We start from the raw sequence: 72,089 nt of genomic DNA on the forward strand, positions 1-72,089 counted from the left end.
TTGGAATTCTGTCACGAAGTTCTGATGTGACATCAGAACAAGAGATTCTTCCTTCAAAGAATTATCTTTACCAATAAAACCATTGCTACCAATCACGGAAAGCTAAAAGCAGGAGATGTGCATTACTGGACCAATGGAGCAGATTTAATATCAGAGGCAGTGGAGTGTGCAAGTTTGTTATGGGATTATTGGATGCAATGTGATCTGTCCGTACTTCACTGAAGAAACTTTAAAGGGTAAAATATATACACAACTTTTTTTAAAGTGCTACCAGCTCTCCTAGAGGAAGCGCCATGTGAAATACATAGAAGTGTGTGGCTCCAGCACAATGCATGCTCAGTCCACTACTCACTTGCAGTTAGGAAAGTACTCCCCATCTCTTTCCTGGTTGCTGAATAGGATGTGAAGGCATTATCACTTGGTCTACATGTTCGGTTGATTCGATACCATTACATATTTTTCTCTGTGTACATTCAAAGATGAAGCCTACGCGAAAGTTCAAATGGACCAAGAAGATTTAAAATATCTCTGTTACAGCATATGTAATGATATAGACAGAATTTCTTCATTCTATCTCTAAGTCCTAGCACCAGGTATTGCAAATGTGTATTTCAGTAGACAATGGGCATTTTGAACACTTTATAATACAAAGGGATTTTTAAGCAAGTGCTTACGGTGACAGTCTTGGGCAATTTCTCTTTTGTTGTTGTAGCTAATGTAATTTTGCAATATAAGAGAGTATCTTACCATGAAACTCGTGGTGCAAGGCTATTATTAAATAATATTTACCTAATGATTCCCTGTTTTACAAATCCATTCAGTTTGTTATGTCCACATTTGCTCCACAAGGATCTAGCAGAGAGAAGAGGAACTGTTACTGTAGCCAGGCATTGAATTAGTGCTCTGTGCCACATCCTTTGCCTTTCACAGTTGGTGTGTTAGTCCAGTCATGTGTAGCTAAGTGTGATTAGCATCAGTTTCAAATTAAACTTTTCTTTGGTATTCCACTTCTGCAAGTAGAATCTCTTAGCTGTGTCAAATGGGAGTTCTCCATCAGGCTGATGCAACAGTTCCCTTTAAAAACAAACTTCTGCACAAGACAGCAATTTGGTTCATGTTCAAAACAGATAAATTGTAAGTTGTAAATAATGCAACTTCTCCCAACTAATAATTGCATTTTGAAGAGTGAAACCCCCTTGAATTAGCCTCTTTTACAACTATGTTCCTTGCAGCAGAAATTACTATTGTTCCATTTGAAAAAGTGAAGCTGATACCAGTATTTCTGTACTTCATGCAACTTGAAAACTAGTACACATCTTTTAGTGAAGACTTCTTCACAACTAATTTGGCTGATGATAGTGTTATGATATCCTAAACAGTTCAAGAAATGACTGAGGTAAACAGCTTAGCTCATTACACTGTACATTACTTACTATATAATGACCATGTCAGCGAGTGCCCATCTTAAACAGCACGGTAGGAAAGCCAGCCCAAAGAGTATATTGAGACAATTTTCTCATACTATAACTCTGGCAGAGCAGAACTCTAGTTTGAGCCCATCTCTCATTGCTCTGTTCGTGAGGGAATGACATCCCAAGGACACCTGTTTAACAAATACCAATGTCCTATGGTGGTTATTTTGTGTGTGCATCCATTTTCTTCTATAGAAAGGTAACACTGTATATATCTGGCTGCCAACTGAACAACACTTGGTTACTGACTGTAGAGCACTATCTGGTGTAAACAACCATTCTTTAATTTACTGTTACTGAAATAAGACAAAATTTCTGATAGTAATGATCACATGGGCACTGAATTATCATTAAATGTCCACTAACTTCTACATCCTTATTTTACATTAATTTAAACAAGTTTTCTAATGTTGTGGTCATAGGACTCTTGTGTTGTGACCTCCTGCAATTTGATGAATGAGATGTTCATTGTCAAAATGACAATATGTCATCCACTAAGCCGATACCATTTCAAGATTTCCTCAGGTGTTCAAAATTACCTTTTGTTGAGTTTTTAGGACAACTCAGTTGGTGGTTGACACTTTCCATATCACTGAATGTGCTGCCTCATTATGAGACCTATGAAACATTCTGTGTACACAGCTGAACGTTTTCTTACTACACTTGATTTGATGTCCTCTAACATCTGCAGAACCAACTTAACCCTTGATATGACAACAACGAACGAATCGTCGCCAATGTGAATGACTGGTGGCCAATGTTAAATAGAAACATACAAATATCTTCTTGCATATACAGCAGGTTTGTCAGTGAAGTCGATAAGGAGCTGACTGCATGGTCTGGGTCTGCAATGACTAAAATAATTAGAAGTCATTAGTAAAACAATGTATTGTACTTAACTGCTGGTACAGGAGTCTTCATAGTCAGGATGAATATAATTACAAACAGAGAGCTACAGAGGCATCACATAGGCCATACTTAATTAAGCACCTTGACACAGGTTGGTTCCCATCAGCTGAAGGCTATACTACTTCCCTACTTCATGTCCTGAACAAGAGTGGGTGAGCGCTCGCTAGAGAATTGTTACAAGCCCCGGAGCGGCGCTAGCAGCACTAGTCACGGATCGCGGGTCCAGCAATACTGGTATGGACCGCGGTTGATAACTGCAACCCATACCAAGTGTGGTATTGAATGTTGATACCACAACCTTAACACAAATTTTTCCACTTTCATGAATAAGGAAAGTATGTTTAATTATGTTTAATTTACTTGCTTTCATTAATACTACCCCTTCCATTTACTAAACCCCAATTTGTTGAGAATAAAGGCTACTGCTGTAGAAAGAATTATATAATGAAGTATTTACATGTCTCACAGGTAATCAGAAAAGACATAAAAATGAAACTCCTTAATTATGTGTAAAGCATTTATTCTACATACTGTCATACAAATATATTTCTTTATAATTGTGTTTCCTAAGAAAATTTCAGTGAAAGAAACAAATGACAGAGGCAATATTTGCAATAACTTAAAATTTCAACTTTACAGAGAAAAGCTCCTACTTCCTCTTAAAGGAGAATGCGTCATCGCATTCATGAAACAGGCACCTATATCAAGTGCATTAAGCTTTATATTAATGAATATTAATCTAGTCACAATATATTTACATGAAATTTTAAAATTAAATATCACATATGTGAATCCACTGCAGCTGTTATATGCCAAATAAAGCTGCTTACTAATTTCATGGCTTCTTCATAAACGGATTGTATTTTCATAAATTTTTGTATTTTATTTTTTATTCGATGCTTCATCAAATACAAACCTTGAATTAATCTTAAAATCATTTTCTGAATAATTTTTTATATCATGAGTCCTTATTCTTCTCCTTTGTCTTTTGAAAGTGATTCCTGTTTAATCTTGTAATCTGATAGAGCTGCCTTTATAGCATCCTCTGCCAACACTGAAAAAGCCAAAGAAAGAAAATGTAACTATTATACTTCCTTTGCTGCCAATATGGAATTAATCCATACATGGAGCACAGAAAAAAAACACATTTCCAATTTCATTAACACTTCAGGATTACACACACAGATTATCTCAATAGTAACACATACAGTGTCAATGTAAAGTTAAGCTTTACAACAATAAAATTAAATGAAGCAACCATTAAAATATATCTGATCAGCATTAAAATACTGAAGTCAGGAATGCCCATGCAGCTTTAATGTGGAAGTTCCATTTTCAGAAGAAAAAGACTGTTGGTACCCCAGTTCCTATTGGTTAAACAGGGTGGTATCATTGAACAAGACCAATACTCATTTTAACATGTGTTTAGTTCACTGAACTGCTAATTTTATTATTAAGCAGAGCGAACACCAGTATTAATGTTTAAAATCCAAAAGTTTTGGAACTTTATATATTTCAGAAGTTTTTAGCATCTTTTAAAGCACTGTCAAATACCTTTAAGAATTACAGTGCTATATCGAATAAGACTAGATTGCTCATGCGACAAATGCTTCAGGATGTGGTAACAGAAACTGGTTTAATGTATGGAAAAAATTTTCAATTTTTTATTGATTCTGTTAAACTAAAAGGTTCTCCTTCCTGGGAGTGTACAAAACCGTATGATACTTACCATTTTCGTTTTCAGTTTCCTCAGATGCAACTTCACCTGCATGTGTGTGTCACACTGACACAGAAGTGCGATGGCCATATGGTTTTACGGCAAAACTTTTCTTATTCAGGTGTTTTAAATTAAACATTTTAGTATGGCTGATGATGTCAGTGGCTTTCTTTGGGCAACTCTCTTACTTTTTTTTTAGTGGTTTACTTATTGCTGTGAACCAGGGCAACCTTGCAAACAAAGGTATTCCCTCTGCCTTTTTGTCAGGATTCAAGAGAAAACATTATCGTAACAGGCTATTTCATTAATGGTGTGAAAGCTATCACAAATTTAGGCAGTTTTGATGCTTTGTAATATTTTATTCAGCTTTGTGAATGGAACAGAACAATTGTGGCTCCAAGTAGTCCACAAAGCACCATTTTAAAAGTGCATGGAATCCAGGGTTCATGAGAAACATTGTTGCCTGGCCTTTACATGCAGGCATACTGCAGTTATAATATTTATATTTGTAGCAGGACATGGGGTCGGTAGATATGATCACATTAAGATTAAGGAAGCCTACCTTGGCATATTTCAGCAATATAAGTGGATCAAAAGTTACTATACATGCAGCTTCTTTTCCTCTCTCCCTGCATCTTTTGCCATTCACACTTTTCATTATACTTCAGACCACCACAACCCCCCCTCTTCCAACAATTCTTTTCACAATTTGCAACATCTGCTGACACAATACAATGGAAAGTGTTTTGCTTGCTGATAGAGAGCTGTATTAATTACAGGGTTCCATTATACAGCCTTTTTATTGGTTTGACGTCTCTTCCCAGTGCTGCTCATGCTTTCTGGACATGAAATGGAGAAAGTTTCTCAAATATGATGCTGATTATTTAAAAGGTCTTGATTATAAGATTAACAGTTACTTTATCCAGCTGCAGTCAGTGAAATACAATACACAGAAGTTGTAGGATTGCTAATCTTATTGAACTTCTCATGATTAATATTTATCATGTTTCGCTTTCACAAGTTAGATTAAAAGGAGAGGCAATACACCCAATAATAGTGATGAAGGTTCTTAAATCTAAAAGTAAAAGTGCAGTTGTGTACCACTGTGAAGCTGGATGCCTCTCAGTGCAGTGTATTATCTGCAGTGAGAAGTGGTTCCTCTCCATGCTCACTCCCTATTGAAATCAATATCATACATATACCTTGTGCCTTTCCTATGGGTTGTCATGCGCATTTTCTCTGTTGTTTCAGTCAATATTTGCAATTTCCTTACTGCAGCACATGGCTGGAGTCAGCCCACACAAATCTTGCTCATCATATCTTTTACATGACACTTGGTGTCGATGGAAAATGTCCGTTTGTTACATATAATAGAGAGAAAAATTCCACGTGGGGAAAAATATATATATATAAAAAACAAAGATGCTGTGACTTGCCAAACAGGAAAGCGCTGGTAGATAGACACAATAAAAAAAAAACACACACACACACACACACACACACACACCACACCCACACACACACACACACACACACACACACACACACACACACATATCCATCTGCACATATACAGACACAAGCAGACATATGTAAAGGCAAAGTATATGTGTGGATGGATTGTGTGTGTGTGTGTGTGTGTGTGTGTGTGTGTGTGTGTGTGTGTTCATGCGAATGGACAGTTTGTTGCTGGTCATTCCCACATAGAAAGCTTCACAGTGTAGGCAGGTCAGTTGGTAAATCATGTGGGTGCTTTCACAAGTGGCTCTGCCTTTGATCGTGTACACCTTCCGGGTTACAGGACTGGAATAGGTGGTGGTGGGAGGGTGTATGGGACAGGTGTGTGTGTGTGTGTGTGTGTGTGTGTGTGTGTGTGTGTGTGCGCGCGCAAGCGCAAGTGTGTACCCATCCTTTTTTCCCTCTAAGGTAAGTCTTTCCGCTCCTGGGATTGGAATGACTCCTTACCCTCTCCCTTAAAATCCACATCCTTTCGTCTTTCCCTCTCCTTCCCTCTTTCCTGATGAGGCAACAGTTTGTTGCGAAAGCTTGAATTTTGTGTGTATGTTTGTGTGTATGTTTGTGTGTCTATCGACCTGCCAGCGCTTTCGTTTGGTAAGTCACATCATCTTTGTTTTTAGATATATTTTTCCCACGTGGAATGTTTCCCTATATATATATATACGAGGGTTATTCCAAAAGTAAGGTCCGGTTATAAAAAAAAAATCAAAACTAAAATGTTTTTACAAAACAATTGTTTTATTTACATTCCTTACATCTTTATCTATTTTTCTACATAACTTCCATACTTATTTGAACATTTGTCACATCGTTCAACAAGCTTTTGAATGCCCATGTTATAGAAATCGGCCGCCTGTGACGATAACCAGTCCTTAACTGCTTCTTTCACTTCATCATCTGTGTCGAAGCGCTTGCCGCCGAGAAACTCCTTTAAGTAACGGAACAGGTGGAAATCACTTGGCGCCAGGTCCGGACTGTAAGGAGGATGGTCCATCTGTTCCCATCCGAATTTCTTGATCAGAGCTTGCGTTTCATTTGCAGTGTGGGGTCTGGCATTGTCATGCAACAACAAGATTCCAGACGACAAAAGACCACGTCGCTTATTCTGGATTGCACGTCGAAGTTTAGTCAGGGTAGCGCAGTAGGCGGCTTTATTAATCGTTGTTCCTCTCTCCATAAAGTCGACTAACAATACTCCACGTCTATCCCAGAACACAGTCGCCATAACCTTATGTGTTGAGATTGTCTGCTTTGCCTTGACCTTGACTGGCGATGACGTGTGACGCCATTGCATTGACTGACGTTTAGACTCTGGAGTGATGTGAGAAACCCATGTCTCATCCCCTGTGACAACATTGTCTAAAAGACTGTCACCTTCCTTATGATATCGCTCCAAAAAATCAAGAGCAAAAGCCATTCTTTTCATTCGTTGTGGCTCAGTAAGCAGCCTGGGAACCCAACGGGCACACAATTTGTGAAACTTCAAATGTTCAGACACAATTCTGTACAAAGTTGTTCTACTCACATTCGGAAAATGCATGTCTACGTCTGTAATAGTGAATCGGCGATCTTCACGAATTTTTTTTGTCAACCGCATTGACCAAATTGTCTGAAATCACTGATGGTCAGCCACACCGTGGTTCATCGTGCACATTATTACGTCCTTCATTAAAAGCTCGCACCCACTTGCGCACTTTATTGTCGCTCATTATGTTAGGACCGTACACTTCAGTAATCTGCCGATGGATTTCCGCCGCTGAATTGTTTCTTGCAGACAAAAACCGTATCACTGCCCTTACTTCACAATCGGCGGGCTGATCAATTGTCTTAAACATTGTAAAGTGACACTGTGAACTACACTCAGCAACAGTAACAAAGCGAATGGCGGCGTTTGACGCGCAAGGCTTGCCGGGAGTCGGCGCGCATGCGTGTTTTGTCATTGGCGCCAAATTTCAATAGTTACGGCGAATCGGACCTTACTTTTGGAATAACCCTCGTATATATAAAGATGATGTGACTTACCATACGAAAGCGCTGGCAGGTCGATAGAAACACATACATACACACAAAATTCTAGCTTTCGCAACCAATGGTTGCTTCGTCAGGAAAGAGGGAAGGAGAGGGAAAGACGAAAGGATGTGGGTTTTAAGGGGGAGGGTAAGGAGTCATTCCAATCCCGGGAGCAGAAAGACTTACCTTAGGGGGAAAAAAGGACAGGTATACACGCACACACACATATCCATCCGCACATACACAGACACAAGCAGACATTTGTAAAGGCAAAGAGTTTGGGCTCAGGATATGATCTCAAATGTAAGTTAAAAACAGTACCTGGTGCAAAATCATAATGTTTTCATTGTGAATGCATCCCTGGCCAAACTGTCAGCAAGTCTATAGCCTAATTAAATCCATAGCATCCAAAGTTTTTGAGGTGGCATAACAGATCATGAACATTGGAGACAAGCATGTCTCATGAGTAGCGTTGCTCTACTTCTTACAATCCACTCAAGGAGCATTACATTCAAGGAGGTTCAGTTTCAACAGAGTTTTCAATTATTGGAAAGCTCAAAATATAGCTGTCAGTTCTGCCGTAAAAGTATTGCACATCTTCAGCAGAGAACATTAACCCTCCTGCAAATACATGTGCAAAACTGACACTGCCATGGACCTTAGAACCATCTGCATATACAGTTTCATGACGTAGACAATCAATCATGATGTACAGAGTTATACATCCACCTGCAAGTGGTGGGGTCTGTAGCTCCCTTTGTGCCACAATGCATGTCCTTCCTTATTCCTGACCTGGGAATATAACATGGGGGAGTCCAAGAGGAGGTTCTTTGCATACAAGCAAGTGGGAGAGTAGGAGTTCTCTACATGGGCTTCCAAAGCCATACCTCAGCTGGTCTACCTTTCTGGAGCAGAAAGATCCTTTCATTGTGGAACAGAATTGGGTAACAAGGGTGTTTTGGTTGCTGCTTGATAGTGACTGCATAGCTGATAAGGATGAACTGGTGTCGCACTCTCAAACGTGAGATGCCCGTATCCACAAGGAGGTTATCAGCTGGACATGCGACAAAAAATTAGCGTTTTATAAAACCACTAAATCTGTTCTCCAAGATGTCCACATTACTTTACTACAAATATAAATCCTAAAAAGCAAAATTGGTCAAATATTACTGGTAGCTGGTCTCTCAAGTACAGTTTCAGTTGATGATGTACAGATTTAAGTCTCTAAAAATCTTACTAAAACTACTGAATTCGTTCTCTAGGAGATGTTGGTGTCAAAACAGAGAGCAAAAAATGCATGACAAGAGATTTTGTTGGTGAGAGAGAATGGCTGTGCTTCTGGGCCCAATCTTGTTTTTTTTTTTTTTTGTGTTTGTGGTTTTAGGGCGCAAAACTTCTATGGTCATTAGCGCCCAGCCCGTGACGTAGAAAACAGGAAAAAAACGAAATTTAAAATCAGCAGCAATGGAAACATAGTCAGAAAATTGGAGAAACTAAAGGCAGAAGGAATGCTTAAAAGTCCACTATAGAAAGGGGTTGGTTGTCCACAAAAAAAAAAACTTCAAATGACTGACGTCATTTCACTGTCACTAATAAACTGTAGAACGCGGTCAGCTGAGCGCGTGTCATCTGCTAAAATCGACGATAGATCAGGCGATAGCTGTAGACGGGAGCGTAACGGATTAAAATAGGGGCATTCAATTAAAAGGTGTCTGACCGTCCACAGCTGAGAGCAGTGGGGACAGAGTGGGGGAGGATCACCGCTTAAAAGATGTCGATGACTAAAAAGACAGTGCCCTATCCGGAGTCGAGCTAAAATTACCTCCTCCCGACGACGCGTTCGGGAGGAAGAGGTCCAAGCGCAAGGAACGGCTTTCACTTCCCGCAATTTATTGTGGGGAAGTGTTGACCAATGCGCATGCCATAAATGAGTAACTTGGCGACATAAACCGCTCCGTAGATCGGTAAACGGAAGAGACTGAAGAGCTGGCCGAGGAAGAGAGACTGCAGCCTTGGCCGCTATATCGGCCGCCTCATTTCCACAGATACCAGCGTGTCCCGGGAGCCAGAGGAACGCCACTGAGACGCCCCCCAGGTGGAGCAAGCGCAGACAGTCCTGAATCCGGTGGACCAGAGGGTGCACAGGGTAAAGAGCTTGGAGACTTAGGAGAGAGCTGAGAGAATCTGAGCAGATTACGTACTGTATCCGCTGATGGCGGCGGATGTAGTGGACAGCCTGGAGAACAGCGTAAAGCTCTGCAGTATAAACCGAACACTGGTCGGGAAGCCGAAAGTGATTTGGGGTGTCGCCAACAATATAGGCACTCCCTACACCTAACGATGTTTTCGAGCCATCGGTGTAAATAAATGTGGCTTCCGTCATTTGTGCACATAGAGCAGCAAATGCCCGACGGTAAACAAGTGTAGGGGTACCATCTTTGGGAAATTGACATAGGTCTCTCAGCAAGTCGATCCGGGGACGGTGCCAAGGCGGTGCTGTACCCCAAGTTGCAAGAAGGTTTTAGGAAAGCGGAAGGAAAGAGAATGGAGCAGTTGACGGAAGCGGACTCCCGGGGGTAGTAGGGAGGAGGAGCGGCCTGCATACCCGACATCAAAGGAGGCGTCGAAAAAAAGGTTATGGGCTGGATTAGCAGGCATGGAAGACAGATGGCTAGCATAACGACTCAGAAGGACTGCCCGCCGATTGGACAGCGGAGGTTCAGCAGTCTCAGCATAAAGGCTTTCCACAGGGCTGGTGTAAAAAGCTCCAGACACTAAACGTAATCCACGGTGGTGGATAGAGTCGAGACGCCGAAGAATAGACGGCCGAGCAGAGGAGTAGACTATGCTTCCATAATCCAATTTCGAGCGCACTAAGGCGCGATAGAGGCGGAGAAGGACCACCCGGTCCGCTCCCCAAGAGGTACCATTCAGGACACGGAGGGTGTTAAGGGAACGCAGACAGCGAGCCGAAAGATAGGAAACGTGGGAGGACCAGCACAGTTTTCTGTCAAACATAAGACCCAAGAATTTAGCGACGTCGGAAAACGGAAGGTTGACAGGACCTAGATGTAAGGAGGGCGGAAGAAACTCCTTACGTCGCCAAAAATTAACACAAACGGTCTTACTGGGTGAGAAACGGAAGCCGGTTTCGATGCTCCACGAGTAGAGGCGATCGAGACATCCTTGAAGACGTCTTTCAAGAAGGCTGGTCCTTTGAGAACTGTAGTAGATCGCAAAATCGTCCACAAAAAGGGAGCCCGAGACATCAGGAAGGAGACAATCCATAATTGGATTAATGGCGATGGCAAACAGTACAACACTCAGCACGGAGCCCTGGGGTACCCCGTTTTCTTGGGAGAAAGTACGGGAGAGAGTAGTGTTCACCCGCACCCTAAATGTGCGCTCTGCCATAAATTCGCGAAGAAAAAGGGGCAGCCGGCCTCGAAAGCCCCAAGAGAACAGTGTGCGGAGGATGCCTGTTCTCCAACAGGTATCGTACGCTCTCTCCAGATCAAAAAATATTGCTACTGTTTGGCGTTTCCGGAGAAAACTGTTCATGATATAAGTGGAGAGAGCAACAAGATGGTCAACAGCAGAACGATGCTTTCGGAATCCGCATTGGGCTGGTGTTAAAAGACTGCGGGACTCCAGCCACCAAGCTAAACGGTAATTCACCATACGCTCCAAAACCTTACAGACACTACTCGTGAGAGAAATGGGGCGATAGCTAGAGGGGAGATGTTTGTCCTTTCCAGGTTTCGGAACGGGAACGACAATAGCTTCCCGCCATCGCCTGGGAAAGGTACTGTCGGTCCAAATTCGATTATAAAGGCGAAGGAGGTGACGCAGGCTATGGGTTGATAAATGCAGCAACATTTGGACATGAATACCATCCGGTCCTGGGGCGGAGGAGCGAGAAGTAGAGAGTGCATGTTGGAGTTCGCGCATGGAGAAAACAGTATTGTAGCTTTCGCGATTTTGAGAGGAGAAAGCAAGATGCCGCACTTCTGCTGCACGTTTCTTCGGGAGAAACGCTGGCGGGTAATTTGAAGAGCTCGAAATCTCAGCAAAGTGCTGACCCAATGAGTTAGAAATTGCGACGGGGTCCACTAAGGTATCATGCGCGACAGTGAGCCCAGAGACTGGGGAGAAACTAGGCGCGCCTGAGAACCGTCGCAACCGACTCCAAACTTCCGAGGAGGGAGTGAAGTTGTTAAATGAGCTAGTAAAGAATTTCCAGCTTGCCTTCTTGCTATCGCGGATGATGCGACGGCATCGCGCACGGAGCTGCTTATATCGGATACAGTTGGCCAAAGTTGGATGGTGACGGAAAATGCGAAGAGCACGTCGCCGCTCACGTATTGCGTCACGGCAGGCCTCGTTCCACCAAGGAACTGGAGGGCGCCGGGGCAATTCGGAGGTGCGTGGTATTGAACGTTCCGCAGCTGTGAGAATAACGTCGGTAAAATGTGTGACCTCATCGTCGACGCTGGGAAAGCGACGGGCATCGAATGTCGCTAGAGACGAAAAAAGTGTCCAATCGGCTTGGGCAAACTTCCAGCGTCGCGAGCGCATATATGGCAGTTGAGGCTGCAGTCGAAGAACACATGGAAAGTGGTCACTCGAGTGTGTATCATCAAGGGCGAACCATTCGAAGCGCCGAGCTAGCGGAACAGTACCGACCGCAAGGTCCAAATGGGATAAATTTGCCGTGGAGGCAGACAAAAATGTAGGGACCCCAGTGTTGAGGCAGACTAGATCCGCTTGGTGGAAGACGTCTAGCAATAGTGAGCCACGTGGACAAGGATGTGGAGATCCCCAAAGCGGGTGGTGGGCATTGAAGTCCCCAACCAGCAAATAGGGGGGTGGAAGCTGATCAAGAAGATGAAGGAGATCAGCTCGTGCCATTGGTGTAGACGATGGAATGTATACCGTACAAAGAGAGAACGTGTATCCAGAAAGGGAAAGACGGACGGCGACAGCTTGGAAGGAAGTGTTTAAGGGGATTGGGTGATAATGGAGAGTATCATGGAGCAGAATCATGAGTCCTCCATGGGCTGGAGTGCCTTCAACTGAGGGGAGGTCATATCGGACGGACTGAAAATGAGGGAGAACAAAGCGGTCATGGGGACGCAGCTTTGTTTCCTGAAGACAGAAGATGACCGGCGAGTAGGATCGTAAGAGGATCGACAATTCCTCCCGATTGGCGCGAATGCCGCGGATATTCCAGTGGATAATGGACATAGGGTGAACAGAAAATGGAGGAACGGCACCAAGGGTGCTGTCAACTCAACGACTGCTCAGAGCTTGCGACCGACAGCATGGAATGGCATTCAGTCGAAGGCAGAAGATCCTGATCCATAGGTTGGTCAGGAGCAGCTCCTGCCACCAACGATCGGCCAGTTGACCGGCCACCAACAGTGCGCCTCGGCGACACAGAAGATGGCCGAGGGCGATTTCCGCCAGGTGGTGCTGTAGATGGGACACGCCTTGGCGGAGAAGGAGAGGAACTGTGTTTCTTCGTAGCCTTCTTGGAGGTATGTTTAGATGAAGGAGGAACCGATGGTTGTGAAGTTGCAGTACGTAAAAACTCTTCACGAGAATGCTCTTTTTTTGTAGACTTGGCGTCTGACTTTTGGGCTCGAGATTTAGCAGAACCCGACGAAGGGTGAGCCATAGAGTGGGCAGGCGAAAGAGGTGAGGTTGAACGGGCGATCTTTGCGCTGGCCGATCTGACGACCGTGGTACTAAATGTGAGGTCGCAAGTCTGCGTGGCCGCCTCCTTTGTTGGCCGAGAAGAAGCAAGGACAGCGCTGTATTTTCCTTTCTGAGGCACGGTGGGCTGTCGACTGGCGAGTAACTTTCGAGCAGCAAAGGTCGACACCTTTTCCTTCACTCTTATTTCCTGGATCAGCTTTTCGTCCTTAAAAACAGGGCAATCTCGAGAGGAAGCAGCGTGGTCACCCATACAGTTGATGCAGCGAGGGGATGGAGGTGGACAAGCACCCTCATGGGCATCCCTGCCACACGTAACACATTTGGCCGGATTGGAACAGGACTGGCTGGTGTGATTAAACCGCTGACATCGATAGCAACGCGTAGGGTTTGGGACATAAGGGCGAACGGAAATTATCTCATAGCCTGCTTTGATTTTTGATGGGAGTTGAACTTTGTCAAAAGTCAAGAAGACAGTGCGGGTTGGAATGATGTTCGAGTCAACCCTTTTCGTAACCCGATGAACAGCGGTGACGCCCTGGTCAGACAGGTAGTGCTGAATTTCTTCGTCAGACAATCCATCGAGGGAGCGTGTATAAACGACTCCACGCGAGGAATTTAAGGTACGGTGCGGTTCCACCCGGACAGGGAAGGTGTGGAGCAGAGAAGTACGCAGCAATTTTTGAGCCTGGAGGGCACTGTGTGTTTCTAACAACAGGGTACCATTCCGTAATCTGGAACAAGACTTTACAGGACCCGCAATTGCGTCGACACCTTTCTGAATAATGAAAGGGTTGACCGTGGAAAAGTCGTGACCTTCGTCAGACCGAGAAACAACAAGGAACTGTGGCAACGATGGAAGAACCGTCTGTGGCTGAGACTCAGTGAACTTACGTTTGTGAGCAGACATAGTGGAAGGTGAGGAAACCATTGCGGAAGAATCCCCCATGATTACCGGCGTCTCCGATGGCGCGCTCCTCCCTTGTGGGGGCCCTCACCGAGGGCACACCCGCCTTAGGTGATTGTTCACACCTCAGGTCACACCTCCCGACATACGGACGGAGGGACCAATCGGCACTTTCGGAAGGTATCAGCTCGGGTAATCACCCCTCCCTGGGCCTGGCCTTTACCAGGGGGTACGTACGTGTCCTACCTGTCTACCCGGGGCGGGGAATTACGCGTTACCCCGTCACCAGCTACGCATGGAAGTGCGTGGGTCGGCCTTCAGACACGCACAGGGAGGAAGAAAGAGAAAGGGAAAGGAAAGAAGAGGGGGTCTCAAACGCCGCAGCGGAGAAAAGGGTAAAGAGAAGAGGTAAGGAAAGGAGATGGACAAAGGAAGGAAGAAGACATACAAGCAAGGAAGAAGAAGAATGCGGTACATTTACAAGCGTCCGTCTCCGGACGTAGGCGCAAACCATACTCCCAGAGGGGGAGAAAGTGAAGGAAAGAGCAAGAGGTGAGGGGGGGGGGTGAAGACAGGGGATGGGGAAGGATGCGGAAAGGGAAGGTATGCAGCCCGGAAAGGAAGGAAGGCCACATTAGCTCGGGGCCCCGTGCTCGCTACGCACGTATCCACAAAAGAGTTGTGGATCCCCTGGGGGGACCCAATCTTGTGCCCTTTGTACAGCATTTGTGGTGGTGGTTCTGTAGAATGAAGTGATGAAGAGGTACATATATACAGAAGTCTTCTACATATGATACTGTTGAGACTGTGGAATACACAATAGTTACAGTAACATTGATTGCAGTAGCAAAGAGGGTAGCACCAATCCCAGTGGGACTGTTCTCCTGGACATATCGGGTGCTAAGGGTCATGCAAATTGGTACAGGAAACAGTCTGAATGAGAAAAAGTTCTTTATAAAAACTGTTAGCCAATCCTAATATACCATTTTACACAATGTGGACAAAATGTGATAGCTCTATGTAGTATCTTACACTTTTTGTATATCGATGAATACAATGCAATGTGTTGGCAGTGTGCAAAGGCGTCTGACTGCAGACTAGTCTCAGAAGGTGGTCAGTGGTAGATAGATATTCTTGGATGTCTAAGAAAGTACCAGTTCGATACTATGCCCCAATAGTCACCAAAATTTCTAATAATTTAGATAAAGTAGATGTTAGACAATCTATCTGTAGTTATCTATGTTGAGGGTGTCTTTTCTCAGTTTCAGGGTAGGTACCACAATGATCTCCCTTCACTTGGACGGAGAAACTCCCTCTTGTAATATCCAATTAAAAAGTCTCCAGGATACTCAACTTCTGTTGTTCAGGTGTTAAAGCACCTGGTTGAAAAATCTGTCAAAACTGAGGGACATATTTTTTTGTGTGAAGCTAAAGCACTGTTGAGTTCCTATTCATTAAAAGAAGCATTATATGTTTATAAGAGATGGGAGTAAAAGGACAAGTGTAACATTCTATGCAGTGTCCATAATTTGCAAAGATAGGGCAGTAACTATGGGATGCAAATTTTCTGCAAAGTATGCAGCACGAAATTCCATGATGGCCACAAGTCTGTGATAATGTTCCCTTTATGAGAAATACTATAGATCTGTGGAGAGAAATGCTAGACAGATCTGTGGGTAGTCCACAAATACATCGAAATTTATTCCTTACTTTGTAGTAATTGAAGGAAAGCCATCGACTAAAACAGAAGTGATTTCCGGCATTCGCCAAGGTAGTGTTAAAAGCCTTCTGTTGCTCCTTGTCTATATAAATGGGTTAGGGGAAAATCCGAACAGCTGCCTTAGATTGTTTGCAGATGATGCTGTTGTTTATCATCTATTCAAGTCATCAGAAGATCAAAACAAATAGCAAAACAATTTAGAAAAGATATCTGTACGGTGCAAAAACTGGCAACTGACCCTAAATAATGGAAAGTGTGATGTCATCCATGTGAGTGTTAAAGGAATCCATTAAATTTTGGTTACACTATAAATCAATCAAATCTAAAAGTTGTAAATTCAATTACATGCCTAGGTATTACAATTATGAACAATTGAAATTGCAAAGAAGACATAGAAAATGATGTGGGGAAGGCGAACCAAAGACCACATTTTATTGGCAGAACACTTAGAAGATGCAATAGATCTATTAAAGAAAGTGCTTATACTATGCTTGACTGTCCTCTTTTGGGGTATTGCTGCACAGTGTGGGATCCTTGTTAGATAGAATTAACAGAGTACACCGAGAAAGTTCAACAGTCAGCACGTTTTGTATTATCAATAAATTGGGGAGAGAGAGCATCACAGACATGACACAGGATTTGGAGTGGACACCATTAAAACAACGGCATTTCTCATTGCAGCTGGATCTTATGAAATTTCAATTATCCACTTTCTATTCCAAAAGCAAAAATATTTTGTTAATGCCAACCTAAATAGGAAGAAATGATCATCACAATAAAATAAGGGAAATCAGACAAATATAGATGTTCATTTTTTTCATGAATTGTTCAAGAGTGAAATAATAGACAATTATTGTGAAGGTGGTTCGATGAACCCTCTGCCAGGCACTTAAGTGTGATTTGCAGAGTAGCCATGTAGACATAGATGCTCGAGATGGAGTATGCATACTCAGGAGACACACTGTACCCAACTTTTTCTCCATTTTTAAATTAAAAATCACAACTTCATTCTGAGTCATTTGAATGTAACTAACTAAGTCATAATGGGATGGTATTTATGATACTGTCACACTCTTCCCCATTCTATAATGGCCTTAACTATTTCACTGAACTATCAACGTGCAGGTGTCTGCAGGGGAGGCCTGTTGCAAAAGGTATTGTTGGATCTGTGGCACCTATAATCGCAGAAGTCGCTTCCTGCACCACCTCATCCAAATCTAATAATGAATAGGAAAATAGGAATAGGTTGTAAGCTACTATGAATAGCACATTGAACACATTATAATAACCAAGGCAGACATGAAGCCAATACCCACCTCAATAGTAAAAGTTCATATGGCAACTACATCTGTAGACAGAGAGACTGAAAAAAATATATGATTAGATAAAATAAATTATTCAGGTAGTTAGAGGAGAGGATAACTTAACTGTGATGGGTGATTTGAATTTGGGAGTAGGAAGAGGAAGAGCAGGAAAGTATGGACTGAGGAAAGGAATGAAAAGAGGAAGCCACTTGTAGAATTTTGCACAAAGCACAATTTAATAAATTGGTTTACCAACCATGAAAGAAGGTTGTATACATGGGAGACACTGGACAGTTTCAGATTGATTATATAATGGTAATACAAAGATTTTGAAACCAGATTGTAAACAAAGACATTTCAGGAGCAGATGTGGACTCTGACCATACTTTATTGGTTATAAACTGTACATTAAAACCAAAAATTGCGTACGGGTAAGAAATTACAGAGGTGTAACATAGGTAAGTTGAGTCAGAGGTCATTGAGAGTTGCAAAGGGAGCATGAGGCAACAACTGACAGAAATAGAGAAAGGGATACTGTAGAAGATGACTGGGTAGCTTTGAGATATGAAATAAAGAAGACAGCAGAGGGTCAAGTAGGTAAAAAAACAAGGCCCAATAAAAATTCCAGGATATTACAGTAGATATTGAATTTAACTGATGAAAGTAGAAAATGTAAAAATGCAGCAAATGAAGCAGGTGATAGGGGAAAAAAAAATCAGATTGACAGGAAGTGCAAAATGGCAAAGTAAGAGTAGCTGGAAAACAAGCATCTATATATATCTCAAATGGAAAACCAGTACCAAGCAAAGAAGAGAAAGCCGAAAGGCAGAAAATGAATGAAATACATAGAGGCTACACAAAGGAATCAACTTAAAGGCAATATTATATGATGGGCATTAGGAAATGATTTAAAATTGTAGTTTTTTGTACTTTATTTTTTGATACACATGAGTCAATGTACATGGAATCTCTCAATAGAGTCTCCAGTGACTTCAACATACATCTGCCACCTTCCTGGTAACTTCATTATTGCGTAACAGAATCATTTGGGGGTCCTATGCACCCAATTGTGGACAGTTGCCTGCAATTATTTGTTGTTGCTTACCTTCTTACCTAGCAGCGGATTCTTCATATCATCAGATAATGCACAATCTGATGGAGAAAGATCCGCTGAATACAGAAGTTCTGGCACAACAACGAACCACAATGAACTCAACCTTGCAGTCATTCTGAAGGAGAACTCCTTTAAACCACTTTAAGCCACGTAAGGGTGTCACAGTACACCCTGCTGTTGACAGTTGTTCCTTGTACAAGTCAGCCCATTGTTAGTATGCAACATATGTCCCAAAGACTGAGATCATCTGCTTACAGCAAATTGAGCAGCACAAAATATCTTGGGCCAGGGACTATCAGGATGTTTCCACTGGGTGGATGACTTATCAGGTGTCTGGTAATGTCACCAGGCCTCAGTTGTTCCAAAAAAATCTACATCTGCATTCTTCATTGCTGACAGTCACTGACATACTCCAACTCTGTTCTCCTTCCGGGCCTGTGGGAAGTTCCCAATGTGCGCCCATTTTTTTCATATCCAAATAGTCATGAATAACGGAGTGCAGGGCTGCAGCACCAGCACCTGTTTTCCATTCCAGTTCATCAAAGGTTAAGCATGTATCAGCCATAATTAACTCTGATAACTTCAATGTTCCCTGAAGACCAAAATGTCTAGGGCCAACCAGTACTCGCATTCAAGCATGTAGATTCCTTTCCACTAGAGAACCCGGCAATCCAGATGTTTTTCCCCCACTCTATTTGTAAGCGGTACAGGAGAGGGAAATGACTAGTAGTGGTACAGGGTACCCTCTGCCACATTCCCCTGGTGGCTTGCGGAGTATGTATGTAGATATAGTTGTGAATAGTGTTCTGTGCAGGAAATTCTTGTCCACACACCACAACTGAATGTTTATGTACACCTTTTGTTTTGACTCCTTCCTTCCACAAAAACCATGTTATCCATCTTTGTCCTTGATAGCCACCTTCCATCTTACCCATAGCTTTTGATGCTTAACAACAACAAAAAAGCACTGTCGTTTCACTATACACAATGTTCACAACATGCATGGTGTACTAGAATCGGTTCACTGTGCTACAAGAGGACAAGCCAGTATTTTGAGAAGTATTTGTAAAACAAGCCAATTCTAAATCATTTCCAAATGCCCCTCATGGAAAGGGAAGAGAAAGATGAAGATGAGATGAGAGAGATGATACTACGAGGGCATCTGAAAGAGCACATCCCTGGAATAGATGACATTCCTGCAGACTACTGATATCCTTGGGAGAGTCAGCCACGACAAAACTATTCCAGCTAGTATGTAAGATGTGTGTGACGAGCAAATACCCTCAACCTTCAAGAAGAGGGTAGCAATTTCAATTCCAAAGAAAGTAAATGTGAATCAGTTTAATAAGTCATGGTTGCAAAACACTGACACGAATTATTTACAGAAGAATGGAAATTTAGCAGAAGTCAAATTTTGACAACATCAGTTTGCATTCTGGAGAAATGTATGAATGCGCAAGATAATACTGCACTATCACTTATCTCAGAAGACAGTTTAAGAAAAGGAAAACCTACATTTATAGCATTCGTAGACTTACAGAAAGCTTTTGACAATGTTGGTTGGAATAACATCTGAAATTCTGACAACTGGGGTGGGGGTAAAATACTGGGAGCAAAAGGCTACCTCACAACTTGTTCAGAAATCAGATGGCAGTTATATGAGTTGAGGGGCATGAAAGGGGAGCAGTGGTTGAGAAGGGAGTGAGACAGAGTTGGAGCCTATCCCAGATGTTATTCAATCTGTACAATGAGCAAGCAGTAAAGGAAACAAAAGAGAAATTCGGGGCAGGAGAACAAATAAAAACTTTGCAGTTTAACAATGACATTGCAGTTCTGTCAGAGACAGCAAAGGACTTGTAAGAGCAGTTGAACAGGGTCTTGAAAGGAGGAAATACACTAAAGAGCCAAAGAAACTGATACACGTGCCTAATATCATGTAGGGCCAACACGAGCAGGCACGAGAGCCACAACATGACATGGCATGGACTCGACTAATGGTGAAGCTGTGCTGCAGGGAATTGACACCATCAATCCTGCTGGGCTGTCCATAAATCCATACGAGTAAAAGAGGGTGGAGATCTCTTCTGAACAGCATGTTGAGAGGTATCCTAGATTATCAATAATGATCATGTCTGGGGAGCTTGGTGGACAGCGAAAGTGTTTTAATTCAGAAGAGTGTTCCTGGAGCCACTCTGTAGTAATTCTGGACGTTTGGGGTGTCGCAATCTCCTGTTGGAATTTCCCAAGTCTGTTGGAATGCACAATGGACATGAATGGATGCAGATGATCAGACAGGATGCTTAAGTAAGTGCCACCTGTCAAGAGTCGTATCTAGACAGACCAGGGGACCAGTATCACTTCAACTACACACGCCCCATACCATTACAGAGCCTCCATTAGCTTGAAAAGTCCCCTGCTGATATGCAGGGTCCATGGATTCACAAGTGTGTGTGTGTACTGTACACATCCATCCGCTCAATACAATTTGAAGTGAGACTCGTCTGTCTGACCAGGCAACCCGTTTCCAGTTATGTTTATGTCGACAGGCTCAGGCGAGGTGTACGGCTTTGTGTCGTGCTGTCATCAAGTGTGCACAATGGGCCTTCGGCTCCGAAAGCCCATATCGATGATGTTTCATTAAATGGTTCACACACAATGTCAGCACTGAAATCTGCAACAATTTGCAGAAGGGTTGAACTTCTGTTATGTTGAACAATTCTCTTCAGTCACCGTTGGTTCAGTTATTGCAGGATCTTTTACAAGCCACGGTGACGTCTGATATTTTATGTTTTACCAGATTCCCGATATTCACGGTACACTTGTGAAATGGCCGTACGGGAAAAATCCCCACTTCATCAGCACCTCTGAGATAATGTGTCCCATCACTCATGCACTGTCTAAAACATCATGTTCAAACTCATTAAATCTTGATAACCTGCTGCTTTAGCAGCAGCAACAGCAGCAGCAGCAGCCAATCTAACAACTGCGCCAGATACTTGTTTTATATAGGTGTTGCCAACCGCAGCATCATATTCTGCCTGCTTACATCTCTGTATTTGAATACGCATGCCTATGCCAGTTTCTTTGATGCTTCAGTGTAAGATGAACATTAACAAAAGCAAAACAAGGGTAAAGGAAGGTAGTCAAATTATATCTGGTGAGGCTGAAGGAATTATAGGAAGTGGGACACTAAAAGCAGTAAATGATCTGTGCTATTTGGGTAGTAAAGTAAATAGAATAGCAATGGCAAGCAAAGAATTTCTGAAGAAGAGAAATTTGTTAACACAGAATATAAATTTAAATGTCTGGAAGTCTTTTCTGAAGGTGTCTGTCCAGAATGTAGCTTTGTATTGAAGTGAAACATGGACTTATATCCACACAGAAGTAAGCAGTCCAACAGCCACCAGTTTCTATGCGAATGCATGAGTCTGCATGGAGTCAACTATCTGATGTTGCCAATCAGTGTCCTCTAGCTGGTGTGCCACCCGGGTGCCTACTTCAGTCACTGGCAGCCTCCTACCCTTGTGGTCTACAGTTTGAACCTGGTGCCATGCAGCCGTTCAGCCATCATCACCTGTGTGCTGTCAAATTCCATTCTGTCTGTCTTCTCTTGCATGGCAAGAGAAGCCTTCTCCATGCTAAGTCTACAGCACAACTGTATGTATCCGGCACACCCTGCCTTGAGTCACATGGCTGCCTTTAGCCTGCCATCACGGACTACTACCTGTCCACTGCTGCAGGCAACATCTTTAGAGTCACTGTTATCACCAGTTCATCTGACCAGTGAAGCCGGTGGCCAGAGAAAAGCTGCTCTCTGACTGCAGAACCTTGCCAACCATGCACAGCTTACACTTTGGGAGCGTTTGCTTCTCTAATCATGTTGTAGGTTGCTGAGCAATAAGTGAATATTCTGACATTGCTATTTTCATGACAGAACATCAGACAACAACTAGACCTCTACTCAGAGCTTCACCATTACTCCGCCCGTGGTGGTGAACTACCTGCTTCCTGACTTCTGACAACACAGCCCCACCACCACAGAGGTCAACCACTGGCTTCTATAATTTTGTATTCTTGGATTTTTTTCTTTTCTGAGTATGGAGCAGAATGATTAACATGGGCACTGTTGGCCTGGACAATTAACAAACATTGGAGGTGGTTTGCGAGGTCAGTTCTTGTGCAAAGCCCTCCAGAATTTTCACAGCTAAGTTAAATGATGCAACAGGAACACAGGTGAACAAAGCACAGGCACAAAAAAGTCTCAAAGGTGGACCATAGAAAAAGTGCCTGTATCTATCCTATCGCCTTTCAGACATTTCTGATTTGGTGGATGAAATGAACTCTTCATCCTGCTAAGTTGTTCATCCCTTGGTGTTGCTCAAGATGGGAACACAATACAGTTATAAGTTTCCAGATCACAGGATTTTTCTCTACTGAGACAGCAGAGTTGTTATGGCTATCGTTTTGAGTTAATCTGATTCTTTTCCTCTGTGGAATGTCCATCCTGATGCCACTTACTCCAATCAAGGGCTCTCCTCACTGGCATCATCTGGCCACAGCAAAGGTCATCTGGCATGATGGTCATTGCCTGGAACCCTGGTAAACCAGGAAGACTTAACACTTATTCCTTGGCATACATGAGGAGTTAACAGCTCTGGCATCAAGAAGTGCCACCCCTATGTTTTCAATGGACTCTGTCAAGAGGCCAGATGATGTTCCCCCCCATGATAAGACTGGCTACCGTGCTGGCTTTTAAGCATACTTGTGTATCTATAGCCAAAATGTTTGATGAAAAGTAATGCAGAAAGATGTAAATAAAAGTGCTCTTTATAAGAGAAGGGCAGCTGGCACTCTCCCTCCCTCTTGCTGTGTTCATACTAATTGTCAGCAACTGCTTGTAACATAACTGGATCGTTTCTATATCTGTGTGCATGTGTATGTTCTCAATTGTTGTTGGCTTGTACATTGAAAAAAAAAAAAAAACCTTTGGCTCATCATGGCAGTGCTGTTGCTTGTGTCTTACAGTATTAAAATTGGAGATGAGTGTAGTGCTCACTTCGTCTATTTGGTTGTTCCTTCAGTTCTTGTGTCCATGGAGGCAGTACTCTTACAGTGCCTATCATTAACTTGTCAGCTGTATGGACTTTGCAGACTCCCACACTGCCAATGTATCTGCTGCCATTTCCCCCTTACAATGATGCAGTCTAAGATTAGCAGACTTATGAGAAGCAGCTTTGACAACACTTCGTCGCTTTTGGTGTCACTGACACAAACATGTGTAAAGCTCTGTTCCTTTCTTGGATTTCTCCTCAAATTTATCAGTTTTTGTGTTAGTCTTCCAAATCCAGGAATCCACATCTCCTTTGTTCAACAAATTATGTTCAGTTGTTGTCAAAGATACGTATGTCATTGCAGTGCGTAAAGAGTTCGATCAGTATCATAAACAGCCCTACCAGTCCTTTGCGGCTTGGGCGGCCGAATTCCAAGTCCTCAGTTGCAAACAACAGTTTTTACCAATGCTCTGCGTGACTCCTATGATGATTCTATGGTCCATAATGCCATCATTCAGTTGGCTCCTGACAAGGAGGTGCATCAACAAGCACTACACTACAAGAATCCATGTTTGCTCTTGTTCAATCTTTTGAGGCATATTGTGCTGCTGGTGAACAGCTGAGGCTTCATGCAACATCATTGCAGTGGTTCCTGTTCGTGGTCCTTGGGCACTGGTCAGTTCCGTTCTTGGGAGATGGGAGATGGGGGGAATGTGGGGAGGGCTGGGGGGGAGGGGAGGGAGGAGAATGATGTGGCAGCCATATAAACACAGCTTCAATGTTGCACTGGACAGTGATGTGCCAAGCAACCACAGTAATGACAGCACTCCGCGCTCCCATCTTGCCCCTATTATTTCGTCCAACATGAGAGGGCCGCACACCCCAGAGCACTGGGCAGTTTGCTACAAGTGTGTATCATTCCCAGCCCCCACCTGCAGACATGGACGTTAATTGTGCATCTCCAACACTTACGAATCATAATAAACTGTTACTGATGTGTGAATGATGGGCAAAGTGCTCAGACAAGGGTGCAGCCATGACTTTACTGAACTCACAAACTTATGTGGATTTGGGATCTGGTGTTGTCTCTAGTTACTCAACAGCTGGCGAGTTACAACAACCAACATATCCAATTCTGTGGCAACTTAGCTCCCACAATGTATAACTCTGTGATTTATTCCTTGACTTTTTTGGTAGTGAATGGTGCTCACATCCATGAATTGTTTGGTCTGTTGCTTTCAACGCTTTTGGTTTTTCCATTTCAGATAAGGTGCACCTCATTTCAGACATTGTCCCTTATTGGCAGTTAGATTCTCTGTCTTCCGAGTTCGTGTCTCTTCTCAGATAGGTTGTGCTGTGCCACTAATTTTGCAGCTCACATTACCATGAAACCAATGGCACGGCCGCGCTTTTTTTCATGCACGCCCTATTCCAGTGGCTCAAGTGAAATCAGCATGGGACAAGATGACATCATTAGGAGTCATACAGCCTATTACATCAAGTGAGTGGTGTACCCTCCCCCCCCCCTCCCCCCAATAACTTAAAAGACCTACTGGTCAGCTTCACCTCTGTCGCAACATTAAAGTTTCATTTAACACACAAACTATCATTCACACTTTACCCTTTGCATTTTTCGGATGAGTTATTGGCTAACTGGCAAGGGACTAGTTTTTCTCCAAAACTGATTCATCTGAAGCCTATTTACAGGCTCTACTGGATGACAAGAATGGCTCCTTGTGATTCACACACTCTTTGGGTTGTACCAATATCAGCACCTCCTGTTCAGTGTGGCTAGTGCCCCAACAATTTTTCAGAATTCTTTGGAACAACTGACAATGTCTGTTCTGGGTTGCATCAAATATCTCTTGATATAATTATGATGTGTGCCTCCACAGAAGAGCATTTACAGAACTTTCACACCTTGTTCATGTAAATGGATAGATAAAAACTATACACTCAAAATGGTTTAACTATTACAAGCTTTCGGAGCAAGTGGCTCCTCCTCCTTGCAGAAGTGTTGAAAGGGGAGGAAAGAGCGGTTAAGGTAAAGGATTGGAGAGGTTTAGGAAAAGGGATACAGTTCAGGAAAGTCACCCAGACCCCGGGGTCAGGGGAGACTTACTGGACGGGATAAGGAAAGAGACTATTGGGGACTGCATTGGATGTAAACATGAGAGCTTAAAGGTGAAAGACAGGGTAATATGCAAAACAGAGATTACTGCTATAACATCATCCACGAGTTAATGAGAATGAAAAGCCAAGTGTATTATATGTAATGAAGGTGTGGGGGGGGGGGGGGGGGAGGGGGACAGGGAGAAGTCCTCTCTTGCCATGATCAATCTCATCACACATTACGTCCATTCTTCTCGAAAACAAGCTTTTGCACTATCAAGATTAAGGTCCCACATTCTGTTTCTTGAAACCTGCTTGTCCTTTGGTGTTACTTCCAAAGCCTTATCACTGGAAACCCTGTTTCTGGATGTAATCCTACTCTACACTAGGCTCTTTTACAGTTTCAAATACAGAAATCTCTTGCACCTACACGACTAATCTGTGACCTATATGCCTCATCTGCCAGTTTCCACTCCTCCAGACTTCTCTCCTCCAAAATGTTGCAATTACCTGGCCTTAATGTTTCCTTGGATGGTATCATCTGCCAAGCCAACTTTAGACTGCAACAACATGCTATACTTCACCTCAAAAAACTATCCCATCTTCTCCTGAACTACCTCAACAGTAGTATTTCCCTTCCTGTCCCTCTGCAACTCCCGAAACAGCCTCACCTTTAACCACCACTTTTCTCCTACAAACCGAGGTTGGGTAACCTCCTTAACATCCCACAGCCTTCACCAAGGCCTCCCAATCAGTAATAACTCAATCACAAGAACCAGTCACAACAGTACAGTGTTCTCAACCTCTCATCTAAAGCACTCTTCGCTCCTCAATTATTTGTCTTATCCAAGGGTCTCACTTTCAGTCCTAAACCAGCATTTAATCACACTGCTTTGGTGCAGGACCTACTTTCCTTTGAACAAATGTCAACTGCAAATATCACTTTGCAACTCAGTCCCAAAACCTTTCTAACAGCAAACCTGACATTAAATCCTGTCTTTAACAGTTCTGACCGCGATCCCAACTTGGCCCACCACCAATACCTCAAAATCATCCCTTACAAGCCTTCCAAGAATTCCTCACATCCAGCACTGCTTTACAACCCTTCCTCAGGTCTCTGCAACATGACCCTAACCTGTTCTCTCCAGAACTCCAGGCTCTACGTTCTCTACAAGCTGATTACTCCGGTACTTGCCCGACAGGAGTATGTTTGTGAATGTTTATGCCAGCTGTGTGACACCTCTACATACAACTCTGCCATCAAGATCCCACCCCTGTGATTCAAACTGACCTGCAGTGCCTCCTAAAGGCCCCTCACAAGGACTTACACCTCAATCCACAGAACTTCTTACCTCACCCAAACCACAAACCCCCACCTTTTGCCTTCTTCCCAAGATCCACAAACACCATCATCCTGGCTGTCCCATAGCTGCTGGCTTCAAATCTCCCGCCAAATGTATATCTGCTTTAGTTGATCAACACCTGCAACCCATAGTACAAAAACTCCCCTCCTACATCAAAGACACCAACCATTTTCTAGATCGTCTGAAATCCTTGCCTGTCTCCCTCCCACCACACACCTTGCTTGTCACCACTAATGCCACCTCCCTCTATACCAACATCCCCCACGTACATGGCCTGTCTGCTGCTGAACATTTCCTCAGTCAGCACCCACCTAATTGCAAACCTATGACATCCTTCTTGCTGACCTTAATCAACTTTATACTTACCAACAATTACTTCACCTTTAAGGGGCAGACATACAGACGGATCACAGGTATGGTCACGGGAACCAGGATGACTCCTTCCTATGTCAGCCTTTTCATGGGTCACTTGGAGGGGCCTTTCCTGGGATCCATAAGGCTTCAGCCCCTGGTTTGGTTTAGATACAATGACAACACGTTTGTCATATAGAATCATGGTGAAGCTGACCTGTTAAAATTCTGGAATCTCTAAATACCTTCTCCCAATTAAATTTGACATGGTCCTATTCTGAATCCCAAGCCACTTACCTTGATATTGATATCCTCACAGATGGCCAGCTACACACTTCCGTCCATATTAAACCTACTAACAAACAACAGCACTTACATTTTGACAGGTGACATCCTTTCCATGTCAAACGTTCCCTCCCATACAGCCTTGACATTCGAAGCAAATGTACTTGTTCAGATGTAGACTCTTTACAGCAATACACCACCAGTCTCACCTTGGCCTTCACTGGAAGTAATTACCCCAGCAGCCTAATTCAAAAGCAGATTTCCTGGGCCATCACCTCCAACCCTGGTACAGCTGATCCCTCAAAAAAAAAAAAAAACTTCGGAGCACACCACAGGTCATGGTCATTCAGTATTATCCTGGTCTGGGATGTACTAATCAGCTACTTCAAGAAGGCCAGGACTTCCTAATATCATGCCCTGAAATGAGATCCATTCTGTCTGAGATTTTGCTCGCCACACCTATAATAGCTTTACGTCACCCTCCCAATCTCCACAATATCCTTGTCCGGCACTATACTGCTTCTGCACCCATCTCTCTACCCTATGGCTACTACCCCTATGACCATCCCTGCTGCAAGATTTGCTCTATACAACCTCCTACCACCACCTATTCCAACACTGTAACTGGCAAAACACAATATCCTGTTGCAGAGCATTCTCTACAACATGACAGCCATGACCTCGGTGCCTATTTCACCCCACACACCATATGGATTCTTCCCCTGGACACTAGTTTCTCAGAACTCCACATGTAGAAATTAGTGCTACAACATTTCCTTGGTTCTTGTCATCCACCTGGCCTTAATTCACGTTAGTTTCTTCTGTCTTAGCATTTCTTCACACTAACTATTCCTTTCTTCACTGCATTTTAGTTTTCTACATACGTCATTTTCTCACCTGTCTATTTTTCGCTGTCCCCGCACCCACCTTTGTTACACACAATGCTATGCTCTTAGCTTTTACTCTTCTTAACTCATGCACAATGTTTTAGTAGTAATCTCTGTCTTGCATATTACCCTGTCTTCCACCTTCAAGCTCTCAGGTTTACAGTCTTGTTAAACCTTTTGTGTGTGCCTGCCACCGCTTGGTGAATAGATTTTTTTCCCCCCTATCCATTTCATTATATTCTCAATTTTATTGTTACACCTTGTTCATGGTCTTTCGTGTTGCAGGGTAGAAATGCCACTTGGCCAAGTCACACTTTTTTTAGCCATTCATTGTGTACTTGGGGTTTGAGGCTGAGGTTTCTCAGGATGATGTTAAGCCTTTAAGCCATCATGTCACAACAGTCACAGCTCTACAACACACTACAAATGTCCCAAGAACTCCAAACTTTAGGTAAAACTGTTTACTGACACAAATTTATTCCAGGTGCAATCGCATTGGCCCATCATCTCCACGAGTTGTTCCACAAAAAGTTGCTTTCCAGTGGATGCCAGACTGCAAGCACATGTTCACACTTTTGAAATCTAAGTTACATTATATTCTTTGTTTGACTACTTTCAACCCTCACCACGACCTGGTATTAGCTACAGACCCCTCTCAGTACAGACTCTGGGCCATTCTCACACATCAACATGTGGATGATTCTGAACATCCTATAGTATACATGTCAAAAACGCTCTATTCCGCTTAGCAGCACTACTTCCAAGTCGAAAAGGAAGTGCGTGCTATAGTCTACACTCTCAAAAACTTTTCATGTGTTTCTGTATGGGTCTAAATTCCACCTCATTACTGACCACAAACCCTTGGTTACATTGTTTAATCCTTCTGCTTCATTGCCAGACAAAGCAGCACATCACCTCCAGTGTTGGGCTTGTTTGTCTCGCTAAAACTCTGATATACATTTCCAGCCTATTGCGCAACATGCTAAGACCGGTGTGCTGTACCGGCTTCCAAAGGTGGTCAGATCCTATTTTTCGACCGGGATGGAATTTTTTTTTTTTTATTTTTTATTTTTTATTTTTTTTTTTTTTTTTTTACTTAGATGTTGAGGCGCAATGTATAATGGAAGGATTCCCTATTACGGGGTCCCAGGGGTAATAGCTGCTGTTGCTGCTGATCCCATTTTGCAGTAAGTTGTTCACCTCGTTCAGCACGGTTGGCAGGACAGGCCTCCTAGCAGGAGTTCTGAACCTTTGCATAAGTATTTTGCCCTCCAGCACTGTCTTTTGGTATTTAATGGTGGTGGTCTCTTAGCTACGGATGAGCTGTTGCCTATCTTACCCACCCTATGGTGGGATATGCTTCAGCTCATGCATGAACATTGTACTACAATGTCAGCTGCGGCTATTATTCAGCCCCTCTCCAACATTTTCTCTATTGAAGGAATGCCCTGTACACTTGTGATGGTTAACTGTGTTTGTCTCTCAGGCCTTCCACCATTGTTGCACCCATCATAGTAGTCGGCGCATGACAGATGCTCCTTTTCACCCGCAATCTAATGGCGAGGCAGAATGTCTGGTCCGCCTGTTCAAGGTTCAAATGAAGTACGCTGCGAACTACTCCATGAAAGAGACATTGACATGCTCCGACAGGTTTATGTTGGTGAGGAATCTGGGACCAGCTGAGATGCTCCAAGGTCTCCAGCCACACACACTCCTATGCTCTGCTCATCCCGCCCCACCAATGCCCATTATCGTAGCCCACATTGTGGTTTGCTCCTGGCTTTGCAGTCTGGGCTCAGGGGTTCAGCTGCTGACTGAAGTAGATTCTAGCCACGGTCCACAGCTGCCGAGGTCACTGCCTTTGTGTGGTGCACACCGGTTATGGGCTGGTGGCACACCATCACAATCAGCTGCAGTCTCACACCACCCGAGCACTGTGGGTCTGCAATCACTGCCTCCTCCCTTAGCACCTGTCCCACCTCCCAGTCCCTTTTGTTGGGGTGGACCCACCATCCTTGTGGATGCCTCTCCTCTGAGGCCCAGGCCCCCCAGCACCTGCTGCCAGGCCTTCCCCACAATATTTCACTGCCTCCAGTGATTCTGCAGTCTGCTGGTCCACACCATCTGGCCCTTGAACACTGGCATCCCTTGTGCCCCAACCGAGTGGCCAATGTCTTTGCTATCAGAGCAGTTCCACTACATCGAGTAACAGGATCATGAGATGCTACCTGTACTCTTGTCACTGGTCATCTCTTGTGGTTCTTTGCAGGAGAGAGGCCACTGCGCGTGTCCATGACTACACTACTTCTGCCCCCTACTCACCGATTCTGGCCTGGAATCTCCTGCCAATATGACCTGTGACATCTGCCGCAGAGGCCATAGATGTTTCAACAGTCACACTGACACCTGCATCGATAGAGTGCCCTTTCCTGGGGAAGGAGGGGTGGGGGTGCTATAACCCTGTACGTAATACTTTGAGACCGGGCCACTGACATGCTACACTTTGAATATTCCATCAACGGCACCTGCATGGACCGCCACCATAATCTGCCTGTGGTGGCCCATTTTAATCGTGCACATGACACAGCATCCACCATGCCATCTACAGGAACCCTCCTTTTCGCAAGCAAGCACTCACCCTCAGCAACCGCTTGTATCAGCACCTGGATTGTTTCTATATTTGTGTCTATGTTTTTAACTGTTGTTCACATGTATGTGGAAGAAGTATGAACTTTAAGTAATTGTGATCATGCTGCTGTTTGTGCCATAGTACGACAAACTGCAGAAATAGCCAGGTCAACATGAAGAATTGTCATGCTGAGTTCTATAGTAAAAGAAGTAAAGATAGTCAGAGATGGAGATTGAGCTTGAGGCCCACACTCACCACATACGTACTCACAAAAGAGTCTCGAGCCCCCGATGGGGAAATTTTCAACCATCCTTTCCTTTTTTTCAAATTAACAACATACTCTGACTGTACACATTTTGTCACACTGTACTTCAGTTTGCTCTGGAAGACTACCCACCTGTACTCGCTTTGGCATTTGGGAGTGATCATCAGGTGACCATCTAACTTACTGGGAGTGCCTTTGGCACAATTACTGAGTGCCATTTTCATCCCAAAGTAAGCTAGGGAATCAGAAGTCAATTTAGATATAGACACATTAATGATGTGAATATAATAGAGGGAAACATTCCACGTGGGAAAAACATATCTAAAAACAAAGATGACATAACTTACCAAACGAAAGCGTTGGTATGTTGATAGACACACAAACAAACACAAACACACACACAAAATTCAAGCTTCCGCAACCCACGGTTGCTTCATCAGGAAAGAGGGAAGGAGAGGAAAAGATGAAAGGATGTTGGTTTTAAGGGAGAGGGTAAGCAGTCATTCCAATCCCGGGAGCAGAAAGACTTACCTTATGGGGAAAAAAGGACAGGAGAGAGAGAGAGAGAGCGCGAGAGCGAGAGCGAGAGCGAGAGAGAGAGAGAGAGAGTGTATACCTGTCCTTTTTTCCCCCCAATGGTAAGTCTTTCCGCTCCCGGGATTGGAATGACTCCTTACCCTCTCCCTTAAAACCCGCATTCTTTCGTCTTTTCCTCTCCTTCCCTCTTTCCTGATGAAGCAACCGTGGGTTGTGAAAGCTTGAATTTTGTGTATGTGTTTGTGTGTCTATCGACATACCAACGCTTTCGTTTGGTAAGTTGCATCATCTTTGTTTTTAGATATAGACACACATACATAAGCAAGCCTTAAGCAACCAGAGTGTGGTAAGTGCTTCAAATGCTGTCAGCTACTGATGGTTTTTCCAACCCCTCCACCAGCACATTTATAGATTGTTTTTCTTATGTTTGTACAATACTCCTATCTCAGCAGCCTAGACCAAGTTTCTATGATGCTTGCCATTTGGCATCACCAAGGGTGGCAAGAGTAGCTTATGAATAGAATAGAATAGAATATTTTTATTCACCTTTCAGTATTTTTCATACAATTGGCTTCGTCAAAGTTTACATTGGACTACAGTTAAGCACAATAAACACTTACATACACAGAATTATTTAGCTTATTTTAGAATTGAAAACATTTCTTTATCACTTATTAAAAGCTTATATTATAATGAGTATTTCCTAAGAATTCTTCAATTGTATAGACTTCACTGCATGTTAACCAATTTTGCAATACACTCTTGAATTTATTAAATGGGGCTGTACAAGCTGAGTATGGTAACTTATTACAAAATTTTATGCCCAAATGTTTACAGTTATTATGGACAACAGCTAGTCTCGAAAATGGAAAATCCAACAAGCGACTATTTCTGGTATTGTGTGTGTGTACATCACATCTCATGCTGAATTTGTCTAGATTTTCTTTAGCATACATTAAACAGTTATATATGTACATGCTAGGTACTCTCATTACACTGAGATATTTAAAGTGGTTTCTGCAGGAATCTCTGGGTGCTAATCCTAGTATACATCTGATGGCCTTGTTTTACCATCTGAAAATACATTTATCCCCTGAAGAATTACCCAGAGCAAACTTCCATAATCCAAATGGGAATGGAAGAAAGCAAAATATGAGTGGAGTAACAGCTGTTTGCTTACACTGTTTCTCAATTTGTACAGTAAAAAAAGTACACGGGCTAGTTTGCTGCACAGGTTATTGGTGTGGTTCTCCAGGAGAGTTTTTGGTCTATGTGCAATCCAAGTAGTTTCACTGCTTTATTTTTACTTTTTGTAGCTTTTAGATTAAAAATTATTTCTTCTGTTTTTGTACTGTTTATGCACAGTTGCTTGGTCTGACACCAGTGACTAGTCATTTGCGTTATTTCTCTGTTGTTATCCAGCACAGTTTGTAAATTGTCACCTGAGGTTATTAGTGTTATATCATTACCGTACAGTATATTCTTACATGGTACATAATTCGAGAAATTGTTAATATAGACAATGAACAGGAAAGGCCCAAGAACCGAGCCTTGGTGTATTCCTCTTTTTATAGGGAGTATTGCTGATCTCTGTTTATTTGCATATACTAGCTGTAACCTATTGCTTAAATAAGATTTGAATAAGGTGAGTGGTATATCTTCAATGCCATAGTATTCTAACTTTTTAATGATTATGTCATGAGACACTGAATCAAATGTTTTGCTTAAATCAACAAGTGTTCCAGATATATGCAGCCTCTTTTCATATGCTTCATGTACAGTGTTCACCAAAGCTTCAATTGCTTTTACAGTTGATAGGTGAGACCTGAATCCAAATTGCTGTTCATTTAATAGTTTGTTGCTTTCAAAATAGCTGTATAGCTGCATATGCATGCAATTTTCTATTATTTTGGATATGATTGGTACTATTGATATGGGTCTGTAGTTGTTTGAGAGGTTTTTATCACCTTTTTCATACACAGGTAGTGTAACTGTGAGCTTAAGACATTCTGGAAAAATTCCTTCATCTAGTACTCTGTTTGACAGAGAGAAAAGAGGCATTTTGATTTCCTTTGCTATACGCTTTATGATGAAATTACTGAGTCCATAATAGTCTTCTGTTTTGGAAATGCTTAGTTTGTTTATCGATTTGCAAATGTCATTTAGGGTGATAGGGGTCCAAGTAAATTTCTCACTAGTCTGTTTTGTATGGATGAGTAGTGCTTCTGCATCTATGGTAGAATTATTGAGGAGTGGTAGTGGCACTACTTACAAAATAATCATTGAGCGTATCACAGGCTATATGGATGTTTTTTCTTTACTGATGTTATTAATTTCCTGTTTTACGACATTCCAGGCTGCTTTACATTTATTTTTGGAATTCAAAATGTATTCATCGTTTGCATTGTACTTAGTCCCCTTTTATTTCTGATTTGTAAAGTTCTCATATTTATGTAATTTGCCTTGTGTTTATCACTTTCATTAGACTTATCCTTCAGAATTAGAGGTAGTATCCTAAGTTTGTTAAGTTTTGGAGTGTACCACTTGTTAGTAGGACATTGCTTATGTGTATTACTAGGATGTTGTCTTTTTGTTACAGTGGGCCAAGTCTTTTCTACAATGTGCTTAATTTCTGTGAGGAAAATAGTAAAGCGTTTATCAATTGCCTTATTATTATTAATTTTATGAGACCAATCAATTTCCTGTAACTCATTAATCACGTTGTTTACATCGGATTCTCCTAGAAGTCTGTGTGTCATTTGTCTTTCTTTAGTGTTGAGTTTTGAATTTTCTATTCTAAGCCGTAGTCCTGCAAGATCTGATATTCCTAATTCTATTACGTCACATTCAAGAGTATCTTTATATACATTACTAATTATGTTATCAAGACATTCATTCTGTCTGGTGGGCTTTTCATTAAGACAATAATAGTTCAATGACTTCAAAGAATGAACCATATAGATAACATTTTTCTTCTTTGCCCTTATATCTATGTTAATATTACTTACAATTATAATTTTATGTTGTTTACATTTGGACAACTGCAAAATTAGTGTGTTAATTTTTTCTATAAATATTATTTCATCAGATCCTGGAATTCGATACACTGACACAATTACAATTTTTTGTGCATATATTACCATACCGGCTACTTGCCATTTGTAGACTGATGTTCCCACAGAAGGAGACTAGTCTTTACATTTGTTTTATATGATGTACTGTAAGCAAGCTGTAATGTTAGAACTTACAGAATTCAGTTATTTCCACTTCAAGCTACTTTAGTTTGTTATTAACATATTGGTTGATTTCATTAGTCTAAGAGGATGTAGTGAACTTCACAATAAAACTGTTTTGCTTTGAGCAGTGACGTCATTGGCATTACTTTTTTCAAATTATGACTGTAGTGACAAACTGATATGTAGTGTAGCCCAAGGTCAGGTTAGGTTGGAAGGTGGTTTTGAACTGTCTAAGCCTACAAATTTTATATGATGGCACATTTCATAGTAATACTTACATCACCACAGAAAACACTTACTTTCCCAAAGTTGTCAAATATTTCGAGTATTTAGAAGGGTGGTTTGGAAAGTTCTCAGAATCATCACTAGAGGTCAGCACTACCACAACGTGTTGTTCACGTGATATTCATTGAATTATTGCCTGTAAACGCATGCCATGTCAGAGCTCTTTGAAAAGAGCTGTGACAGTGGCATGGCTCTGTTGTTGTTCCCACATAGTGATTTGTGAAGATGGAAAAATAAAATCTTGAGATTCGATCAGTGATTAAGTACTTCGTAAAGAAAGGTATGAAAGCAAAGGACATTCATGCTGATTTCCAGAATACGCTGGGGGACTCTGCTCCTTCATATTCAACTGTTTGCAAGTGGACAAATGAATTTAAATTTGATCGGAAGAGGTTAGATGATGATCTGCACACCGGTCGGCCAAGATGTGTTACTACTCCAGAAATCACTGCAAAAGTGCACAAAATGGTCATGGAGGATCGCCGATTGAAAGTGCATGAAATTGCTCATGTCTGCCAGATGTCATCTCAAAGGTTATATCACATTTTAATGGAAGAATTAGAAATGAAAAATTATCTGCAAGATGGGAGCCACAATTCTTGATGCTGGATCAAAAACATGTGGCAAGTGCTTCAAATGCTGCCACAATCATGGAAAAATTACACACAAATAGGTATAAATTATTGCCGCACCCCCCTAATTCACCTGATATGGTTCCATCAGACTTCCATCTCTTCCCAAAATTGAAAATTTTTCTTTGTGGATGAAGATTCACTTCAAACGAAGAATTGATAGCCAGAGTTAACAAATATTTTGCAGGCCTGAAGGAAACTCATTTTTGAGATGGGATCAAGGCACTGGAACATTGTTGGACCAAGTACATTAATCTACAAAGAGACTAAATTGAAAAATAATAATTAAAAAAGTTTCAGTGATGTCAGTATTTTTTTCTATTTCATACTGAGAACTTTTCAAATCACCCTCGTAGTATGCTTGATTAATAACAGCAGTCCCACAACTTTAATTGTTGTTGTTGTTGTTGTTGTTATTTGCAAATAAGCCCATTAGTACTCACAAAGTATCTGGACTCGTAAAGTGTCAAATTAATGTTTCTAAATCTGCAAATGCTAGGTAATCTATAGATAACTTGCCTCTGCCTAAAGTGATTGGTTGGTCAGTTTTGACAACTGATTTTTGTTTACACCATTCTTTTAACACTTTCTCAAGGATGCAGTTGAAAAGTAATTGAGGCAGTCCATCTGCTTCTCTTGCTCCATATTTTATTTTGAAAGGACCTAAGAGTTCCCCCATAAATTTAATTTTGGACTCTGTGTCAGTCAGTGCCTGTTTTATGATTGATCTAGATGTTGTTCATTTAAGGTTTTGAAGAGCGACTCTCAGTAAACTGAGTCACAGATCTTTTTTCATTCAACAAATGTGCAGACTAAATTTTTACTACAAACTCTCCGATGTCTTAGGATTAGCTTTAGGTTCAAGATTTGCTCTTGACACTAGTAAGCGTCATTGTATGACACCAAATCAGTCACGTAGTGCTATTGAATAATCACTCAATTGATAGCGTCACTTGTCAAAGCTGATGGGTTGTATAGTCATCTTTACTATGTTCAGCTGCATTTAAACAACTGAGAACTTTAGCAATAATGTTTTATCAAATATGTCATATCATAACGGCATGTGTTCTTTCCTTAAGGAATTGTCAATAAAGACCCCGCAAAAGGAAAGAGAATGAACCAGACATAAAATTCGCATTATTTCCTAAACGTGTAAAAACACGAATTCACTTACTTGAACAATGTAGTTTAACAGGCGGAAGGCGTAATTCCTTGGCAATGTCTGTGTTCTTCAGCTTCAGAGCTTCATCCAACTGAAATAATAATTATCCGTTTCAATCTGCAGCATTTCTGAGTTAATATAATTCTTTTGCCATAATAGTAATCCAAATTTTAAAATTATAGACATGAAGTATGTCATGCCATACTAAAAAGGTAACCAGTCACATTCTGCACAATCATTTTAAAGAATCGAAGTAAGAGTCGGCACAAAGCACAGGAGTTCTCATTACTAATTAGAAACGTATTCCATAAAGCACAAATATTAACTCGACTTGAACAGGTATCTATGTTGCATTGGTGTCTTCTTTTGACAAACTGTGGCAAAGTGGATTTCTACAGGCAGCATTTCATCTGTGTACGGTCTGAGGCAACACCCTTTGTATGTCCATTGGCACCATATCACTTAAGTCTTAATTAACTTTAGGAAGTACAGAAAAAGGCAGAAGAATTTTACTGCAATCTACCAGAAACACTAATGTCTAGAATAACCAACAGCATTTTTCAGGAACAATCTCTCTTTCACAGTGCTAATTCTCTTTGGCAGCAGTGTTTCAGCCAGATATAAAAGTGGCAAGTGAATCCAACCTGGGAAGTGATTTCTGGGATAGATATCATCATTTCGATGAGCATTATCAGTGAGGATCGTAGTGCAAAAGATACATTAAAAATGTTACGTTAATGAAGTGGGTTTCTTTTTGGTGAAGTAACGAATATTGTGTTCTAGTGAAGTAACGAATATTGTGTTCTAGTATTACTAACACTTAACTTTGTCAATGGTGCAACTACCTCTTGAGAAGGGATGCTCAATCTTTTTAGACTTGAGATATACTACATGTCTTCAATCCATTTAGAGATCTACTGACTTAATCATACAGGTTTAAGCACAAAATAATACTGTAGCCAAAATTAACCACTTTAATTACACAAAATACATAAAAGATAATTTTCTCTCTATTAAAAGTTGCATACTACTACTAAATTTTCAACATATTACACATGTGAAAAAAACTAAAATGTGCACTATCAAATGTTAACAAAATCTGAGTGAGATACTTGGCTTTGCCTATCATTATCAAGTTTATAATAAACAGGCGAAAAATTTATCAGAGCCAAACTAGTACAGTCAAAGAGGAGGACACCTAGATTTCACTATGTTCATCATTGTGTCCCAGAGAGATGCTGATGCGAAAAATGAATCCAAAAAATGATCAAACATATGCTAGCACTCTTACAATGTTAGAGTAGGTTTTTACACTCCCTAATTTCCACGAGTAATCTTCACTGTATTCTGACTTTAAAGGAATGTCACATTTAAATAGAATTATTTCGTCTGTATATTCAGTCTCTCTACAAGAGAAAATTTTGCTTGAAATATCTTAGGTTTTTTTTTTTTTTTTTTTTTTTGAAAACTGGACAGGTTCCATTGCCTTGAAATCTGAAAATCGGGTTCCAACAACTGTTTTCCATGGTGTCAGGATAGCCATATACTTCATTACAGTTTTTTTTGATCCAAATGTTTTTCTTGATCAGACAGCATCTGAAGAAAGAGTTTCACATTTAACTTCTGTAACTGTCAAATACTTTGCAGAAGACAAAGAGTACTGATGGTTTGGCTTTTTTCCTTTAAGGTCTTTGTTCAACTGCCATATCAGTTACACATGCCAAGACCTAACAACCAGCTCAAATCATACGATTGCGAGTACTCTTCTTCTCTTTCAAACACAAAAGGCCTTATCACAGGCAGAAGTTCTCTAAATTATCCCTCCACTCAGCTATCTAACTTCAGTGTGCGATAGCAGCTCTTCATACTGGCTATCTAATTCTTCTAATAGGACTTTAAATTTTCTTCTCTGTGGTGATTGTGAGCGAACTGAATTCTCAATTTTTGTGCCAACATTAATACGTAATTTTCAAAACATGTCCACTAAGTACTTGCTGACGCATGAAACAATGATACTTAAAGAAAGGCATATACACAAGACACTCTGTCTGTAGTAATACATACAGATTTTTGAACTGGCAAATCATATTCAGAAATGAAAGCTTTTTTAAAAATCTTCTGCTCTTGCAGTGTTTTTAAAGATGAAAACTGTAAGTAAGTCTTCTTTTACAGTGATATCTGACCACATCAATCTCACAAAAATTCTAACTTTATGTGAAATACTCCATCTTGATATTATCTGTGATTTTATAATTTTTTTTAAACGTGGAATACAAGGACCCACTAGCTGCCAGAAAGCACTCCTTAACAAATATGCCACCACCTAATGGTTTTCCATTGCTATGTTTGATGAAAGACTTATTTGTACAGACATTACAAAAATCAGATGTGATTGTATATTACTTTTACAATTAGAAAGTTTCGTCCTCCTCGACTCACTACCAACAGCTGCTTCTGACTCAAGTCAACTGCTCTAAAATCGCATTCAATATATTCCTTTTTAGGTATGGCAAAAGTAGCATTACATATCAAACATATACACTTATCTTCATGTATTGTAACAAAAAACGTCTCTCTCGTCTCATCATGGAAGTGTTATGTTTTCCTGTGTTTAGCTGCACTCACTTTTCACAAACATATTACTAAGCGAGGAGTACACCATGGTGACGAAAGTAGTGGGATACCTCCCAATATTGTGTTGGACCTCCTTTTGTCTGGCGCAGTGCAGCAACTTGATGTGGCAAGGAATCAATAAGTAACTGGAAGTCCACTGCAGGATTTTGTGCACGAACTGACCTCCCGATTGTGTCCCATAAATGTTCACTGGGATTCATGTCTGGTGATCCAGATAGACAAACTATATGCTTCAATTGTCCAGAATGTTCTTCAAAGCAATCGCCAACAACTGTGGCCCAGTAACATGGTGGACTGTCATACATAAAAATTCCATTGTTGTTTGGGAACATGAAGTCCATGAATGACTGCAAATGGTCTCCAAGTAGCCAAACATAACCATTTGCAGTCAACTACCAGTTAAGTTAGACCAAAGCACACAGTCCATTCCATTTAAACAGAGCCCACACCATTAGGGAGCCACCACGAGCTTGCACTGTGCCTTGTTGGCAACTTGGGTCCATGGCTTTGTGGGGTCTGTGCCACACTAACCCCACCATCAGCTCTCACGAACTGAAATCGGGACTCATCTTATCAGGTAACAGTTTTCCAGTCATCTAGTGTCCAACTGATATGGCCACAAGTGCAGGAGAGGTGCTACTGGTGATGACTTACTGTTAGTAAAGGCACTCTTGACGGTTTTCTGCTACCATAGCCCATTAATGCCAAATTTCGCCACACTGTCCTATCGGATATGTTCATCGTATGTCCCACATTGATTTCTGCTGGTATATCAAGCAGTGTTGCTTGCGTGTTAGCATTGACAACTCTACGCAAATGCCACTATTCTCGGTCATTAAGTGAAGGCCATTGGCCACTGCATTGTCCAAGGTGACAGGAGACAGGTAGTGCATGTAGTGTAGTATTCTCAGGACACTCTGGACACTGTGAATCTCTTAATATTGAATATCGCAACAATTTCCAAAATGGAATTACGCATGCAGCCAGATCCAACTGCAATTCCATATTCAAAGTCTGCTAATTCCCACCATGTTGCCATAATCATACCAGAAACATTTTCACATGAATCAACTGCAAACAAAAGACAGCTCTTCCAACACACTGCCCTTTAATACCTTGCTTACCCGATACTACAGCCATCTTTAGATGTGCATACCACTATCCCATGACTTTCGCCACCTCCAGGTATAACTTGCCTACTGATTGGTAGCATTTGGCCGCAGTCGGGAGATGTTTGTTGCCAACTGTACAGTATACTAGGCTCTCGCCTTCACTACACTGTTGCTTAGCTCTGCTGTGTCGCTGTGGTATACATTGCTGCAATATGTTGATCGTGATTGTTTAAAAAATGAGGGATGAGGCTGTTGTTTGACTTATCAATACTAACAGCAATCTCAGTATAAATAACACGAAGTATTTAACTGATTATTAGCTCCATAGTGCACATTGCTGTTTCATGGAAGCTCGGAAACAGATATTTGTGTTGCCTATTGGAGGCAGAGATTGCTTCAAATAAGTTTTATTTATGTAAATGTATGTGTAAATAGGATGAAATTCACTGCTAACTGACCACTCATTATATTTGTACATAACTTGCTTCTGTCAATTACACAGTTGAACATTTTGTGACATTTCAACTTGAACTTATACCTGTGAACTGGTGTACTCACTCTCCTTTCTGAATGAGCTGAGTCCATTTGCACCTGACAACAGACTCCAGTGACAAATGAGCTGTGGAAGAGACTCATGAGCCGAGTCTACTGGCACCAGTAGATGATGAGTTTGGAAATGTCACAGGACTCACTGGCAAGTTTAAAGTGGGTATATGGAGTGCATTTCTGATCTCTACTCTTAAGGTATACATTTTAGAACCTATATTTACTGTTTCTTTTTGTTTTTATTTATACTGTGTTTCCAAAACATGGAAAGCAAAAATTTGCAGTAGAAGAGATACATTTTACAGTATCAAAGAGTTCTTAAGATATGCAATTTGGAGCCATGTTTACTATACTTTTTCACTTTCAATGATTGCTCCTGTCATATCGCTGAATACTGACCATTCCTCCTCAGACACTCTGTATTAGGAAGTGACAAAGTTGACTGTTTGGTTGAGAGTTGGCGAAGCCAACAAATGCTATCCAAATGGCCGACACTGGCCACAACTGATACATTATATTACACCCTTCACTACTTCCTTTCATGTGAAATCATTATATAGTTGCAATACACGCTACAATTACAAAACAAATTATAGAAACACAGGTGGCTGGACTTTACATTTCATACAGTTCCAGGTTATTCTACGAGTCTGGCAAAGCAACATTCTCCATTAACATGGTCACTGACTTCTGCCCCTTGAACTATTATTCATAGCAGAACAAAATTCAAATTATTTCACACTGGTGTTTATAAAGGTTCACTTTCCTGATGTTTTTGTTTCGACAGCATGCTTAACCCAAGAACAGGCAGTTAACTCTGAAAAAAATTTAATTACAATTTTTTCTTCATTACTGCGGTCAAAAATGCAGTCCAGTTATCTCTGCTGAAATATACTAGTTCATTTATATTACATTTTACTCAGTTGAGCTAATGTACAAGGCTTATTACTTTTCTGAGAAGCTTTCCCACAAAAAACAGTTACTTATAGTTTACAGTTAAAATGAAGTATATGTAAGGCATCATGGAGATTTCCCTCTCCATATCTTTGGCCTGTGCAGTAAGTGTAACAGTGACCAGTTTATACTATGTGACAGACAAGCCGCAGCACTCTTACGCCTCATGCAAAATCAAAAACCAGAGTTTGCAGTATCACCCGTCTGCTTCAACCGGTGACGTAATTGTTTTATGCTATGCAACATCACAGTGGCCAGTGTATTTGAAATTGATCATGGTTACTGAGGGTGTGCTAGAGTAAGTGGTGTCATTCTCTAGTGTTTCTAAGTTGTTTGTGAGTCACTGGACTGACTTAGTACTGTTTGTAAGAATAATATTGAAAGTGTTTGTAATGACTTGGTACCACATTATTTTGATGTTGACTGTTAAGGGCAACAGATCTGTTTTCAGGTTTGGAATTATTAGTGTTGTGTGTTGTTTGTAGTTGGAAACATAATTTTGTTAGTTATGGATATGACAATGGATTTCACGAGCAGGTCATTGCATGCTGCAGTGGGGGATGACATGCTGACCACGATTACATTCCTACAGTTGCGCAATCTAATTGCCGAGTATGTAAAGTGTGAAGTTTGTGGAGAACATGTGGGATTGACCAAAGTTGCTGAATCTCAGACCGGGGACCAGGGCATGTGCTGTTGTCAGAAGGAAAATGTATGGGGTTCGAACAGGAAGGGTTCCAGTTCTGAAAAATCTAGGCCAGTCATTAGATTTTGTTGTTGACTTACTATTTTTGCTATTGCTTAAGTTTGTTTTTATTTTGAAGGTGTGAATGGTGTTATTTTTTTTATTTTATTTGAGTGTTGTGTTTAGAATTGTTATTTACTTGGGAGGGTGGGGGTTTAGGAAGGGAAGGGGGGTTGGGTTCGAGAGGAATAGGAGACTTGGTTTTTATTTTGTTTCCCAGTGTGTGTGTGTGTGTGTGTGTGTGTGTGTGTGTGTGTGTGTGTGTGTGTGCGAGCGCGTGTGAGCTGAATTTGGTTGTTGGTATGGTTTTCTTCGTCTTTCTCTTCCTCTAGTATCAAGGGCGGTAAGTGTATTTGTGGGCATAAGAGCGTGTTTCTTGTCTTTCAAAACTGGTGTTGATGCAATCTTTTTTTGAATTTTTGGGTTGTGTTGTTAGTAGAAGATAATGATGTTGAATTGTGATTGGTAGATAACATGGAGTTTCTTTGACTACATTCGTGAGTTGAAGTTTTTGATATTACGTATATGAGCGAGTTTCAGTGCTGGGGTACCACCTACTTCAATTCAGGTCAAGCTAAGTGCTCAACACCAGATTTGTTGAGCAGTGTGTAGTTTTGTGGTAGCTTAGATTTCGCTTCAGCTATATATGTCAAGTAAAATTTCCAATACAGCTTTTTCTAGGTTTTGCTTTGAGGTTTCATTGACTGTATTTTCTTTGTTTGATTTTTGCATAGCTATTTGTTTTAGTATGTCCTCATTATTAGGATTGACGTACATTTAGTTTGTCCCGCCCAAAACCCCATAATTCCGGTGGCTGTCTCATTAGTTTCATGTTATTTCTGCAATTTTTTTTTTTTGTTGTATATGTCTATTACCCACCTACACATAATACCCAAATAAAAAAGTAAAAACAAGAAATATTATTCACAACTTTGAAATAATAAAACAAACCACGAGCAACAGCAAAAACAGTATGTCATTACTACAGTCTCCCTAATGGCCAGCTTATAATTCTCAAACCAGGAGCCCCTCCAAATAGAATGCCATATGTACCACCGACAATGCCACAAACACTGGTCCCTGATCCGAAGTGCTGGAACTTTGGTCAGTCCCACACCTTCTCCGTGAACGTAACACTTCACATACTCTGCAATTAGATCTGTTTAGTGTGTGCAGTCACAGTTACCACACTGTATAAGAATGAAGTAGCTGTCACTTTGACAATGTCACAGTTTAAAGCTGACAGTTGGTACCACAATCTGCAGTTATTCCTTATGTCCTTCCCCCATCTTGGTTACAGATAAAAGTTCTTTTAACAGTGAGAGCACTCATCCGAGTTTGACAGGGTAGAGCAATTAGCTCACAAATGTCTTTTATAAAATTGATAAACTACCAAAAGTTTTGCAGAGTCTTCAACTAAATGCAGATCTCAATTCTGTATGTATCAAAACAATTGCCTGATAACTCTGTCACAGTACCATTTCATTCTGTAGTGGTAATTAAATAGGCCTGTTTAGCAAATATTACACTTTTTGGAAATTAAGACGTGTTATTTCGCTCTATGACCTCTGTGTGACTCATTAAGTAACCTTAAATGTTATACAACACCCATCAACTCTCAAAAGTTACTTAAAAAACCACTGTCTTTAGGTTTTCAACAAAGACTTTATTCACTACACGGTAGTGTACTGTTGGGTGTAAGCATAATTACGGGTTTAACCCCCCCCCCCCCCCCCCACACACACACACACACACACACACGCACACATGCACACACACACACAGACAGAGAGAGAGAGCTAGCTGCAGTTTATTACTAAGTTCCACAATAAAGAGGGAGAATAATAATGATAAAGTAAACTGTATAGTCTCACCACCACTCTTCCAATTATGTTTAGCACACCAGGTAATCCCCATGCCTCACCTACAAGGTTTAAGTAAACAGACAAGACAAGGCGGCATATACAGCCAGGCCTCCGGCACCTGTCACCATGTCCAGGGCCGCCAGCTTCGCTACTATGTGGCGTGTGGCTCACAGCACACACCACTGCAGTTGGCGGGCACTGTTTTACATCCATGTGGTTACACCATACCCTTCCACAGGTGGCTACATAGATCTGTGCTCCACCCAGGAGGAGGCCATAAATGTCCCAGACTCTGACAGATCAAAATCCACTTCACGTCTCTGCAATGGATACTGCCTGTTGTGACCACTGCTGCTCTCTCTGCCTCCAGAGTTGTCGTGTCATCTTCCCAGTGGCCCAAATCAGCCACTACGCTTCCAACAGCCACTCACAAGGCACCACTTTGTCATGGTTTCCAATGGTTGTCTAAGTGTTCTTTGCCTCTTACTACCATGTCAAACTCTCTTTCCCGCTCCTCGAGAAATGCTCCAGGATGGACAGTTTTCATAAATCATGTTGTGAAGATATTTTCTCTCAAGCGTACTTTGTTTCATTACTGTAACAAGCAGTTGTGTCGCTAAAGTGTTTTTATTACTCCTCAGCAGAGGACAGAACACTTTCGCCTTTAATATCTCACTTATCGTCACCTTCAAAATTTATGAAAAAAGTTTATACAGTCCTTCATTGTACAATATACAACACACTAAAAAATCAAATTCAGATGACATCTGGATAAGGAGCTATAAATTAATATATACAGCTGTGTGATGCAATACAAACTGTATGCAGACTGCAACAAATAGTGTAAAGTACAGAAAAACATGTTAAACTCTTAAAATGGTGGTGTTATAGTGATGTGAAAAGGCCATCAAATCCATGCAAATTTTAACTACAGCAAGCTGGTAGTAAGTGACACAACAAGAAATATTGTGTGTGTGTGTGTGTGTGTGAATACCATTTCCTATCAAATCTTAGATGGCAGTATGCCTGCTACTCACACAGTGAAAGTTGTAGCAAAAGATGATGTATATTGTGACTATACCAAGCTACCATGAAGATGGAGTTTGAGAGGACCCTGCATTGCTGTAATCCCTTCAGGGAAGTTGGACAGAACAGTTACACAAAACGCTTTACGCAAAGTGAATATGTGGATGCTTTGTATGATCAGTGGCAAAATGACAGACCACCCAATATGTAACAAATTTAAGAAAACATTAAAATGGAAACAAGGGCCTGTGACTGAATCAACTACATTGAAACAGATAGGAATCACAAACCTGCCTACCTCCCCTAACAAGAGGAAACACTGCTTTAGTTGCATTAAATGACAGTCTTGTATTTCTTGGTGAGCCCAAGTGAAAAAGACAAGAAAGAGAGAAAACATGCACAGAAATAGTGCAAGAATGAGTCTGGGGTATTCCAGAGTAAATATGTATCCAGTGTGGAGAAAACACAGAGGGTGAAATAAACATGTAATCTGAAATTATAATGCAACTGAAAGAAAAATTCAGTACTAGCACCATTAAGTATTCAAAAGAGCCAAATGTTGACGCTTCTTCCAAAAAGTTGTAGCATCCATAGGACTGAAAATAAATTATGAGCTCAAAGTGTTTAGTGAGGACAGGACTGTCAAAGAATGTGGTATCTTATCAATTCCCAATCCAAGACAGATGTATCATAACTGAAAACATGCCAAGTCATGTCACAGAATCCTACATCAAAGAAGGTTGTTTGCTATTTGTTTGGGAAAGATTTTGTTTGTGCAAGGGAAAAATGGACCAATGTCATAAACAAAAATGATTGGTATCGGAAAGCATGGAATAGCTGTTATCAAGTATTCAAAGATTAACATCCAGGACTAAAAATAGGATTATCAAATTCTGCTACTTAAGACTAAAGCACTGTATTCCAGCTGGCACCACTGGTACCCACAGTATGTGTGTGTGTGTTTTCAGTATTCACCACAATGTGAAGCTTTGTTGAAAGTTTCCAATTTCAAAGAGTTGACACATGATGCTGTCAACTTAACACATATAAAGACACTGTCTTGCTCAGATCATTTGCAATCCTGCACAGCCGAAACATTACATGCCAACGTGTGAGAACTGCCTCGGTACAAATTTTTACGCATTATACCTAGGGAGAGGTGTTTAACAAAAATGAGACTGATGGAATAACATACAAACTGCAGACACCTACAGATTGATCACCTCTCAAGACAAGTCAATCTTCTATAGAAGACCTCTTCGAATACGTCACAAGCAAATTAAAAAAAGTCCTGCTACTGTTCCTCATAGTTGTCCAACAGCCTGAATTTCTATAGCAGAAAAGAGGGACTTGTGACAATGAATACATCATAATATGTGCTTTTGCAGATAATGGTCCATTTGTCCTGCAGGATGAGGTCCAAGGGCTTTACTGGAACAATGCACAGACCACCATCCACCTATTTGTTGTTTGTTAAAGACATCCAGAAACTATGCAACAGATCAAATGTCATTTGTCATCTTAACCGACTGCCTCAAACATGACATTGAGTAAGATTACCGGATACTGGGAACCATCCATCTGCTTTGACCAACAACGTTACCACCAAGCTGAAAACTTTCATCTCAAGCATATCCAACATGGCCACCAAATCATCAGTCATAACACCCACAAAAATACAAATAACACACTAACCCATTCAATGACTAAATCCAATTAAATTAGCAGTACAACTGCGGGAACAGGGGGTTCTGGGTGGGAACAATCTAAGATTTCAATAAGAAAAATACCAACACCTTTCAAGACACAACACACTTCAAAAAAAACAACACACTCACAACTCCCAAAAAATAAAACCCGACAAAATCATATAACACACACCATAAGATAAAGGTATCCCAAACTTGAGTTAACCTAAATAGCTCAATTCCAAACCAGGGTATAAATAACCCCCACCCCTCTACCAAACTACAAAAAGCAATATCCCTGTCTCCAATTAACCTATACAGCTCAACCCTGGACCAGGACAGCAACAACAAACCACTGGAGCATACCACCTCTTCATACACCGCAGTGACACCACACAACACATCACAGTGCAACAACATCATGTCTCAAAGCAGAGGAATAGTATCATACAACCAAATATACCTCACCGAGTGTCCATCTTTTCCATCATTTAGGCCACAGAATGCCAAAGTGCCTGTATTACATCTCGGGTGGTGCCGCAGTCCAGTGATTTCAATGTCTGTGCCACATCACTCAGCAAAGGACCATGTGGTGGTGTTGCTGTCTGTGCCAGTCTGTAGTGCATCTGCAATGCTCTGACACCCAGACAGTTGTCTGAATGGTGTTCCAAGAACATTACAGTGTATCATTTTCTTTACACAACTAGTATGATCACGCAATGAGTATGATGATGAATCCCTCCTTCAAGAGCAGTTTGCATAGACTGTTATTCCTACTGGACATAACCAACATCCAAATGATACATTTCTTTTTTCCAATTAATCAGACATCATAAATGAATCTCTAAAACTGACCTAACGCACTTCAGACCTCTGTGGTATTACTGGGTTTGTTGCATCCAAGTATGCAGATCACTGGCAGCTTGCAGAAGTTTCAAATTTTAATGAAGGTAATAATGGGGTTACAAATAGCTTCCTACATTGTCATGGCCCTTCACCTTCATTTGTATACCCTGAGTGATCTGACACCTTTAAATTTTGCAAAGGTTGATGCGATAACAGAAACAAGCCAGACATATGTCATTTCACCAAAATAAGCCCAGTGTAATATCTTGCTACTCAGTACTGAGGCATGATAAGAGCTTATGACACACTTATGTTGGTTTGCATAAACTGAACCTGTTTGCCAGGAAAACCACCACATTTGGTTTGGATAGTTACATTATGCCTTGCATTGCTGAAAGTTAGAGGTCATAATTTGTTACCTTGCAGTTTGCTATTGGCCTGTTCACCCTCTTACCATCCTGTACATTGCTACAACACCACCTTTCCAATAGTTAAAATGTTTTTCGGTACTTTACACCATTTTGCTGCATTCTGCGTACAGCTTGAACTACTTTATCACTTATCATATCTCCTAATCCGAATATCATCCCATCTTGATTTTTCATGTGTTGTATACTGCAATACAAAGAAGAATTTTTTTTTTTTTTTTCCACCAATTTCGAATCTGACATGTTTTGATATATTCAAGGTGAAGGTCACCGACATTCACTGCATAGGTCTACACTGTTTCAATATGGCCATATTTCATATCATTTGAAAGCTTGAACCCGTACCATTACAAAATTATCTGTTTCACAGTTCTATCTTTAATATAACAGATGCTACAGCCATTTTTGTCTGCAAATTTTCGAACTTCAGGTGGCCATTAATTTTGTCTTACTTGCATTATAATTCTGTAATTCAACACCTTTCAACCTCTCGTCATGTGCTATGGGCACACCAAATCTGTCGAAATTCAGAGATGGACAGGGTGGGACTTGTATTGACTTGACATGGAAGGACTCCTTTGCTGCTCTATGTAGTGCACTTCCAGCAATCATGTTCAAAATTTCAATAATAATGACAACTAGTTTTGATCAACAACTGGAACAAACCTCAGCCTCTTTTAAAATGACATTCCTTATTCTCAATGCTCACAAATTAAAAGCAATGGGTGGAGATATTTATTAACACACTCTCTGATTGATCTGTTTCTCTGCCTATTACTCCTGCTTCTCAGAAGAAAAGCTCTCAGATTTGAGATGAGTCAGGCTATACATCAATTTGCAGAAGCAACCACTCTAGGCTTGTTCTTGTTGTTTTCAGTCCAAAGACTGGTTTGCTGCAGCTGTCCATACTACTCTATTCCGTGCAAGCCTCTTCATCTCCTGATTAACTACTGCAACCTACATCCCCCTGAACCAGCTCACTGTATTCATCTCTTTGTCTCCCTCTTACAATTTTTACCCCCCAGGATTCCCTCTAGTACTAAATTGGTGATCCCTTGATGCCTCAGATGAGTCCTATCAACCAATCCCTTCCTCTAGTCAACTTGTGCCACAAATTCCTCTTCTCCCCAGTTCAATTCAGTGCCTCCTCATTAGTTACGTAATCTACCCATCTAATCCTCAACATTCTTCTGTAGCAACACATTTCAAAAGCTTCTATTCTCTTCTTGTCTAAACTGTTTATCATCCATGTTTCCCTTTAATACATCTCTACACTCCATATAAATAATACTTTCAGAAAAGAATTCCCGATACTTAAATCTATACTCGATTTTAAATTTCTCTTCTTCAGAAATGTTTTCCTTGTCATTGCCAGTATACATTTTATATCCTTTCTACTTTGACCATCATCAGTATTTTGCTTCTCAAATATCAAAACTCATCTACTGCTTTAAGGGTCTCATTTCTTGATCTTATTCGTTCAGCATCACCTGATTTAATTCAACTAGATTACATCATCCTCGTTTCGCTTTAGTTCATGTTCATCTTGTATCCTCCTCTGAAGATACTGTCCATTCTGTTCAGCTGCTCTTCAAGTCCTTTGCTGCTTCTGACAGAATTACGTCTTCGTCAGCAAACCTAAAAGTTTTTATTTCGACTCCCTGGGCTTTAATATGTAATCCAAATTTTTCTTTTGTTTCCTTTACTGCTTGCTTGACATACAGAGCGAATAACATCGGTGATAGGCTACAACTCTGTCTCACTCCCTTCTCAACCACTGCTTCCCATTCATGCCCCTCGACTCTTGTTAACTGCCATCTGGAATCTGTAAAATTGTAAGTAAACTTTTGCTCTCTGTAATCTACCCCAGCCGCCTTCAGAATTTGAAAGCGAGTATTCCAGTCAATATTGTCTCACGTGTTTCTACATTTCTCAGGAATCCAAACTGATCCTCCCCATGATCGGCCTCTACCAGTTTCTTCATTCTTCTGTAAAGAATTCGTGTTAGTATTTTGTGGCTGTGACTTATTAAATTCTGATAGTTCGGTAATTTACACATCTTGTTCACCAGATGGAAGAGTTTTGTCATGGCTGGCTCTTCCAAGGCAGTGTTGTCTTCTCTCAGGTCTTGTTTCAACATGAGCCTTTTAGTGCTTTGTCGAATTCTTCATGCAGAATCATATCTCCCTTCCCATCTTCATCTATGTCCTCTTCCCTTTCCATACTATCCCTTTTACAGACCATCTACATACTCCTTCCACCTTTCTGCTTTCCCTCTTTTTTCTTAGGAATGGTTTTCCATCTGAGCTCTTCATATTGGTACAGGTGGTTTTCTCCAAACGTCTACAATTTTCCTGTAGGCAGTATCTATCTTATCCCTAGTGATACATGCTTCTACATCCTTACATTTGTCCTCTAGCCATTCCTGCTCAGCCATTTTGCACTTCCAGTCGATCTCATTTTCTAGACATTTTCTTCAGTTTTAATCTGCAGTTCATAACCAATAAATTGTGGTCAGAGTCCACATCTGATCTAGAAATGTCTTTAAATTTAAAATCTGGTTCCTAAATCTCTGTCTAACCATTATATAATCAATCTGAAACCTTCTGGTGTCTCCAGGTCTCCTCCATGTCCACAACCTGCTTTCATGATTACTAAACCAAGTGTTAGCAATGATTAAATTATGCTCTGTGCAAAATTCTACCAGACGGCTTCCACTTTCATTCTTTTCGCCCAGTCGACATTCACCTACTACTTTTCCCACTATTGAATTCCAGCCCCCATGACTATTAAATTTTTGGCTCCCTTAACTATCTGAATAACGTCTTTTATCTCATCACACATTTCCTAAATATCCCCATCTGTGGAACCTGTTGCCATATAAACCTGGGGGTGTGGGCTTCGTGTCTATCTTGGCTACAATAATGCGTTCACCATGCCATTCACAGTAGTGTATCCGCATTCCTATTTTTCTTTTCTTTTTTTTTTTTTTTTTTTTTTTTTTTTTTTTTTTAAGTTACTCCTGCATTACCCCTATTTGATTTTGTATTTATAATCCTGTATTCATCTGATCAGAAGTCATTTTCCTCCTGCCACCATACTTCTCTAATTCTCACTATATATAACTTTAAACAATCCATTTCCCTTTTTAAATTTTCTAGCCCACCTCCCCGATTAAGGCATCTTACATTCCACACTCCGATCCGTAGAATGCCAGCTTTGTTTCTCCTGGTAACAATGTCCTAAGTAGTCCCCATCCGGAGATACAAATGGGGGACTATTTTACCTCTGCAATATTTTACCCAAAGCGATACCATCATCATTTAAGAGCTGCATGTTCTCGGGAAAAACTGCAACTGTAGTTTCCCCTTGTTGTTTGCAGTACCAGCACAGCAAGGCCGTTTTGGTAGGTTGGTTTGTGGGAGTAAAGGGACCAGATTGCTACGGTCATCGGTCCCTTTTTCCAAAATTGCAAACACCCACACAGAATAAAAACGAACAATGGAAAAGACGACACACGACAAGAAAGACGTAGACAGAGACCAGACAAATGGAATTGAAATCACACAGAGTGTGACAGTGGTTGGCCGACCATAGAGACAAAAAAGGAAAAGTCAACCACTGAAAAAACACACTAAAAATTCAGTCTAAAATCGTAGGCCAAAAGCCAGACTCAACACAAAAGGGGACAAACACTTAGATTAAGTGATAAAAGCCCCCTGCCCAAATAAAACGCAAAACTAAGCCTGCCATGGCAGTGTCATCTGTTAAAAGGGCAGGGAGCATATCAGGCAGCACAAATGTCTGCCTGCTAAAAGGGGACAGGCCAGCGAAATGTGGACCACTGTCGAAGCCACCCTGCAGCGAGACAGAGGCGGGTCCTCACGGCACAGTAAATATCTGTGTGTCAGCCAGGTGTGGCCAATGCGGAGCTAACAAAGGACAACTGAGTCCCTGGGAGTGGCTCGCATGGATGACCGCCACACAGCCGTCGTCTCCTTGCTAGCACGGAGTTTATTGGGTGCGGTCAAATCGCGCCATTCAGCGTCCCATAGCGCGAAAACTTTGCGGCGTAAGACTGCTCGCAAATCAGTCTCCAGGAGGCCAATGTCCACAGTTGGTTTACTGGTGGCCTGTTTGGCCAGGCAGTCAACATGTTCATTGGCCCGGATGCCGACATGACCAGGGGTCCACACAAAGACCACAGAGCGGCCGCAACGGGCAAGGGTATGGAGGAACTTCTGGATAGCCATCACCAGACAAGAGCAAGGGAAACACTGGTCGATAGCTCATAAACCGCTCAGGGAGGCGCTACAGATAACGAAGGACTCACCTGAACAGGAGCCGATATACTCTAGGGCACGAAAGATGGCGACCAGCTCAGCAGTGAAAATGCTGCAGCCAGCCAGCAATGAGCGTTGTTCGTAATGGTCCCCTACAGTGAGAGCATAACCGACACGTCCAGCAATCATCAAATCGTCAGTGTAAACAACACCAGAGCCCTGATACGTGGCAAGGATGGAAAGAAAGTGGCAGCAGAAGGCTTCCGGAGGGACTGAGTCCCTCGGGCCCTCTGCCAATCCGAGCCGAAGGCAAGGGTGGGGCGCACACCACGGGGGTGTATGAAGGGGGGCGGAAAGGAGGTGGAAGAGGGAAAAGCCCAAGCCCGGAGAAAACTCTCTGACGCGGGCCGCGATCGTACAAACCGACCAGGGCCAACATTCTGGGAGATGGATGACCGACTGAGGGAACAGGAGACAATAATTAGGATGCCCGGGCAAGCTACAAACATGTGTAGCATAAGCGGCCAGTAAATGTTTGCGCCATAACCGCAGTGGAGGGACACCTGCCTCCACAAGTATACTGTCCACAGGGCTGGTCCGGAATGCTCCAGTGGCAAGTCGGATACCATTGTGAAGGATTGGGTCCAGCACCCGCAATGCAGAAGGGGATGCTGAACCGTAAGCCAGGCTCCCATAATCCAGGCGGGACTGGATTAACACCTGGTAGAGCCATAAGGGGGTAGATCGGTCGGCACCCCAGCTGGTGTGGCTCAAGCATCGCAGACCATTAAGATGCCGCCAACACATCTGTTTAAGCTGCAAAATATGTGGGAGCCTGTCAACCGGGCATCAAATACCACACCTAAAAACCAATGTGTCTCCAACACAGCAAGAAGTTCGCCGGCAGAAATGCATAATGCAGGTCTTGGCAGCCGAAAACTGGAAGCCATGCGCCACAGCCCAAGATTGCGCCTTGCTGATAGCGCCCTGCAGCTGACGTTCAGCAGCTGCAATGCCAATGGAGCTATAGTAGAGGCAGAAGTCGTCAGCATACAAGGAAGCTGAGACAGACATTCCCACCACCGCAGTGAGCCCGTTAATTGCAATTAAAAACAGGCAGACACTTTAGACAGATCCCTGTGGTACCCTGTTCTCCTGAGCTCGGGGGGAACTATGGGAGGCCGCAACTTGCACGCGGAAGGTACAGTGCGACAAAGTTTCATAATGAAAATCGGCAGCTGACCCCATTGACCCCAACCATGATGCGTAGAGGGGATGTGATGGCACCGTGTCATATCATACGCCTTCCGCAAGTCAAAAAAGACAGCGACAAGGTGCTGACGGCAGGCAAAGGCCATACGGATGGCTGACTCCAGGCCCACCAGATTGTCGGCGGCAGAGCGGCCTTTACGGAACCCACCCTGAGACAGAGCCAGAAGGCCCCGAGACTCGAGTACCCAACCCAACCGCCGGCTCACCATGCGTACGAGCAACTTGCAAAGAACATTGGTGAGGCTAATCGGGTGGTAGCTGGCCACCGCCAATGGGTTCTTGCCAGGTTTCAAAACGGGGATAACAATGCCTTCCCGCCACTGTGACGGAAACTCACCCTTGACCGGTTGTAAAGGTCGAGGAGGCGTCACTGGCAGTCCACTGAGAGGTGTTTCAGCATCTGACAGTGGATGTGATCTGGCCCAGGAGCTGTATCAGGGTAAGCGGCTAGGGCACTGTGGAATTCCCACTCACTGAATGGAACATTGTAGGATTCAGGATGGCGAGTGTGAAATGAAAGGTTCCGACATTCCAACCACTCTTTGATGGAGCGGAAGGCCAGTGGGTAATTCACAGAAGCGTTCCTGAGAGCAAAATGGTCTGCTAAGCGGTTTGCAATTATGTCGGAGTCAGCACAAACTGCTCCATTCAGGGAAAGCGCAGGGACGCTGACAGGGGTCCGATAGCCACTAATCTTGGCCTAAACCTGCAATGGAGAGATATGGAGGCCAATGGTGGAGACATACCATTCCCAGCACTCCTGCTTGTGTTGGCGAATGATGCAGTGGGCCCACGCATGGAGCCTTTTAAAGGCAATGAGGTTGTCTAAGGAAGGATGGCGCTTGTGACGCTGGAGCACCCGCCTGCGATCTTTAATCACCTCGGCAATGGCAGGCGACCACCAAGGCACAGTCCTCCACTGAGGGGACCCAGAAGAACAGGGAATGGCAGATTCTGCGGCAGTAACAATGCCGGTGGTGACAGAGTGAACCACCGCATCAATGGCTGCATTAGAAAGAGGCTCAATAGCGGCAATGGAGGAGAACAAGTCCCAGTCAGCCTTATTCATAGCCCATCTGCAAGGGCGCCCAGAAGAGTGACGCCGTGGCAGTGACAGAAAGATCGGAAAGTGGTCACTACCACACAGTTCGTCATGTACACTCCATTGGGCAGACAGTAAGAGACTAGGGCTGCAGATCGAAAGGTCGATGGCGGAGTACGTGCCATGCGCCACACTGAAATGTGTGAAGGCACCATTGTTTAAAAGGGACAGGTCGAGTTGTGTCAATACATTCTCAACGGCGGCACTTCGACCTGTTGCCACCAACCCACCCCACAGCGGGTTATGGGTGTTGAAGTCGCCCAGTAACAGGAAAGGTGGCGGCAGTTGGGCTATCAGCACAGCCAGGACATGCTGTGGGATATCACCATCCGGTGGAAGATACAGACTGCAGACAGTAACAGCCTGTGGCATCCACACCCGAACAGCGACAGCCTCTGAAGGTGTTTGTGGAGGGACAGATTCGCTGTGAAGAGAGAAGGACATAGATGCAGACACCACCAGATACCCTTTCATAAGCTGCCCGATTCTTATAATAACCCCGATAGCCACGGAGGGCGGGATTCGCATCGCTGGCAAGCAAGTTTCTTGAAGAGCAATGCAGAAGAAATGGTGAAGGCTGAGAAGTTGTCGGAGCTAGGCAAGATGGTGGAAGAAATTGCTGCATTTCCACTGGAGGATGGCATTGTCCATGGCTGAGAAAGGTGTGAAGGGGCTGGGAAGCCAGATTACACCACTGTGTCACCTGCTACCACCGATTCAGTACCCGTGCGAGTGACATCCATTGCGTCCAAGGGTCCGGCGAGATCTAGGTCCTCAGCAGACACGAGAATCTCTACCTCATCCTCAGACGCAGAGCTTGTGGGAAGTGGTGGAGTGGGGTGCCACCGCAGCTTCCTTGGTCTTATGGGTCCTCACTTTCGCTTTCTCGCACTGATCCCTTGGTTGCCCTCACTGGGAGGGCTTCTTGGAGTCAGTCTCTGGGACAGAAGACGATTGCGAAGCCCTACGACCAGCGATCTGTGGCTTCTTCAGCCACTGGTGGGTGTCTGCTGTGCTGCTGGGAGGAACCTGGGAAGGGAGTGACCCAAGGGATCCCTTCCTAGCAAGAGAAGCCGAAGAAGACTTACACTTCTCCAGCCTGGAAGTGGGGACCGGTGTCCCCAGTGGTTGAGGTGGTGCTGCTTCCGAGGGAGGTGATGCAGGAACAACAGGGAGGGAAAAGCCCCCCACCATCTCGGGGGCAGGTGTGTTCCTTCGACTCAGAGCTGACTGCAAGTGTTGTAGCTGATGGAACTGTAGCAGGAGTGACAGTGGCGGCATAAGAAGACGTCATGTGCATGGGATGAACCCATTCAAATTTCCACTTAGCCTCAGTGTAGGTCAGTCGGTCCAGGGTCTTGTATTCCATTATTTTCCTTTCCTTCTGCAGAATCGGACAGTCCAGCGAGCAAGGGGGATGAGAGGCGGGGCACATGGAGTATCAGGATGGGAAGGATGACCACAATCAAGACACAAGGCTGGAAGCACAGCAGGAAGACATATGGCCGAACTTCCAACACTTGAAGCACCGCATTAGGGGAGGGATATAGGGATTTACATCACAGTGGTAGACCATCACCTTGGCCTTCTCAGGTAATGTGTCACCCTCGAAGGCCAAGATGAAGGCACCGGTGGAAACTTTATGATCCCTCGGACCCCAGTGGACGCACCGGACAAAATGGACACCACGTCACTCTAAGTTGGCGCACAGCTCGTCATCGGACTGTAAAAGGAGATCCCTGTGGAAAATAATGCCCTGGACCATATTTAAGCTTTTATGGGGCGTGATAGTAACTGAAACATCCCCCAGCTTCTTACAAGCGAGCAAGGCCCGTGACTGGGCAGAGGATGCTGTTTTTATCAAGACTGAACCAGACCGCATTTTGGACAAGCCCTCCACCTCCCCGAACTTGTCCTCTAAATTCTCTACAAAGAACTGAGGCTTCACGGATACAAAGGATTCCCCATCAGCTCTTGTACAGACAAGATACCGGGGCAAATATGTTTCACTGTCATTCATAGACTTTCGTTCCCCCCCATGGTGTGGACAGGGAGGGGAACGATTTAGGGTCATACACGTTAGCTTTAATGTGAGCCCTCGAACGCTTAGAGACTGCTGGTGGCTGGCCACCAGTGAGAGGTGATGTACCACGCTTCATTGCGGGTCATCCGCCCTGATGCCACCTACTCCGACCAAGGGCCCTCCCCACGGGCGCCACCCAGCCTCAGCAAGGGCTATCTGGCAGGATGGCCATTGCCAGGAGTCTCGATGCCCCAGGAGGATAGGCATCTATGCCTTGGCATAAGTGGAGAGTTAACGGTGCAGGCATCAGCAGAGCGATCCCTGTGTTGTCAGGGGGCTACAACAAACAGGGTACATGGCAGTCCCATCACAACGGACTGGCTACCGTGCTGGATCTTAGGTGCAAAAATGTCCAAGGTCGTCGTCTCAGCAAAAGGCAACACTGCATAGTGCATAGTGGTAATCACACCCAGGAATGTATCCTCGCCCAAGAGATGGAAAACGGGCGGGACAGTATTGCAAAGACGACAAAGCCGGCTAAAGGTCTCAAAGCATGACAGATACAGTGCACCATGTAAGGCGCCCTTCCCCAATCGGCTCACTCTTCGGAAGAATTTAGAAAGATGGAGGTCAAAGCTGAGATGGGACCATCACATAAGGCCAAAACTTTTGAGACTCCTTTTAGTCGTCTCTTACGACAGGGAGGAATACCGTGGGCCTATTCTAACACCCGAACCCGCAGGGGGGGGGGGGGGGGGGGGGGACGTTTTGGTTGGCCTATCTGTATTGCTGAGGCACACAACCCTCCCCACCAACAGCAAGGTCCAGGGTCAATAGGGTACTCTAGACTTATGTATAATATATTTACAATCAATTACAACTACTGCCAATTGCACCCATTAATAATTATGAAAATCACACACAATTATTGAAATCATAAATGTGAGTAGATTAGCATTAGTTCTAATTATTTGCTAGCACTTTTTACAGACGTAGCCTGCATTGGGTGCTTCTGCCAATTTAAGTGTAAGTTTGACATGCTCCATATCCCTGAAGGCCGTGCACCATGATAGAATTTATTCAGCACAATGTGTGTATGAGGAAAAACCTTGTTGAATAATTAGTCCAGCGCTTTTCTGGGTAAAAGCTACATACCAGAACCCCCTTGTGTGTATGGAACAGACATGAACAGTAGGCTGTAATACCAGTCAGTTTGTTAACACAACCTTCATTTGGTTTTCACATTCACTGGCTTCACCAATGCACAACCAGTTTGTCACCTATCACCTTTGGCTATGCTACAAGAAGTTGGAAGGGTTTGGAACACGTGATGCACATTCTTCTGAAAATGAGCCAATGTGACCAGTGACAAATATAGTTAGTCTTTCTCCTAGTAGCACTGTCACCAGACTCCGCAGGAACAATGTCCTCAACATTTAACTTTAGTGCAGCCAGAGACCTAGGCTGGGTAGGATTACTGACCATTTGTAGTTAAATGTATATTGTATTTAAATTAAATGTGTCACACTACAGGACTCTACAGATGGTGGTTTACAATAAAATATACAATTACAAAAGCTTCACTGAACGTTATTCGTGTGTTGAAATTTGTTAGGATGAAAAAACTAAGTTGCTGTCCTCTACTATGGCACACTCTATGCACCCCCATGCTTTATCAGGAATGTATTTTTCAATAACAATAACTTCTCATTCACTCAAGTTCCACAGACCCCTCAGGATGTGGAACAAGCCAAAGTGCACATTAACACTACATATGGTGCATAAAATTCAATTTTTACTTACAGTTTTCCCCTTGACCCATTCTGTTGCCAACGAGCTAGAAGCAATTGCTGAGCCGCAGCCAAATGTTTTAAATTTGGCGTCTATAATTTTTCCGTTATCGTCTACTTTTATCTGAAGTTTCATCACATCACCGCACGCCGGAGCACCAACCAACCCGGTCCCAACTCTGCTGTCATTCTTGTCCAGTGATCCCACATTTCTTGGGTTTTCGTAGTGATCCAATACCTGTCAAAACCAATGATACACAATAGTCTATTTCCGATTTTCATTTCTTAGAAAGCTCGTATTGCGCAGTAGGCCTAAATATCTTACTTTTTCATGATAATACAATGCTGGGGTACTTGTGCACCGCACTTTCAGCAGAGACGGCCGCAAAGTTTTTGAAAGCCCTCTGATCAACGACATACTGCACAACTATCGTTGCGCTTCTATTGCACAAAAATTTTCTGCTGTTGCACCACAAGAACTGCGTAGTGCGTACTTCTCAGCTGCTGCAGAACAGACTAAACATCAATATAGTACCAGAGATAAAATTATTTCGTTTTTTAGTCAATAATACCGCTGCCTTCTATATCACGAATACTAGCACTACAGCAACAGACCGATAGCAGCGATTGCTGTCACTCAACAGAATCTAATGGAAATACTCATATACTCTGTGACGCTTTAATTACGCTCATTTTATTTTCGTAACGGCATCGTGGGTTTGAGAAGAAAATGAGTTTTTGTTGATAAACGTTTATTTTCACTCTCCATGCTTCACGTTCAAAAGAACACTAACAGTAATCAATAAGTAGAAAAACTTTTATGTTATGTACTGTAGTGGCCCAGTGGCTTAATAACACCTTCAACAATGGAACATTCTCTATCTAATGATAAAGAAGAGGAACTACGGAAGAAATTCTTTAGCCAAGTAATTTATTTACGACTCGATACCCGAATGTAACTTCATTATGGCTCTGGAGGATTTCAGTGCAGGGCATAAAACAAGAAATAATTTATACGCCAATGGTAGAGAAGGTTAGGCAACACGAGATTAGAAGTGACAATGACATCTGGCTAATAAATTTGCTATAGGTAACAACCTGCAGCTCTCCAGCGCCAACATTCACTATACGAACATGCGTAAGTGAAACTGCAAGTCTCCTAATGGGTATATTGTCAAATACGTAGCTTAACATTGCTATTCAGAGCTGTTTCCTGAGTAGCAGCACTAATGTCAGAAGTTACGTATCTGAGAACGATGATACATGCACTTTTTAGATTTGGAAAAATAGAATAAAAACTTAATGGCGCCAGCAAGCCAGTTTTTAGAACAGCTAGACGTTACTAAATTATCCTAAAAATAAAAGTTTAAGCAAAATGTGAAGAGGAAGTAATACATCAACTATTCAAGTAAGGACTGCTTAAATACAGCCGTGTGTACTGTAATGAGTTTAATCTTGTCTTCACTGCCTCTCGAGAGAGATACATATGAAGTTGAAGGAGAGATTAGGGTTTAACGCCCGTTCTTCATCGAGGTCGTTAGAGATGGAGCCCACACTTCGAATGTTTCAAGGATGGGGAAGGAAATCGATCGTGTCCTTTCAAACCTACCTGTGAGTTGGTGATGAACTGATAAAGTAATGGTGTTCTACAGGGTCTGGTGTGATACGTGAGGAACTCTAGTAACGTGTGTGTGTGTGTGTGTGTGTGTGTGTGTGTGTAATTCGAACAATGTTCACAATATAGTGATGTTCAATTAAGTCAGTATGAGAAGACGGATTAAGTCGCAATAGTTGTCACTCACAAGGACGTAAATGCAACACAATACTGAGAATCGATTGACTTGCGGCCAAAACCATCGATTAGAAGAAATACAGGATATTGGCAGAGAATAGTAATTCCGAACTTTGCTCAACTTTATAGACTTTTTGCGAAAAATGTAGTATAGATTTGCAGTGAAAGGGCTAATTAATGAGGATGTCGTTTACCTGTATGAAACATATTACCATATTACCAATAGAGTTAGATCTTAATATATAGAAAGATCTAATACCGATTAGAGGTGATCGAGGTAAGCATTTGTGATCAGATGTCCATGCTGGTAGCGGTTCTGGCAATCTGGAGAGAAATAGAGAGAGAGAGAGAGAGAGACAGAGAGTATTGCGCATCTACACTAGATAGCTCACTACATGAGTAATTAGAAGTAGGTGAGTTAGCCATTGTTTTAAAGAAATCTGCCGGCCGGGGTGGCCGAGCAGTTCTAGGCGCTACTTTCTGGAAACGCGCGACCGCTACTGTCGCAGGTTTGAATCCTGCCTTGGGTATGGATGTGTGTAATGTCCTTAAGTTAGTTAGGTTTAAGTAGTTCTAAGTTCTAGGGGACTGACGACCTCAGAAGTTAAGTCCCCTAGTGCTCACAGCCATTTGAACCATTTTTTTTTTTTTTAAGAAATCTAATCTTGCAGCTACTCAGGAACCTACTCGGTCTGCGTCAGTATCTATCAAAAGAGGCTACACACAGGTCAGTAAATCTGAAAAGGCATTAACTATAGGAATAGGGAAAGATGATTCTGAACACTGATGATTAACCTGGGCGCTAACAGAACGTCGGGAAGTCTTTCTGTCGAGAATATGCAGTATTTGACAAACAAAATGAGGTTCAAATTCGAAAGTGGTAAGAACAAGAGATCCACCATGTTATAAATCAAAGTGAGGGAGCAGTTGTTCTTGACATAAGTACACAGATGTACTAAATGGACCGAATGTTGTTAGATTTACACCATGGAACCATGAGCATCTATGCTGTAGCTCTGAAGCAGCATGTGACGGATAAAAGTGATAAAAGCAACATGTAAAAATCATGATTATTCGTACATTAACTTTTAAAACAGTAGGTAACTACCCCCAGATCTAGTGAGAACAACTTGTTTCTATTTCACTCACACATCTAAATGGCTGCCATATGATCACAACTATTGTGCAACGATACATGTGCATTCGTTTTTCGATATCACAATTCAATAAGAAGATAATGTATGCCACTGTAGTAGTAAGTACTTTTTCAAAGAGATGGAAAATAGCAGTCATTAAATCATTCAGGGGAAGGGAAGTAAAACAACAATCAGAGTGATGTGATTCCTTTAAAGTATTCTAAGCATAAATTCCCTGTTTATTTCAAATGAGCGATACGAAATTACACATCCTGTAAAACATCATCAAGTATACTGTCTTACATTTAGTAATACTGAATGTAAAATGAAATGTTTCACTCATAGTAATATTCACTTTATTACAGGAAACCAAATTATATAGCTATGGCTAAGTTTTAGGGGAAGGGACTGTCAGACATTCAGAATCGATACACACAGAATACCATATACCAAAAATACAAAAATGCCAACACAGAGCTCATCAATCTTACACTAGTACAAGTGAAATATATAAAAATAACATGCATTGCCAGTAGCCTGAGCAGCAGTGGGAATAGTTAGCTCACCATTATTAGTTCCAGATCAGCATTCATTGCTACAGTCTGTTTTCTATTAGAGTGAAGGTACTAGAAGTGTTTAATCATGTGTGAGATGGTTGGTGCCTTGCCTCACTTAAAAGGATGCGAAATTCAATGCTGCCTCATACACATCACTACCAAGAAACTGTTATTCTCTTTTTTTTTAAATTGTTCACGCGTTTTTAATGACTCAGGTAACTCCTCTGAATCACTAATGCTACTGAATTATTGTACAGCTTATCTCATGTGCGAGTACTTCACATACTGTATCTGAATCTTCTGCTGTGTAGTTTCGTTAAGTTTCCTGCTTATGTGCTTCTGATCTACTTGTAGTGATTTATTTTTTGTCGTGGTGCATTGGTGATCTTGGTGAGCGGCAGCAACAGCAGCATATTCTCTGCCGACCTTTCCTTTGATGCTCATGGGTTCTGTTGTAGTGCAGTAGCCAACAATAACGTAACAATAACTTTTCAAAAATGTAATATCTTCCTCAGAACGGTATTTAGCAAAACCTGTCATAATTTGTATTAGTTTCCTCTTTTTGTTATAATGGCTGAATGGTATTTGTTGTTTTCGCAACCATACGTATCTGTGTTGGAATAAGTGGTGCTCAAAGGCATGCATGATGGGAGAAGTAGCCAGATTCCTGGTAAGTTATCTGACAGAAGTCCACTTTCCAGTGCTGCCACACACTTGCTTCACAGGTGGTAGCGAGCTCGCTCATAAATTGATTTTTATGGCTGTTTTAACTATGTAAGTTCTTGGACACTAACCTGCACTGTGCAGCAACGGAAGGACATGTGGATGCGGACATACCATATCTACTATATAGTAGAGTGGCGTTGCACCATGGGTTTTGCTGTTAGTATCTTGTTGTTAGGTACAAAGTACTTCCTAGCATCATGGTACTTACAGATTACTGATAATTCCTTCAGTGTCATCTTTTGGTCTTAAGGCTCCACTTACATTCATCAGGTTAATATGGGGATTATACAGGATAGTTTTTAACATCTGAAATTCTTAAATGAATAGTACAGTGCTGCCATAGTGGTATATGGTGACGCTGTGACGCAGTACCCCTTTGCCAGAGTGCTGGTATGCATAGATCAGCAGTGCCTCACGACACTCCCATGCCAAGTGGTCCATAGCTGCACTCCGCTAGCACTTCACTGCACAAACATGAAAAAAATATTTATAATCACGTGGTCATATATCTTGATTATCAAGAAGCACAGAGGCTCACTGCATCACGCGAAAATCGGTTATCGTATTCCAAACAATTGTGCATAAATGTATGAAATATATATTCAATAAAATTAAGGAGGCAATAATTTGTAGTAACTGTGTCTTCACGGTAGGGTATATGGAGATGTCCTTCTGGATGTTCAGGGCTCACCAGATTAATATATGAATTGGATTGCTTGAATATATATCGATCGCCTATCAGAACTATTCCAATTTAAATCTTGAGTATTCACCATGCAGAGGACAGAAAGTCAAAACATCTTATTCTGGTGTGTAGATTTCTCTTTAAAACAACATTAAATGAAAATTTACAAGATGATATTCAGTTTTAAGAACTGTAACAGATTCCATACAAAGTAGGCCTATAAATATGATCAAGATTTAAATACAACCATAAATTTTATCTAAGGAATTCGAATGGCATCGACATTTCCACATGAGGTCCAGAGATTGCCCTTTCTTCACACATAACAGGCGAACAAGCAAAAGCTGATAAGATAATGGTCAACTTTACAATAAGGGAACTTATTGGTTCCTTGATGAAACTTTGGTAATAACATTTTCTGAAAAACGCGGTTTCATTCCATTGATTTGTTTTGGCTGTGTCTATGGCTGTTATGGTTGATAGATAAAGCCTTCTGAACCTGCTGGTTTGTCAACAGCTTAGTGCTCTATGAGGGGTCGACGAAGTTAACGACGTTATCACTCTTGTGATAACTTCGTCACCTCATAGGGCAATGTTCTACTGCGCCACAAACATAGCCCAAACTGTCTACCATAAAATCGAGTTTTTCAAAACATTCGTTACTCAAGACATATGTGTTCTTAACTGAGCTTCTCCCAACGGTTTGTAACAGCTTAAAAATGTTAATAATAAAGGGACAAACAAGATGCAGTCATGTTATAACGAAATGTTCATCAAAGAATGAATAAATTCTCTTATTGTAAGACAAACATTGGTTATGGGCATTTAAGTAAATTTTGGGCAACAGCATGGAGCTTGAGCCATACTTAGCCTGAACAATTCGAGGATGGGCGTGATTTAATTAGGAAGCAGACACTACCATAAAATATTACATGGACAATGGGAAATATCTAGGAAGGGCGACAGCATTTCCTTCAAAAATTCCTATCCTTACAACATGTCCCACCTTTTGTAATCCTTGTTACAGATATAAAAGATATCGAAAGACATACCTCTTGCAGATGGATCAATGCTAAGGAAATTGAACACAAATTAAACTAATAGCGTTATGCAAAGGTTTCCTTCAATCTTTCGGTCCTGTGAGTTGAGCCCAAGGGAGGGGTCTATAATGGCGCACACCATGTGTCCTGTTCTGGTTGGTGGGGCTGTGACTGGTGGTCACGCCTGGCGGTGACCATCTCCAGCTGATCAGAGTCCACAGAGTCTGAGTTGTCATATAGGTCTGATGTAAGTCGTGCGATGTCACACTTGCGAGGAATTAAGGCTTTCAAATTGTAGTTTCGCTCATAATTTATAAGAGAATAGTATCAAACTGGTCTTTAGGGCAAATCAAGGTAATCCTATCGTGTAGTGCGTCCCACCAATTGCGTTTCCATTAAGCACTGTACTCATCGCTGGTGAAAACAGAACTTACCTTGGTTGATCATTAATTCATAAAAACAGGTATCACTCATAAACAGATTTATTGTCAAATAGTAGTAAATGTTGCTTATTAAATGTGTAAGAGCCTGTGCAGTACTGAACAGTTCAAGCATAAATTTTTCATGTCTTGTAAGAAGGTCAGCACGACTTCCAACTAACATTTCATAATTTTTTCCTAACCTGTTTAAACAATTGCAGACTTCCTACATGACTTAGTTCCAGTTGTTAACTTCAAATAACTGTTATATTACCCTCTGACCAATACCAGTCAATGTGCCTATTTACTCTAGAGGCAAATGAAACAGACAACATTAACCATAAAACTCTACCAAACATTACCATACAGTTGAAACGTACAGCCTCCATTTAACTGTTTAATTAAATTTCGAAGAACAGCCAATATATCTGCATCATAAAATGATCTCAAGCATGGCATGTGGGAGAGTAAAAGTCATGAAAATTTATTTTTCTATCCCTTTGGAACGATTATGTGTTTAACAAGAACTTCACTAGTCTATCATATAAAAGAAAGCAGCAAATTCTCTGTTTGTGTCTCTCTTGTAATCCTTTCAGGCAAACGTCAGTAAAAAACCTTAGATAAATGATTTACCTATAGTTTTTATGTGTGTGTAAGCACTTGTATGACATTTTAACCAAAAAAATGTTCTCTTAGACAAAGGTGATCTTCTGTAGCCATCTGAGAGGCACTTTACAACAATTTCAGATGACTACTCTTTGATCGATCTTGTGGTGCAATCGCAATTTGATGGAAAGCATAGTGCTTGTCAAGGGTGGTAAAACACCTACAATTCCATAACCCGTCCAGCGTTTCGTCGATACAGGGTATACGATAAGTATTAGGTGATATGACCTCATTTACCACTTGCATATCAGTGCATAGATGATAGGTATTTTTTCCCATTGACTGACTTCTTAGGCACCATGGTTGAATTATCTCTGCAGTCAGCTCTTGTTGAATGGCACTCTAAACAACAGGCTGTAGGCAAAATGGTACTCTGTATGGCTTCTGAGCAACCGTTTTATTATGTCCCTTGGGAATTTCATGCAGTACCAGCTCAGTTGCTGGCAAACACTGCCGTTCCTCAAATAACGACATATATTTCTCCAGAAAGATTCCATTTTGACTCAGGCAAGTGCGCTAACTTCTCATCCAACTGATTTCTTAATAAGGGTGCAATGGTCCGAAACTTTCTTACTGGCATCTGCTTCTTTTTGCTTCTTAAAAACAGTTGTTCACACTGAACTTCGACTTTTATTGCTTCCTGACTACTAACAAGTATATTTTCATGCAGAATCCCTAAATCTCTTTGGCCAAAGTTATCAACACATGTTGGTTCACAAAACTTTTCCTGTATTAATTCTGGCTTCCTTATACACCTTTTGCCATGAATATGCAACCTGTCAAGAACGTTATTCTGGCTGATCAGATCAACCAGAAAGCCTGATCTCAGCAGTCTCTTCCTGTACCTCTGCTGAGCGTAACAAAGGGCGTTAATTTTTAATGCTCACATAAGCGTTTCCATTGGGGCCTGTAGAGGAAGCCTCACACCACATGTTCCTCATGACTGATGCATGCACTTACAGCTGAAACAGGGAGTTGCTTCACTGAATTGCACAGTTCACATCTTATAATCACTACCTGCAAATGATGGAAAAAGTCGTCCCCTAAAATAACACCAAAATCCTGTCTGCATTGTTGCACTCATATTTCTTTCAGTCAGTGTGGAGATTTATGAAACAAGTCCCTGCAGGCACAATTATTTCCTCTCCTTATATTATGGTGTAGTGGCTTAAGCCCATACTTATCACTATGAGACAAATAATATTCTAATCTGAGCTCTTGTATATACTAACATTCTGACAGTCTCTCCCCTCAGATTAACTTCTAAAACTACATTTGCCACCTTGTCAACTGCTCCTTTAATTACAGAATTTATTGTTCTTGCAGAAGACGAATGTGGATGGCAAGGTCTCTCCTCTGCATCATTTTTTTCTGTACACTTTTATCTCATGTGATATTTTGCTTAGAACTACTGCTAGTAACTTCATGTCTGGTTTTGCGGGCAGCCGTTGCTTGCGTGACCTATTGTATGACATTTCTTGTAGTATGGCACATGACAGCACTCAGCTGTGTGATTCGGTTTTCTACAGCGTTGTCTGTCAGGGTCACTCACAGGAGTTCAGCACAGCTCATTCATGAGGGAAGTGAGACAAATCGAACCACCCACTCATGTAAAACAGGCAATCTTACAGGTTTGGCTAATGGGGTAGGGGAGGCTACCTTACTTCAATAGGAATCTGCGTGGTTTTTTTTCTGCAGATGAATACATCAATAGCTCTCGCTTCAGCTTCTTCAATTAGTATTTCATTGTGCATCGCATCTTTTTCCAGCACACACGTGTGACAAGAGAGGTTCATACACGATCTGCAAAAGTCTCAAAATCTTCAACATTTTTCTGGTGCAAAGTGAACAAACGATCTCTGTAATAACTAACGCCTCTCTTGTCAGAGTAGAGCTCTACTAACCCCTTTGATAGGACAACAAATACTGGCGCATCGCATAGGGCATGCACTAATTCTATATAGGTGTGCCTATCTGCTGAAACTTTTTAGTTTTGTTCTATTTAGCAAAAAACTATTCGGCCAGGAACATAAATTGCTAAGGTAAACAATGTCCCGTAAAAAAGTAGTAATATTCTTACTGTGCTTCCCTGGAAAGGGTGGAACCAGAACAAACACCAGAAAAGTACTGGTTAGCCATATATATATATTATATATATATATATATATATATATATATATATATATATATATATATATATATATATTCAAAGGTGGCTACACCGAGTCACAGCGCCAGAGATTGCGCCAAAGATTATTATTCCGCCACCTCCACTGGTGCAGTACTTGTTGAGAGGTTGTTGAAAGCAGTAGTAGTTCAGAGGCTGTCGTGGGAGTTCTTGTTGAGAGGTTGTTGAAAGCAGTAGTAGTTCAGAGGCTGCCGTGGGAGTTCTTGCTGAGAGGATGTCGAGGGCAGTACTAATTCAGAGGATGTCGAGTGCAGTTGTTGTTCTGTTGGGCGAGAGAGTAGATGCTGTTCAGTTGGTGTAATGTATAGATGGAAGATGTTGCAATTATCACAGTGTATTTCTCGTCAGTATATATTGAGGTAAAAAAAAATTATTTCACATTTCTTTAATGACAATGCCTCTTGGTCACAGGTTCAGTCAACAAAGCATCTGGCTCATGTTCATGTATTAGACTTGTAATTCTGGTTTCTATGTTCAATTATAGTATTTCTGCTTTTTCAATTAGTTCATTGTAAATGGTGTTTAAAATAACTTGTCCTATTGAGGAAGAACTGTGCCAGATACATGTACGTTGAGTCACACTGCCACACACAGAACAGTTACACTTATGCTTTGTTGTTTCGTAGCTTTTATAGTTGCAGGGGACTTAATTAATCAATTGTGTTAACGGAAATTTCTTGTCATTCTTTATTTTTATTTTATGCAGTCAGATTGCGTGATAATACTACTCAGGGCCAACCGGTTACGAGACTTCGTAACCGGACACACAGCTACTAAAATTATTGCATTTTAATTAAGCCCCCATACACGCGTAACCAGCCGGCTAGACGCCCAGCGGGCAGTGCGGCACTATGCTTTGTTAATTTTTTCAAATTGTTGCATCCTTGAGCCTTTTACTTTGTATACCTGTTCTTGTAGGAAAGTTTCTAATGATGAGAAAATACATGTATGGATGAAAGGACTTGGTGTTCTTGCTCAAAATGTAATTGTAACTGGTGATATTACTTTGTATTACAATTATTAATAAAGTGTTATCCTGTCCACCGTGAGAACGCATCGCTACGTGGACTAGAAACGTTTGCCGACCGAGATGTCATCGCCTACAAGACTTGGCACTGTGGAATCGACCCGAAGACGCAAAGTAGAACTAGTTTTGTCTATAGTAATATGCCTTTTACTTTGTATATCTGTTCTTGTAGGAAAGTTTCTAATGATGAGAAAATACATGTATGGATGAAAGGACTTGGTGTACTTGCTCAAAATCTAACTGTAACTGGTGATATTACTTTGTATTACAATTATTAATAAAGTGTTATCCTCGACTCCTGTAACCAGGGACGTCAGCCGAGAACCGCTAGATGTACATCTGGTAATCGGGGGGCTCAAGGATGCAACAATATATTTAAGGGCAGCGTTGGAGATTTGTGTTATAATTTTTGTTGCTCGTCTGTGAGAATGGCAATACGCCCAGGGGATCTCTATTACCTGGTACTTTCTCAACTACTGAATGAGGAAGGGACCAGTAGCTCTTCTTCTGGCACCATTTGGCTATATTTAATAAGCAAAGCCATCTTGCCAGGAAGAGATGCATTCTATGTCTTGAACATTTTGCAAGAAGGTGGCAACATTTTCTGCAGGCTTACCTGAAAAGAAGGGGACAAAAGAGACTGCAAATAGTGTACTAGCAACATTTGGCAGAGTGACGCGCTCTAGGCGCATCTGACTTCAAAGAAATTCAGACTGTTATGTATCCCAGCCCAGCGTAGCCAAGCTCTGGGCAAACAGTGTACAGCCAGCTGTCTCCCATGGGATTAATATGTGGCAACTATCCGCATGAGAATGTGTCAATAACCTGGGCCGAACCGTGAGTCCTGACTCCACATTTGACACCAGCTGTATATGAATGTCCGTGATTAGGAAAGGGAATGAATGATTGTGTGGCACTGTTGGCCGTGAGGCTCCAATCGGGGAAGTTCGGCCGTCGGGTTGCAAGTCTTATTTCACGTAACGCCACATTGGGCGACCTCAGTGTCGGTGATGAGGACAACACAACACACATGGAGAAAATCTCCAACCCAGCCCTGAATCGAACCCTGGCCCTCTGCATGGTAGGCAAATACATTACCAATCAACTAAGCAGGCGGACTCCACGATTAGGATTTAGGCAGGATGTAGGTGTTTGATCTAGCTGGGATGACAACTGGTGGACAAGAGAACAAAGTTGTCGGTAGTTGTGTACTCTGGCAAGCCAGCTCCATGTTCCACACATGAATATTCCCACTCCTCTGGCTGCGAGAGGGTACTTTGGACACATCCCTCCATCAACAATGCTTTGCAGTCGCATTTCTTTTTGGTAGTACCCATTGTGAGAACGCTATTTGCATGGGTAGGTGCAGTATCTAGAAGCATCTGACGTAGCCACAGCCCAGGCCCAGTCACAGTTTGACCAAAAAACGCAGTAGCCTATGCCAAAACTCCAAAGGAAGGGATAAAATAAAAAGTGCTAATTCCACTAAACCCTTCAATAAACCTGGTGGACAAGAGAACAAACTTGTCGGTAGTTGTGTACTCTGGCAAGCCATGATATCTGTGTGCTCACCATGCACAGAACCAAACATTAGAGAATGCTGTAAGAAAATTGGTAGCCTGAAAAACCACAAGATGAAGCTAAATACCAAGTACTCCAGTGTGAGTCAGAACATACAAATGTGCACTTTAAGACGAGTTATGCCTTTTAGTGTGATTTACGAAATTCCGATGCTCTTGACGTATTCTCTGATGTTTTGCTTTGGATATGTTTTGTTCTGATGTCTTGTGACATAAAGATGACTAAGCTGACGAATTTGTTTAGTAGTATAGAAGAAAACACTTTTCCAAATATATGTTGTCAGCTTTAGCAAAATAAATGATATCTTTTACACAACTTTGTTCCACAAAACACAATGTTTTTCGATCACAGAATATGTTTTGATACCTGTCTATCATCTTCCCTAGGGTTAACGTTATTTCTGGCTTTGTGTTGTTTTCGTCCTACATTTATAGAATGTCATTCTCTGTTAAATTATATGCTGATGGCATATTGTAATTTATCAATGTGATTCATTTTCCTAGGTTGATGTGTAATATATTTTTGAACGCTTTTTATATTGTCATATACCTCGCTTTTATTGGTTTCGTTAATACACACTAATAAAAGAACAAAAAAACTTTAGACCACACATTGTAAGTTATTTTGGTACTGTAGGTGCTCTGCATAATTTACTGACATTATATAGGAATGCTGGAAATTTAATAAGGCAGCAGATTAATTTCAACTTGAAACTATGTAGAACCACTTTCCTGAACTTTAATATCCAAGGACAAGGACTAACAGTGATTTAG

General features: G+C 41.9%; 1 protein-coding gene across 1 annotated transcript; it reads right to left on the bottom strand.

Moving 5' to 3' along the window:
* Nucleotides 1-2,884: 2,884 nt before the first annotated feature.
* LOC126416774 (iron-sulfur cluster assembly scaffold protein IscU) lies at nucleotides 2,885-60,039 on the bottom strand. Its single transcript, XM_050084632.1, has 4 exons — nucleotides 59,825-60,039; nucleotides 59,513-59,737; nucleotides 37,198-37,276; nucleotides 2,885-3,435 (listed from the first exon to the last, which is right to left on the bottom strand). Exons 1-4 carry the CDS (start codon nucleotides 59,915-59,917, stop codon nucleotides 3,350-3,352), a joined length of 483 nt encoding a protein of 160 aa, XP_049940589.1. The 5' UTR covers nucleotides 59,918-60,039; the 3' UTR covers nucleotides 2,885-3,349.
* Nucleotides 60,040-72,089: the final 12,050 nt, after the last annotated feature.

This window comes from Schistocerca serialis, chromosome 8, assembly GCF_023864345.2.
Source record: "Schistocerca serialis cubense isolate TAMUIC-IGC-003099 chromosome 8, iqSchSeri2.2, whole genome shotgun sequence".
NCBI classification, from domain to species: Eukaryota; Metazoa; Arthropoda; class Insecta; order Orthoptera; family Acrididae; genus Schistocerca; species Schistocerca serialis.

Excerpts from the sequence above, each read along its gene's own strand:
- LOC126416774 (XM_050084632.1), bottom strand. The coding sequence starts at position 59,917 with ATGTCGTTGATCAGAGGGCTTTCAAAAACTTTGCGGCCGTCTCTGCTG. Across the intron at positions 59,738-59,824 it reads CATTGTATTATCATGAAAAA|GTATTGGATCACTACGAAAA; the intron begins GTAAGATATTTA and ends TGGTTTTGACAG. Across the intron at positions 3,436-37,197 it reads TGTTAAACTACATTGTTCAA|TGTTGGCAGAGGATGCTATA; the intron begins GTAAGTGAATTC and ends TGGCTTTTTCAG.